This window comes from Solanum dulcamara, chromosome 5 (genome assembly GCF_947179165.1).
Source record: "Solanum dulcamara chromosome 5, daSolDulc1.2, whole genome shotgun sequence".
Taxonomy (NCBI): domain Eukaryota; kingdom Viridiplantae; phylum Streptophyta; class Magnoliopsida; order Solanales; family Solanaceae; genus Solanum; species Solanum dulcamara.
In genome coordinates this window covers 69701378-69764398 of record NC_077241.1, presented here as the reverse complement: position 1 = coordinate 69764398, position 63021 = coordinate 69701378, and the positions used below count along the sequence as shown (strand labels likewise).

At 32.4% G+C, this 63021-nt stretch overlaps 2 protein-coding genes across 2 annotated transcripts; one reads left to right on the top strand and one right to left on the bottom strand.

Annotated features, from left to right (window-relative positions):
* The first annotated feature begins 10992 nt into the window (after positions 1 to 10992).
* On the top strand, positions 10993 to 36885 carry LOC129890710 (pectin acetylesterase 11-like). The gene is made up of 13 exons (XM_055966204.1): positions 10993 to 11630; positions 34416 to 34537; positions 34628 to 34710; positions 34828 to 34957; positions 35057 to 35136; positions 35230 to 35316; positions 35422 to 35546; positions 35638 to 35698; positions 35786 to 35839; positions 35955 to 36032; positions 36135 to 36240; positions 36351 to 36496; positions 36627 to 36885. The coding sequence occupies exons 1-13, from the start codon at positions 10993 to 10995 to the stop codon at positions 36714 to 36716; spliced, it is 1800 nt and encodes a 599-aa protein (XP_055822179.1). The 3' UTR covers positions 36717 to 36885.
* An 11688-nt stretch (positions 36886 to 48573) lies between these two features.
* LOC129889531 (pectin acetylesterase 8-like) lies at positions 48574 to 53455 on the bottom strand. The gene is made up of 13 exons (XM_055964870.1): positions 53171 to 53455; positions 52743 to 52864; positions 52389 to 52471; positions 51552 to 51681; positions 51381 to 51460; positions 51155 to 51241; positions 50936 to 51060; positions 50743 to 50803; positions 50336 to 50389; positions 50178 to 50255; positions 49364 to 49469; positions 49072 to 49217; positions 48574 to 48957 (listed from the first exon to the last, which is right to left on the bottom strand). The coding sequence occupies exons 2-13, from the start codon at positions 52861 to 52863 to the stop codon at positions 48820 to 48822; spliced, it is 1209 nt and encodes a 402-aa protein (XP_055820845.1). The 5' UTR covers position 52864; positions 53171 to 53455; the 3' UTR covers positions 48574 to 48819.
* Between the last annotated feature and the right edge of the window lie 9566 nt (positions 53456 to 63021).

The window sequence follows — 63021 nt, the reverse complement described above, 5'->3', positions numbered from 1 at the left end:
GCACTTGATATTCTTCTTACTTCTTGATTGAGATCTATCATGATTTTGACTCCCACTGGGGCCACGTTATGTTGGTCTTCCTCTTACCATCATCAAAGCTTCAGCTTGCTGCGAACTTGCTTGTCTGTCTTCCATATTTTTGCCCCGATTTTCTTCTTCCAAGACAGCGGTTACAATTTTATTGAAAACTAGACTGTCTGTATTGTTCTTCAGGTTGATGATGAATTGATCATACGAGTCAGATAGACTTTAAAGTAGAAGTTCCGCACATTCACTCCCCTCTATTTTACAACCCATTATTGTAAGTTACGAAAATAGAGTATTCAAAGTATTGATATGTTCAGTAACTGACATAGACTCTGCCATTTGAAGAGTATACAATCTTTTTTTAAGAAGATTTTATTATGCAAAGACTTGGCATCATACAACCCCGAAAGAGTATCCTATATTTCCTTCGCCGTCCGTTTTTCCGCTATACTAGACAATATTTGATCAGCTAGTGCCAAGTGTAGATAAGCAACTGCATTGCTGTCTATGTCGTTCCACCTGCTGTCATCACCAAAGTCTGCAGGTCTGCCTTCAATTGCAGCTAAGCAATTATCCTTTCTCAATATCACTTTTATTTTCATTTTTCACAATGAGAAATTAGTCCCATTGAATATTTCAACGTCAAACTTTGTTATACTCGACATTATTATTTGCTTCACACCCTACTAGATCATTTTTGAATATTTTTGCGAATAATTGTGATAAACTGTACCATCATCAAAAATTACTATTCATGTGAATAGTACTATTTACTAAATTTTACTATTCACAAAATTACTATTCACGAATATTACCTTCGCATAAAATAGACAGTATAATCGAGAGCTCTGATACCACGATTGGTGGAAGGAAGCACCACAACTAAAGTTTAATATGACAAATAATATGAAAAAAAATTAGACACGAGAATTTTACGAGAAAACCTATCTAACTGATAGAGGGGAAAAACCATGGGATAAAATGATCTCACTATTTTAACATGGAGTACACAACTCTCAAATACAAGGAGAAAACAATAATTAACACTTCTCTCTAGTAAAAGGAACAACTACTAAAGAGGACACTCAAGACTACAATATTTATCTTGGTATATAACTCTCTTTGTATTCTTACTCTCTCTTTCTGAGATGATTTAAATGAGGGCAAGAGGCCCTCTATTTATAGGAGAAAAAAAACGTGTATACGCGTATTTTTACTGTGTCAAGCAAATTGCTGCCAACTTTGTCAAACAAAGTTGCTGCCAACTTTGCCCCATTTTTTTGACTTTTACATTCACAGCAATTTTTGCCTCCTTTTTTTGACTTTTACATTCACGTATTCTGATATCTCAATTTTTGAACGGTTTTTTGGATAAAGCAATATTATGAAAAAGAAAAATCATGTAATGTGCAGTTCTCTAAGGGATATCAGGTATGAAGGATAAAAATAAATAGTCTTTAGATAAAAAAAATAGTTTAGTAATAAAACTTTGATGTCTTATTTGAAAGTAAAAAAAAAAGACAACAAAGCAAAATGCAATTGCAAGAAATCAAAAGTAAAAAAGAGGAAAAGAAAATGAAAAGCAGCCAGTAACAATTGTTGAAAAAAATTTGCCAACGAGCAGCCAGCTGCCAGCAGCATTCCTTACGCGTTTTCAACACTAAAACGCATAAATTTTTCCTTTATGCATTTTTGTTCCACTATAAATAGGGGGTTTCTTGCCCTCATTTAAATCATCCAGAAAGATAGAGTAAGAAAAAAAAAGAGTTATACACCAAGATAAATATTGTAGTCTTCAGTGTCTTCTTTAATGAGTTGTTCTTTTTACGAAAGAGAAGTGTTACTTATTGTTTTCTCCTTGTATTTGAGGGCAGTGTACTTCACATTTGAATAGTGAGATCCTTTTACCCCATGGTTTTTTCCTTCTATCTGTTAGAAGGGCTTCCACGTAAAATTCTCGTGTCTAATTTATTTTCATATTAATTGTCATATCAAATTTTAGTTATAGTGCTTTCTTCCCCTAACAGTGGTATCAGAGCCCTCGATTATTCTAGTTTTTTTATGCGAAGGTACTATTCTTGAATAATAAAAATTTTGTGAATAGTAAATTCGGTGAATATTACTATTCACGTAAATAGTAAATTTTGATGATGGTACAGTTTATCACGATTATTTGCAAAAATATTCAAAATCGATCTAGAAGGGTATGAAGCAAATAATAATATCGAGTATAACAAAGTTTGATGTTGAAAAATTTAATGGGACTAATTTCTCATTGTGGAAAATGAAAATAAAAGCGATATTAAGAAAGGACAATTTCTTAGCTGTAATTGAAGGGAGGCCCATAGATTTTACTGATGACAGCAAGTGGAATGACATAGAAAGCAACGCAATTGCTGATTTACACTTGGCAGTAACTGATCCAGTGTTGTCTAGTGTGGTGAAAAAACGGATGGAGAAGGAAATATGGGATACTCTTACGGGGTTGTGTGAGGACAAGTCTTTACATAATAAAATCTTCTTAAAAAGAAGATTGTATATTGTTCGAATGGTAGAGTCTATGTCGATTACTGAACACATCAATACTTTGAATACTCTATTTTCGCAACTTATAACAATAGGTTGCAAAATAGAAAGGATTGAACGTGCGGAGCTTCTACTTCAAAGTCTGCCTGACTCGTATAATCAACTCATCATCAACCTGACGAACAGTACAGACAGTCTAATTTTTGATGAAATTGCAACCGCTGTCTTCGAAGAAGAAAATTGGAGCAAAAATAAGGAAGACAAACAAGCAAGTGCGCAGCAAACTGAAGCTTTGATGATGATGAGAGAAAGACCAAAGGAACGTGGCCCTAGTAGGAGTCACAATCATGGCAGATCTCAATCAAGAGTAAGAATAATATCAAGTGCTATAACTGTGGCAAGAAAGGGCACTTCAAGAAAGATTTGAAAATAAGAGTGAACATCTTGAGCCATCAAATGCTCAAGGTAATGTTGCATGTACCTCGGATGATGGCGATATTTTATGCAGTGAAGCAATATCAAATAATGAAGGCAGAAAACGTTTTGCTGATGTCTGGATCATGGACATAGGAGCAACATGGCACATAACTTTCCGGAGAGAATGATTCCATCAATATAATCCTATCTCAAGAGGGTCCGTGTTCATGGGAAACGATCATGCTTTGGCTGTTATAAGTATTGGGTCCATCAAAATAAAGATGTATGATGGCACGGTACACACTATCCAAGAAGTACGACATGTAAAAGACTTGAATAAGAATTTATTGTCTTTAAGACAACTAGATGATAATGGATGTTCATATAAGACTCATGGTGGAGTCATGAGAATATCCAAAGAAGCGCTTGTAGTAATGAAAGCATAAAAACTTGCTGCAAACCTATATGTGCTTAAAGGTGAAACACACCAAAAAGGAGAAGCATCAACCGTATCAGCAAGTTCATTTGAAGAATCAACGATGATATGGCATCACAAACTTGGCCATATATCAGAACAAGGTTTGAAGATTCTTGTTGAGCAAAAGTTTCTTCCAGGGCTCAAAAAGGTCTCACTATCCTTTTGTGAGCATTGTGTTACGAGTAAGCAAAATAGACTGAAGTTTAGCAGTTCCTCTGCTAAAAGCAAGGAAATATTATATCTGGTCCACTCTGATGTTTGGCAAGCACCAGTGGAGTCCCTAGGAGGAGTGAAATATTTTGTGTCATTCAACGATAATTACTCCAAGAGAAGTTGGGTCTATCCAATCAAGAGAAAGGCAAATGTTTTTTCAGTTTTCAAAGAATTCAAAGTGCGGGTGGAACTTGAATCTGAGAAAAAAATCAAGTGTTTGAGGACAGATAATGGAGGAGAATACACTGGTGATGAATTTACTAACTTTTGTAAACAAGAAGGTATTAAACGGTAGTTCACGGTGGCATATACTCCACAACAAAATGGAGTAGCAGAGCGGATGAACAGAACCTTGTTAGAATGGACAAAAGCTATGTTGGCAACTACAGGGTTGAAAAAACCATTCTGAGCAGAAGCAGTCAAAACTACCTGTTATGTGATCAATCGATCACCATCAACCGCAATTGATTTGAAAATGCCAATAGAGATGTGGACAGGAAAACCAGCTGATTATTCTCGCTTAAATATATTCGAAAATTCTGCTTATGTTATGTACAACACCCAAGAAAAATCGAAGTTGGATCTGAAATCCAGAAAATGCATTTTCTTAGGGTATGCTGATGGAGTCAAGGGGTATCGCTTGTGGGATTCCACAGCCCACAAGGTGGTAATCAGCAGGGATGTTGTATTTGTTTAAAATAAGATACAAGCAAAAGAAGGTAGCACTTCAAAAGAAAAATCAGAGACTACTACAGTTGAAGTTGAAGAATAAAAGAAGTTCCAGTTTCTTCTGAAGCAGCACCAGAGCACGAAGAACAAGAGCAAGCTGAGATTGAAACTCCAAAAGTTCGACGGTCAACTAGGGAGAGAAGAGAACCAGCTTGGCACTTAGATTATTCTATGGAGAGTAAGATTTTATACTGTCTATTAACAGAAGATGGATAGCCTTCAACTTTTCACGAGGCTATGAAAGGCCAAGAATCATCTCTGTGGGTGGCAGCAATGCAAGAAGAAATTGAATCTCTTCATAAAAATAAAACATGGGATATTGTTCAATTACCACAAGGAAGAAAGGCCATTGGAAATAAATGGGTCTACAAGATCAAACGCAATGGTAATGATCAAGTGGAGAAGTATCGTGCAAGATTGGTGGTGAAAGGATTCGCTCAGAAAGAAGGTATAGACTTCAACGAGATATTTTCTCCGGTGGTTCGACTCAGAACAATTCGAGTGTTCCTGGCGATGTGTGCTACATTTGACTTGTACTTGGAGCAGTTAGATGTCAAAACTATATTTCTTCATGGAGAGCTTGAAGAAGAAATTTATATGCTCTAACCAGAAGGTTTTGAAGAACAGGAAAAAGAGAACTTGGTTTGCAGGATGAACAAATCTCTATATGGTCTCAAACAGACGCCGAGATGTTGGTATAAGAGATTTGATTCCTTCATTATAAGCCTTGGATACAACAGACATAGTTCAGATCCCTGTGTTTATTACAAGAGATTTGGTGATAATGATTTTATTATTTTGTTGTTGTATGTTGATGACATGTTGGTAGCAGGCCCTAATAAAGATCGTTTCACAAATTTAAAGACATAGTTAGCTAGGAAATTTGAAATGAAGGACTTGGGACTAGCAAACAAGATTCTAGGGATGCAAATTCACCGAGTTAGAAATAATAGGAAGATTTGGCTTTTTCAAAAGAACTAATTGAAGAAAATCTTGAGACGCTTCAAGATGCAAGATTGTAAGTCAATTTCTACCCCACTTCCTATTAATTTCAAGTTATCCTAAAGTATGAGTCCTAGCAATGAAGCAGAGAGGATGGAGATGTCTCGAGTACCGTATGCATCAGCAATGGGAAGTTTAATATTCGTCATGGTATGTACAAGACCTGACATTGCACAAGCAGTGGGAGTGATCAATCGATACATGGCTAATCCTGGTAGAGAGCATTGAAATACTGTTAAGAGTATCCTGAGATACATCAAAGGTACCTCAGATGTTGCAATGTGTTATGGAGGATCAGACTTTACTGTTAAAGGTTATGTTGATTCAGATTATGCAGGTGATCTTGATAAAAGCAAGTCCACCACAAGTTATGTGTTTACTCTTGCTGGAGGAGCTATAAGCTGGGTTTCAAAACTGCAATCTATCGTGGCTATATCTACGACGGAAGCAGAACACAAGCTAGCAAAGAGGCAATATGGATGCAGATGTTACTGGAGGAGCTCGGGCACAAACAATGAAATTCTGCTCTGTTTTGTGACAGTCAGAGCGCTTTGCATTTTGTAAAGAATTCGGCATTTCATTCAAGGACAAAGCACATACGAGTTCAATATCACTTTGTTCATGAGAAGGTGGAAGAAGGCAGTGTGGATATTCAGAAAATTCACACTAATGACAACCTAGCAGATATGTTTACGAAGCCGATCAACAGTAACAAGTTCACATGATGTCGATCTTCTATTGGCCTAGCAAAAACATAACATTGCAGTAGTTGAGTAGAAAGGATGGTGTGGAAACTTAATTGATTCTCAATTAAATCTTCAAGTGGGATAATGAAAGTCAAAAAAAAAGACAACAAAGCAAAAAGCAATTGCAAGAAGTCAAAAGTAAAAAGGGAGGAAAAGAAAATGAAAAGCAGCCAGCAGCAATTGTTGAAAAACAATTGCCAACGAGCAACCAGCTGCGAGCAGCATTTCTTACGCGTTTTCAACACTAAAATGCATAAATTTTTCCTTTACGCGTTTTTGTTCCACTATAAATAGAGGGCCTCTTGCCCTCATTTAAATCATCCCAGAAAGAGAGAGTAAGAAAATAAAGAGAGTTATACATCAAGATAAATATTGTAGTCTTTAGTGTCCTCTTTAGTGAGTTGTTCCTTTTATGAGAGAGAAATGTTAATTATTGTTTTCTCCTTGTATTTGAGAGCAGTGTACTGCATATTTGAATAATGAGATCCTTCTACCTCGTGGTTTTTCCCTTCTATCTGTTAGAAGGGTTTTCACGTAAAATTTTCGTGTCCAATTTATTTTCATATTAATTGTCATATCAAACTTTAGTTGTGGTGCTTCCTTCCCCCAACATTATTTGGTTGTCAAGTTTGGATAACCTATCCCCCATTCATATCTGTCACAATCCGAATTCGAGCCAGATGGTGCCTACTATAACCCCAAGTAGGCAAACCAATCCCAACTCATAAGCAGAAGTTGAACAATAATTTACATAAATAAGTAATAACATAAGAAACGCAGGGCAGAGTGAGGCGGGTTTTACATCATGTGGGGCAGGGCGGATTGCGGGTTCCACAAATCAGTTCCTTAATATATTACTAATTTTAAGTTTTCAATTCTCCTCTTACGTTAATTTTGTTCTAGTACTACTATGTAGTACTAATTTCCAATTTCAATAAAAACGCCCCAGTTAACAAAAGACAAAACAAAGAAAATCTTTTTTTTCTTTGTGAAAACTGAAAAAATTTAGTCCTCTGTTTTATGTTTGAAAATTAGTTCTGCAATTTAGTCAAGTAATAACTAAACTTGAGCCAAATTTAATACTGGGTAGTTGTTGAATGAAAAAAAATTAATCATACTTTTGTTTGGATATTTCATATTCGAATGGTCAAGTTATCAATTCATATTTTTTTGTTTTCAATGAAAAAATTATAAGATTAACAATGTGCTCTATCACTAACATAAATTCATCTAATTACCTAACATAAGTATACTGTTTTTACCTTCTCTTTTAGTATGTTACTGTGTCATTCTTTCTAAAGTTTGAATTTCGAATTAGGATTTATTCTTTCTTTCAGATGGGATTTACGAAACGAAAAAATAATAATTATTATTATTATATTTAACTTGTAAATTTTGCAAAATAACAAAATAAAAAAATAAAATTTAAAACTTTTGTGGGGTAGGGCGGGCCAGTTTTTTTGCGGGGCAATTGAAAATGAAAAAAAAAAGATATGGGAGGTGCCGAGGTGGGGCGGATTGAATTTTTGTGGGTTAAGCCTCAACCCCCTTCCCGCCCCATCCCGCCCCATTGCCATTCCTAAGCACCCTGCTTTGATTCATTTGATAGTATTAATTAATTGGAAATTCTTAATATCAAGAGAGGGCAAACTTGTCTAATCATATCTTATTTATATTGATATAAAAATGGGTTTAAAGATAGTAACACAAAGATCCATAGAAAGAAAATAGACATAATATCGTAAATTGTAAAGAGAGGTCAGTGTAATGAAGCGAAACTTGAAGGGAATGTTCTCACACAATTAGGATGACGAAAATGCCCAAAGAGTCAAGATGGAGTAAAATAATCCCGATGCACAACAAGAGTGACATTCAAAATTGAAACAACTATATGAGTATCAAATTTCTAAGTCACACTATGAAAGTTTGAAGGGTGATGGAGCTGAGGGTGAGGAGGGGCTTTTTGTGAAGTAGTTCGAATTCATGTCGGATCGCTCAACTACAAGAGTCATTCATCAGGTAAGGAGATTGGTGGAGCAGTACACAGAAAGGAGAAAGACTTATACATAGTGTTCATTAACCTAGAAAAGACCAACGACAAAGTTTCAAAAAAAGTTTTATGAGATGCTTGGAGGTTAGAACCTTGTAGGTATTATTACTAGTATATATATCATGTAGTATATGTTTTGTTGTTTTGGAGAGTGTAAACCCAAGTCTTGAATATACTAAATTACTATTTGTATTGATATAGTTGTATGAAACATGAACTAGTTAACTTTGTACTCATAAGTATGGTAATAGATAATAACGTGAGCTGCAGTAGTATGAAATGATACATGAAATTCTTGTAAGGTATTTTCTTAAATTATTTTGAAAAGTTCTTCCACCATAAATTGAAAAAAAAATTATTTGTTTAAATCTAAAATCAAATGAATTTTAAATGCAAAAATTTGTACCTTTAGCTTTTTTGAATGAGCTTAATTTCACTAATAAATTATAATTAATATATCTTACATTAAGCTCTTTTAAATGTCGTAAGTATTATATAAGTTTTCTTCTTAAGAAATGACATCCTCCCAAGAGAGTCACTATGTGCACGGCCCGATGAGTTGAGTCGTGACACTACGAAATCTTTATCTTGAGTAATATTATTTCAAAATGGAATTATAAAGAAAAAGTTATTATCAAAACAAATAAAACAAATATGCAAAGCTACCCTACTATGGGGAGCCACATGATATAGTTCCATCATCATTATGAGTCTCATCATATATTTTCTTGGATGAACAATCAAAATGAAGTTCTCCATCTCTACATGCGCGCTTTGTATCCTGCCAAGACACAGTATGTTGACTTTGTTCATCCAAATATTGCACGCACTCCAAAGCACAACTTTCTTCTACAGATGGAGGATATGTTTTGCAATTCACTAACACCATTGATAAAATAAAGAAAAACATGCAACTCTGCTTCAACGTAATCATTTTGTTTATATTTCCTGTAAAGATAAGCAACTATTCAATAACGTTACGAAATTTCTTATAAGAACGATTTGAAGGAATTTATAGAAATAGTGTTAAATAAAAAGTAGACTTGTGTGTACACAACTTTAATTGATTAATTAATTGAATAATTAGTGCACCTAACTTATAAAACATTAAGAATTCAAAATCTCCTTTAAAATATAAAAAAGGTCACATTAATAATCACTTTTTCTCAAAAAAAATGTGTAAGATTTTTTCAATCAAGCACGAAGACTATTTCAAATTTGGTTCTTAAAGTGGAATCTCCATTTTCTCTAACGCTCAAATGTCATCATTACCCTCGTTTCTGTGCTCCTATTTGACCTAAATTTGAAGTTGAAACTTGAAAAATTAAGTTTTTTGAAGTAGTGTTTGAACATGTATTTCACTTGATTTTTTTATTTTTTAAAAAATTTTGTGACTCAAAGTACCAGAAACTCAAAAACTGATTCGATCCAGTTTTGGGGAACTTGAAAGTATTTACAGATCAAATTTTTAAAATTTGATCAACTTTATAAATATTTAAAGATAAATTTTCAAAATTTATGGTCAAACGAACTAATTCTTTTGTCTTCGTAATTAAATAGAAGTTGGTATCTTTGACATAACAATTTTTTCTATTTCACCTAATACATGAAAAAAATGAAACAATATCTTTTCAAACGCTCATAATAATAATTTCCATTACAATTAGAATGTAATTGTGACCTACAATTTTCAAATTTAAAGAATGAGGTTTCACAAATATAGAAATACATATATTAAGAAGTAAAGTGGCACACAACAATAAGCAAACAAACAACTAAATACTAGATCAATAAAAGGAGGATAAATTTTTTTACGTACCCATATTTTTTTATCTAGATAGCAGAATTGGTGTAAATTGACTTTTCCGTTAAAGATTATAAATAGAAGATAGATATGTAATATGTTCATATGACTTTGATGTTTCTTCATGCATTCGTTACAAGTGAGACATTAATGAAGAGTCATAAATATAAAAAATAAGTTTATTTGACAATCTAATTAATATTACTCTCTTTTTAAAATTCTAATGACGGTTATATAACTTAGGTACAAGTACTTTAATTTCAACTAGATATTTATTAAAGGGAAACTATACAAAATGGATATAATTGTGAAATTATTTATCATTTTATATCCCACCACAAAGCAATTCCCTGAATACCCATTTGGACCAAAATATTTACATCCCATACCCCCTTTAGTTTAGGCCCAATTTCGCCCGGCCCCTTTAAATTTAGGCCCAAGTCTTTTGTCCTATTATTAATTATTTTTATTCTTTTCCCATATATTGTTTTTGTCATATCATTAATTATTTTTGTTCTTTTTTCATTTATTATTTTTATTTTCTATTTTATTCTTTTCTCATTTATTATTTATTATTTATTATTTATTATTTTATCCTTTATTAGAGATACTATTTGGTAATATTTTTATTCTTTTTTTTATTAGACTAAGAGGAACAAAACTGGACATCTACAGGTACATGTGGATAAAGGGTTTGCCTTTTAAAATTTCTTTCTTTCTGTGGAGGTGCTGGAAATACAAAATTCCTACAGATGATGTTTTAAAAAAGATGAACTTTAATTTGGTGTCTAAGTGTTGGTGTTGTATAAATCCTAGAGAGGAGACTATACACCATTTATTCCTAACATCAGATACAGCTAAAAGGAATTGGTCCTTTTTCTGCAAGGATGCAGGAATAAACATGAAGGGTGTGCAAGTGCAATAATTAATTGTGAACTGGTGGGAGGCACTAGTAACCAATAGATTGAAGCAGATATATGCTGCAGTGCCATCAATTATAATGTGGGAACTGTGGAAAAGAAGAAATGGTATCAAGCATGGGCACAGAAAGACCAATAGTTCAGTTATTTATTTAGTCTTATCCTCAATTCAAAGATTAGTACTACACAGAAATCCCTCAATTAGAACTGTTCCTGCTGATTGGAAAAATCTGATCCAAATGCTAGAGGGAGGCAAGGCAAGAGTGAAGGTAACAACAGTTAGATGGAAACTACCTCCATCTGGTTGGTATGCTTGCAACACAGATGGTGCCTCCAGAGGTAACCCAGGACGGAGTGCATATGGTTTTTGTGTGAGAGATGCAGAAGGAAATCTAATATATGCTAAGGCTGAGGAAATTGGTTATGCCACTAATGTAGAAGCAGAAACTGTGGCTCTTTTGGAAGCCATAAAGTACTATAAACAACAAGGATTGAACAAAATCATTTTTCAGACAGATTCTCAAACTATTCAAAAAATTATGAATGGAGAATGGAAACCATCATGGAATATTGCAGGTTGGGTAGAAGAGGTGGAAGAATATAAGAGAGATTTGGAGGTTAGTTTCAAACATACCCTAAGGAAAGCAAATAAATTGGCAGATGCTTTAGCAAATTATGCATTAGATGAAGGTCCCCTGCAGTCTTACTTGTTCGGAGAGTTGGATGTGCAGATGAGAAGAATCCTAAATAGTGATAAGAGTCAAATACCTTATCTAAGAATTAAGAAATGCTGAAAGGGAGAAAAAAGGATTAGGGATACTGGAAAAAGAAATAAACAAGGATGAGGAGAATGACATTGGGGGTTTCACTAACGGATTGTTCATTTTGCAGGTCTACACATAAAAGGGCCAAACAATACAGGAAAGGGCAACAAAACACATCAATAACAACAAAACAGATACTAAAAGGCAATACAATCACAAAAAGAACAAAAATGGTGGAGAATAAATGGAGACAGTGTGGGTCTACTTTGTGGTATTAGTATCAATGGTACTCAATCAAAGGGATACACATCTCGTTCCTACTTCGAAATCCACAGGACACAACAAGCATGTTCACAACTACCAAAATTACAACACAGGACAGATGAGAATCAGAAAAAAACCAGCAAATCAACGGGTCTCGTCATCATTTTCAACAGTAAGGGGAGAAGAACACAAAAGCAGAAAAAGAAAGAAGACAAGGAAAAATTCAAGGCAACACACGCATAGAACAAAGAATTCAATAAAAAAAGCTAGATCAAGTGTGAATCAGAAGGCAACCATGAGAGAAACATTGGCCTCTTCATCATCTTCACAAGAATAACAGAAATGACGAGGAAGAGAGAAGAAGACATAGAGCAATTAGGGCTTCAATTGGGAAAGTAGAGAGTAGGTAATTACTTTTGTTTTTACCAATACACTGCTGTACTCCCTTTATTTTTACAAATAATAAAAAGCCTAAAGGGCATAGTTAACTTTAAAAAAAAATATACCAACAGCCCATTCCCTTTTTCCGCCAACTTAATTCCTATATTAGCAAAACAAAAGACCCCAAGCGTACAACATATAGTAACTACAATCCATATGCGTACATCCCCAACCTATACTCCGTACTCGTCTTCCCCAAATTAATGAACACAACAGGAGCGACGTCGCTCGATATGCCAGCGAGACTAGAGGAATCTTCGAGAAGTATTCAGGGGTCTCAATCTCATCGTTGATTCGTCCTTCTTCAAGATCAGACGACTCGCGTTCTCAATCCATTAAGGATTTATTCAAGATAGTACAAATTCGAGTGGTTCGATCTTGTCTCAATTTTTCTTTTCGAAATTTGAATTCGATTCCCTAATTTTCTATCCATATTTCCCCCCAATTCGAGCCCTAATCCCCTCTATATATGTCAAGACCCAAAAATTGAAGTCATGATGGCACGCATCTTAAATATCATCTCGATGCGTAAGCCAAAGAGTAAAATCATATGAGACTCCCAAAGGGAATCAAGCCACAAATAAATGCAAAATAAAGGACAGCAATGAAAAGACCTAAAACCTGGTGTCATCAGTGTAAAGAGCATCTAGTACAATGATCGAGTCTGATATACATCATAAGTATTCAAAAAATAGTAAAGACTGTAAATAAAAGCTAGAAATAATGGTGGTCCAAATCCCAAGACCCTCACCACTAATCTGAATGATGAAATGTCTTTGAAAGAAGAAGATCAGCTGCTATGCGGATACCCTGACTAGGATCTGCATTAAAAGGGATACAGAAGTAGGAGTGAGTACAATCCACATGTACTCAGTAGGTTTAACCGACTGAGTATAAGGAATTAATCAAAATCTATGAAATAAACTAAGGAACTCTTCTACCTGCACGTAGAAAAGTCCCACTCCGGCTACGTTGCCGCCAATTTATATAGAATGACGCGAATAAAGTAAACATATAATCACAGTTCAATATCACAATTAAGCAGATAGAACAATTATCATAGGTATCAGTGCAATGCAATGCATTAAGATGATGCAATGATATGATGGTACGGTGGGATCAAGGCTGTCGCACAACCTATCGTATACACCTGCTGAGCTATGCTACCAAGCAGGACCCATGGGGATCTCACAGACCATATACCTAGTCACAATCTCAATGTATCAACTACCTCGCCACCCTACTCATGGCTAAAGATTCATGATACTAATGTCTCATTCATTTGCCACCTATCTCGTGGTTAAGGATACAAAAGATATCACATTTTCTTTGTCAAAAAGATTTCAACAGTTCTCAACTTCCCAATGATCGATAATAGTATGAATGAGGATGAATGCAATCACAATGTATAAGGCATGGAGGTAATATTCAACTCAACATGTAGTAGAAGGTTCAAAGTTCTCAAAACTTAACCTAAGCAGGATATTCATCCTCAATAGACAATAATGGAAAGGAAATACATCAATTAAATGTTCACCCCTTTCTCAACAATATCCTAATACTCAGGTATGCTCCAAAACCCACAACTCAACCCCTCAAACGGGCATTACAAGTCAAATAACCCCTTCACAGTTCTACTCAGTTAAGTCATAGATTACACAGTCTCAACCACATATAAAATCACATAAGGCCCCCACACGGGCTACACAACACATATAAGCCCCCACACAGGCATCACAATATCAATTATCAATCTCAAACTACACTACGACCCCATCCCAAAGTCTACAACATAGAATTTCACTAATCACCTTAATTCAGTCCCAAGAAGAATAGTCAAACCTACCTCAATAGTCGAAACTACTCTCGAACACCTCCACTGAATGATCAACTCTCCAATTCAATGCCCGGAATGACAACCCACTATCAATAATGAAACATACACGTCATAAGGAGTCCAATGACACCTACATTGATAGGTTTCGAAATTGGAGGTAAAACAGTCCACAAATTGATAAATTTTGAAAAGGTTCAAATATGAAATTTTATTGAAAAATGACATTCTACTCATTAAAAAATCCATATAAATAGAGTACCAAACAAGTTAGAAATCACCATTTTCTTAAATTCGGATTAAGGAATAAAACAAGGAATTTAGGAGTTGAAATCACAAGTTAAATGATGGAATATGAAAGATTTTAGTGATATATAACTTACCCCACGAAATCACTCGAAGAATCCTCTCCAAAATCTCCTCAACACACTCAAGAAACTCAAAAATAGTGTAAATGGGGGTTTTCCCGACTAAATACTGTTCTGCCATCAATTTGGGCATCGCTGTAACAACCCCTAAAATATTGTATGTCGGTATTTCAATTCTCGATGAAAATAATACAGCCTCTGTATTTTGGGCATAACTTTTCATAGGTCCAAATTAGGTGATTCAAATTTCTGGGTAATCACAACATCCTTACCTACAACTTTCATGAAGAACATAACTTCAAATTCGGAGTATAAGTAGGTCAAATAAATCAATCTTTGCAAGATATAGTGCTGTGACGGAATTGAGTGTTGATAGAAGAAAATTCATATCTCACTGTAGGTTGCTCCAAATTGGTTGATTCTTGAACGATATGAAACTAGACTTCCATATCTACAATTCTTATGAAGAAACCAAATCCTAATAAGGAATTTTTCTTATTCAAACGTAGCTTCGAAAAAGAGTATTCTGTTAAAAAGAACTCATCTTACCTATCATGGAAAGATCTAGATACATTTGACATCATGCATGACATAAATTGTCCTCCATTTAACATCATCCATGAAATCAATATATTCCATTAAATTTTCAGATTTTTCTTTATAATTATTTTATTTATTGTTAGGTCCCTCTTTCCCACCTATAAATACCCACCTTATTTCCTCATTTTATTCATCAAGCTTTCTTAAGCATTTCTTCTCTCTATATACTTCTTCTCAAATATAGTTTTAGTTTTAGTAGTATAAAAATACTACTCCGGTGATTCTTATACTCCGGGTAGTACACAAAACGCTCTGGCGAGAAGAAAAGGCTAGGGGTCCAAGAGTGTTCAAATTCGGAGTAAACCTTCGGATTTAAGGTATGTAAGGCTTTCATAGCATTGGATTGAGTTCGTCCATGCGCCCAATATTTAAATTCATTATAATTGAGTTATAGTTGAGTTTTATCCAAATCTTGAATTCTAGATAAATTAATTCTTCTTCTATTGAGTTGATATATTTATGCATTATTATTATTATTATTGTTATTATTATCTCTCATATTATTGGAATTATTGTTCATGGCTACTTTCCCATGAATCTTAATTGATTTGATGTTCATGAATATTTTTACACATGTTTTGAGTAAAGATGTTGGCTTTTTATTATTTTCATTGATAAAAAAAAAGTTATATGAATTAATACTATATATGTATTTTATTGAGTTTTAAAAGAGCAAAAGAGTTGAGTTTGAATGAATTTGAGCAAATGATATTTTGAGCAAGATGTTTTGATGAGATGTAAATGATGTTTTTGGAAGTATAATGATTGATGAACATGAAATGAGATGAGTTTGATGATTTAAATTAAAGTCCAATGAGACTAGATGATGAGTTTAATATGAGCACATATTTTGGGAGTAGTATTGAGCACCGAGTTGGGTAAGAGTTTAATTGACTCAAACCCCAGAACTACGTAGCCAGCGTAGGATGGAGGCTATGCCTCTTAAGTCCCAAAAAGAGGACTTTGATGAGTGGATCCAAGATGGTGATGTCCTTTACCCTGGCAAGGTATTAGATGGATGTGGCAACGACATCGCTTCGTTGTATCATCGCTAGCTCATAAGTGATGGTTGTCGGTTAGAGAAACTCCAACTGAGTAAGCATTGCTTATTACTATTATTTTTATTATTATATTTTTAAACTTGCATTACATATTCATGTTGAGATGATGTTGAGTTTTGAGATGAGTTTTCTTGAGAGGATTTTATTGATATCTATCCTTACCTTCCTGCCATTTTACATACTCGTACATTCCACGTACTGACGTCATTCGACCTGCATCGTTTTATGATGTAGATACAGGTATTAGAGATCCTCAACAGGCGCATCGTTGAAGATCATTTCTTTTCTACTATTTGGTGAGTCCTTCTTGTATTCGAAGGAACTCCTTATCCTTTTATTATTGTTGAGTGTGATGTTTCTTTTGAGGTAGCCATGGACATGTCATTGGGACCATCTAAGAGTATTAGAGGCTTCATAGACAGAGTCTAATGATATAATCGGAGTAGTTCTCCTTAGAAACTACTTCTTATAAAAATTATTTATTTTTCCTTTGATTATGACTAGCCCACATTAGTGTTCTTAAGTCTTCCGCTGATGAATAAATAAGAAATGAGACCAAGTGGTTCTCTCGGAAGCCAGAAATGATTTTTGAGTGCCGGCCACGCCTAGAGTACCCTCTCGGGGCGTGACAATCGCGATCACGAGTCACTATTCATCACGATTGCGAAGAACACCGGGAGGAAAAGACGATCGCAATCGCAAACCCCCTTCTCACTATTGCAAAGACATATCTCTGGACACATCAAGATCGTGTGATCTCTGGTCACGATCGCGATGAAGAAAATGTGTTGCACCATAACTCATCAACAACAGCTGAAACACAACTCAAAATGACTTTGATTGGACCCTCGAAAATTATTCGGGGTCTGATAAAAATAAACGGAATATGCTACTACATTAAATTCGACATTACGGATTTAATGAAATTGTCAGATTTCCAAAAATAAATTATTTTGACCAAAATACCCTCCCGAACCTCTTATTGGCCTAAAACTCAACCTTTGGCCTAAAAACTCAAGACAACGATTAAGATCCCAGAGCTCTACGTCAATGCTCAACTAGACCAAATTCGACATTTCGGACGCAAAGGAACTGACAAAATTCTCATTCAACACTCAAATCTCAAAACGTTGACCAAAGTCAAATCAACTAATTTAAAACTTCACTTTTCAACTCAAGACCTCAAATTCACATATCAACCCCAAATCTGTTTCCGACGACTCTCTTAGATCAATTTCCACATTTTTGTACTGATGAAACTGATGAAATTTTGTTCTGAGACCCGTAACTCCATTTAGTCCCGAAAATCACTTTTTCACATCTTAACTCTATAGAACTCAAGAATTTGCCCATTTCACTAACTATTAAGACTTTAACATATTCAACCACACCAACTGAACAAATAACACTCGGGGGCACTAATGATAGGGGTAAAATGGTAATTTCGTGCCAAATTTTCAAAAATGACCCTCGAGGTCATTATAATATAGACCCTCCCCCTTCACTATTTGAAGAGAGGGGAGAACCCTGGAGGAGCTTCGATTGAAAGAAAAATAGAGTCTTTTGATAGCTAAAAAAAATATCTAAGTTCAAGATATTTTTTAAAGAAAAATATTCTCTTCTCCGACTGTTTCGAGCAATTGTGTGTTCTTTACTGGAGTTTATTGAATTTAGCTAGCAGAGTGGTGGACGTTTCATCATTAAGCTCGTTGTCCCAGTTCCTACTCCAAAACAGGTAACCTCTTCTCTTTTCTTACTTCATTTCTAGTTATTCCTCTGTTTAGTAGCTATGCATCCGTGTTGTTTTCTTCTAGCTGAGTTTGGTTAAAATTATGACGTGTAGATTGAGATATGATAATAAGGTTAAAATTTTCTTTGAAAAAAAATGTTAGAAGTTGATATCTCCATTAATGCTTCGTATGCTCATATGTCATCATGAATGTTGTTTGTAGTATTTGATTTTGATTCCATAATTTTCTACCTGTTGTGGACGATAGCTGAATCCGTTTTAGCTTAGGTTTCGAAAATATTAAGCCCTGATGTAAGCTTAGGCTCTCTGTTTTGAAGTTATTTAAAATTTTACGTTTACGTGATGAGTTCATATTCTAGCATAAGTTTGTTTCCATCTCTGTTCCATATCCTTGTTCGAATATCTATTCATTTGTTTGAAAGTTAGTCTCAAGATGATTTGCATAATTCATGTATGTCCAGTTCATTTTTCTAGCTCGCCGTATTGTTATAGTCGTTTCTTGGTGATCCTTTTAGCTTAAATTGCAGCAGCAATGAATACATGAGGTCACCTTCTAAGGCTCTTTATGATACCATTGGCTACAATATCTACAAAATTTGTGGATAAAACCCCACTCAAAATTTGTGTAATACGGTATTATTCACCATTTTTTTTGCATTGAATATGACTTGCCCTATGACTTCTTTTGTAAAAATTAGTCAAGCTCCTTTTTTTTTTACTATAGTGGCGGGTTTTTTTGTTTTTATTTTTATTTTTTATTGTTATTGACTTATTATTAAATATTAATCAATAATTATTTTTAATCAATTAATTTAACTCTTTCACTTTTCTTTTATTTGACTAAATATAAAGAAGAGTTTTGTCCTCTTTCTCTTTCTTTTTCTCATCAAACCCTAGCTCCTCCAATTTTTTCTCCAAGAAATAATTTTCATTGCCCACTACTCAGCACCTCAATCCGTCCCCATCGCCCTTCACCCCTCAAGCAATTCGGCAGTGGCTCAGCCTCGCACAGGGTAGTGTTGATTTCCATCCACAACCTTCCATGGATCTACGGGGTGTACATCTCATGTATTTTCAATTTTATAATTTTATTGCTTAGAAAATAAGCAAAAGTAAAACTTTCAATGATTTTACAAATAAATTTTAATAAATAACCAATAATACAAAAAAATATCATAATTATTATTTGAGAAAGTTATTCATAATTAATACTGTAGAAAAAAGTATTATAATTACTATTTGAGAAAGGTAACAACTAACAATACAAAAAAATGATAGTAGCAAAATAATCTTTAAGATAAAATTATCATTCATCTTCATATTTACTAGTTCTTCTCACTGATTATTATTTGAGAAAGTTATTCATAATTAATACTTTAGAAAAAAAGTTTTATAATTACTATTTGAGAAAGATAACAACTAACAACACAAAAAAAATGATAGTAGCCAAAATAATCTTTAAGATAAAATTATCATTCATCTTCACATCCTTAAGATAATATTTGCACTGCTTATTGTTTATATATTTTAAAGGAAGAAAACTAAAAAGTGTAAGAGTAATAACAAAAAATGAATAAAGTTGTCTCAGAAACATAATGTTATAAAAGATTTATCCTATCAATTTCAGACATGATTATCTAAAAAATTATTTATAATAATGTCATTTTTTATACTAGTTTATTTATACATTTTAGAATAAATCACTACAACCTGAAAAAATATGATAACATAAAATATAAATATCATAATAAAAAATATGATTTAAAGCAAAAATGAATTAAACCACCCCAAAAAATTAATGTCCAGGGCGTACATTTTTACGCCGAGGACTTACGTTTTTACGCTCGAGGCTTACGTCCCAAATTTTAGGACTTACGCCCTATGGATCTACGCCTTCGATTTGTGCTCCGGAGCGTTTTTGTTACGCCTCCACCCTGGGGTGAGTCCCAGGATTCGTGTCACGACCCAAAAATCAAAGTCATGATGGCACACATCCCAAAATCCAACCTGATGTGTAAGCCTAAAAATAAAACTCATACGAGACTCCTAAAAGGAAAATCATGTCATGATTTAAGTGAAAAGAAAAACAATGAAGAAAATATCTCAAAACCTGGTATCATAAGTATAAAGAGCATCTAATACAAGGTTCGAATCTGAAGATACAACATAAGTCTCTGAATGATACAAAAGACTGAAAAATAAAGACAGACTAGTGACGATCCGAATTCTAGGACCTCACCACTAATCTGAGAATACACAATCCGCTATAATATTAACTGTCACATGAGGTACCCCGACTAGTATCTGCATCAAAAAGGGACACAGAAGTAGAGGTGAGTACAATTCACATGTACTCAGTAGGTTTTAGCTGACTGAGTATAATGAATTAATCAAACCTATGAAATAAACTAAGGAACGCTTCTACCTGCATACAGAAAAGTTCTACTTCGGCATCGGTGCCACCAGTTTATATATATATTGGCGCGAGTAAAGTAAACCCATAATAACAGCTCATAATCACAATTAATCAGATAATTCAAGCAGCACAGATATCAATGCAATGCAATGCAATATGATGATACAATGATGTGGTGGTACGGTGGAATCAAGACTATCGCACAGCCTGTCGTATACACCTGCCGAGCTGTGCTACCAAGCAGGACCCATGGGGGTCTCGCAGACCATATACCTCAATCACAATATCTCATTATCCTTGCCACATCCTCGTGGTCAAGGGATCACAATGCATCCACTACCCTACCAGAAAAATGCCTCGGTCAGGGACTCAAGATACAAAGGTTAGGATCACAATGCATCCACTACCCTGCCGAAAAACTGCCTCAGTCAGGGACTCAAGATACAAAGGTTGGGATCACAATGCATCCACTACCCTGCCGGAAAACTGCCTTGGTCAGGGACTCAAGATACAAAGGTTTAAAGGTGTTTCATTTTCTTTCTCAAAAAGAATTTCCATATTTCTCAACTTCCCATGTTTCATGATATGATGAATGAGGATGAATGCATCAAAACACATATGCATGGAAGTAATAATCAACTCACATGTGATATAAGGTTCAAAGTTCTCAAAACTTAACCTACACATGATATTCACCCTCAATAAATAGTAATGGGAAGAACACACTTTTATTTAAATATTCACCCTTTTCTCAATAATATTTCAATACTCAAGTATGCTCAAAACCCCCAACTCAATCTCTCAGGCGGCATCACAAGTCAAATAATATACTCAAGCCTCTCTCTTAGGCAAATCATAATTCACATGCTCTCAAAGCAAATAAGATAACAAATAAGGCCCCCACACGGGCTATGTAATACAAATAAACCCCGTCACGGCAACACATTAATAAATAAACCTCTACACGGACACCACAATATATATAACATTCTCAGCTCATACTACAACCCCATCCCAAAGTCTATAACATATGAATGACTAATTACCCCATCTCAATCTCAAAGAAAGATAGGTTTCGAAATTGTACCCGAATACCTCCACCGGACAAGCAACTCTCGAATTCAGTGCCCAGAATGACAATCCACTATCAACAATGAAACATACACATCACAAGGAGTCCAATGACACCCATATTGATAGGTTTCGAAATCGGGGGTAAAATTGTCCAAAAAAATATTTATTTTTGAAAATGGTCAAATTTGGAATTTTATTTAAAAATTATGTTCTACACATCGAGTAGGATTCGTGGCTGAAAATCCCATTAAAATCGAGCAAGAATCGAGTTCCAAATCATGAAAATACATTTTTCTAAAAATCACCATAATTTTATTACGAAAATGGCAAAAGACAGCAACTTTGAACAGCGATTTATCAGAAATGAAGCCTCTACAGCTAAAACTGATCACACCACAACGATCCTTACGAAAAACTCATCAATTTAGCCTCAAGAATCACTGAAAACGGACCCAAAATGCTCAATATATCAAATCTCAAAGTTCATCAGAAATCTAATCCGAAAATAAAAAGGGCAGCTGCTATAACGCGAATCTTACCAAAATAAATCTTCTCCATCACTTTATGATTACACCACTGTATTCCTATGGAAAAACTACACAATTTAGAGCTTTGAATCACTGAATTTGGATCTAAGATGACCAAGAAATCATCTTCCAAAGTTTACAAAAATCTGAATCCAAAAATGGTCGAGGCAGCATCTAAAACATTAAATCTTACCTAAAACGAAGCTTCTAATCAAGATTCCGAGCTCACCAATGGATTTCTCGCGAAAATTTCTTGAAGATAGACTCTTGAATCACTAGATTTGGACTTGAAATGCTCAAGAAATGAGGGTTCAAAGTTGAGAGAAAAGTCTGAAAAATCTGGTGCAAAATCTGCACTTTTGCACCAGATTTTTTTCTGGTTTTGCATTATTTAAAGTCTCCGAACGGACCCTCGGAATTCGTTCGGAACCCGATAAAAATAAACCAGATATGCTACCCCACTAAATTTGATATTACAGACTCAATGACGCATTCAAAATTATCATACGAGATCATTTTAATAAAAAGTGAATCTCACATCAAGGTATCATTTTAAGGCAAATTCCACAATCGGCCTCGGGATTAGACTGGAAACTTCAGAAAGCAAACGAAGGGTCGTTCTAGACCAAAATCGACATTCCGAAACTAACCGCGCTATCAGAATTTTCATCCGAGTGCGTTTTCCAAGAATGTTGACCAAAGTCAACCATAGACTAACTTTCAAAGTCAAAAGCGTCAAATGACCCCAAACTCGTATCGATTGTTTCGATAGTCATGCCGAAAATGCTACTAGCCTAATTTGGACATTACAGAGCTGATGGAATCATAAAAATATGAATTCGAGGTCTTCTTGACCCGTAACTCAAAAAGTCGCAACTAAACCAACTTAGGCCTTCAAAATATCAAAATGGGCTCGGGACCTCTAAAAATTCAGTCAATACTTCTTTTAGACCAAAAACCATCCCCCGAATCTAACGGAGTCATCGAAATTCCATTCCGAGTATCGAAACTCCAAAAGTTGACCAAAGTCAAATTTTGGCCTAAAATTCCTTAAATTCCCAACTCAAGACCTCAAATCTTCGTTACAACTCCAAAACTAATTTCGTAAACTCTCCTAGATCAATTTCCATATTTCGGAGTTGCTAGAATTGACAAAATTCAGTTCCGATACCCGTAGCTCTGGTTGGTCCCAAAAATCACTTTTTCACCTCTTAACTCTATAAAACTCAAGAATTTGCACAATTTACAAACCATTAAGATTTTGACACTTTCAACTAAACAAACCAATCAAATAATACTCGGGGGAACTAATGATAAGGTAAAATGGTAATTTCACACAAATTTTTAAAAAATAACTCTCAAGGTCATTACAATTCGCCCCAAAAATATTTTTTTAAAACACTATTTGGCACCCACAGACTCTAAATCCTAAATCCTCCTTTAATTGTTGTGATACATTTGCTTATTTCTTTACATTTCTAGAAAAATTATAATGAATCTAGCTTGAGATCTCATGTGTCATCTAAGAATGTTGCATGTAATTCATGTCACTATTCTTTGCCCCAATTTCATGAGGCTTAGTTGAATTTTCTCTTAAAAATTTCTTATTCTAAACCTCAAAAATCACTTTTTTAATCTCACTTTCATCAGGTAAAGCATTAATTTGAGCATTGTCTTCTTGAGAAATCAGAGGTTGAATAAATTGTAAAAAAGACATATCCTCATCAATAATACCACCAGTGAATTGCTTTTCAAAAAAGCCAACTCCTTTAGAAATCTCAGATTCTGATTTTCTCTATGATCCACCTGCTTTCAAAATTCTTTTCAGAGCCAATCTTTTTCTTCTTCTCCTAACAAGAGCATGAAAAAATTTAGTGTTCCTATACTCCTCTTCAAACCATTGAACACTAGCCTCCTATTTTCAAAATTCCTCTTCATAGTGAAGACAAAACTTTAACTTAGCATGTGCTGCTTGTAGAATAGATCTATTCTTTAGCTCAAATAAATTATTCTTTAAAATAATTTTTTTTTTTTTTTTTTTTTTTGGGAACAGACCCTACACGAGGCTCCCACCTCTCGTGCACAGTCAGGGGTTGAGCATCACCCCCAAGCCTTACCATAAATAATCAAAATAAAATACAAGGAGGGGGACATAAACCTTACCTCCGATCCTATGGTGGTTCATAAGTCGGCTAACCTCTTAAGGTCGGCTAACTCATCCCTGATACAGAAAGAGACTAACTAGAACTAGAAAGCATTAAACCTGTGAGAGGACTCCTCTCGGTACAAATCAACTAAGAAAGCATAAATGAGGGAGACTCTCCCCTTCCATGAGAATACAAGAAAGTAGCCTACACTAGTCCTATTCAAGAACAAGTATACGAACCTTCTATCTCGCATGGGTTGGGGAAATTCTTTTCATCTTTGCTTTTTTTAGACATTTCGTACCAAGTAGGTCCAAGGAAAATTGCAGCAACACCAATCGTAGCCAAGTTGGTAAAATTAGAGATAAACATGTTCAAGAAGGTTGTTTTATCCTTTTTAATCTTCTTCTCCTGAAGCTTGCCATTCCTATCTTGTCTAGCTTTATGTAGCCCTTGGTTTCTTGTGGAAGTTGTTGAAGGTTGTAGAAGTGTTGTGTATTATCAAGTGTATGGCTGTACTTAGATAATGTATCAGCTGGAAAATTTGCTTCCCGAAAAACATGTTTGCATTGGAAGTATTCTAGCAGTTGGACCAGTTGTTGGAGTTCATTAACGTAGTTTTGAATGTTCCAGGGTGGTTTGATGTCCAGATTCAGCCACTTGATCACAAGTTCCGAATCTACTTCCAATATTACTCTATTATAACCATGTTGAATGCACCAATTAATGCCAAAACTGGCTGCCTGCACTTCCGCTTGATTATTTGTTCCAACTCCCAAAGGAGAGGCAAAAGCATATATCAAATTACCCTTATGATCCCTTACTATTCCTCCTGCTCCTATCTTTCCTGGGTTGCCTATGGCACTCCCATCAGTGTTAAGTTTAACTATGTTAGGGGGGGTTTGAGCCATTTAACCTGGGTTACTTTTATGTCATGCTTACAGTTTTCTATCCAAATAATTAGATCTTTCCAAACTGGTGGCCATTGGATATATGGAAAAACTGTGGTAATAAGCATGTATATTTCTTTGATTATATTGAACTTCACCCTAGTAGTACTAGATTTCTTTCCTCCATATTTACTTGCACACCTGTTCTTCCAGACATTCCAGCAAATAAATATAGGGAGGGCTTGCAACATGAGTTTATGTACAGCATTGTTTGGTTTGTAGGTCCACCATCTCATCAAGATGTCTCTAATGGAGTTGTGGTCCTGCCTGATTCCCCCCCAGTTGGAGAAATATGTCCAGATGTGTTTAGCAAAGCTTCCAGAGACAAATATGTGTTCTATGTTGTCCAAACCAGGCCTGTAGCAGCATGAGCACTCTGCAGTTTCTCTCCCAAAAGAAATCAGTTTATCATTGGTTGGCAGTTTGTGTCTCAATGCTCTCCAAAGCAAGAATGAAGCCTTGAAAGGGATGTTAGTATGCCATGTCATCCTATCTATCAATGTCTTGTTTTTTTTCTTTCTCACATTTTCCCAAGCTGATTTACAAGTGAAATTTCCATGTGATTGCAGCTTCCATTGAGCTTGATCTAATGTGTTTTGTTGGTACATGATTTTAGTATTGAGAATTGTGTGTATCATGTGTTGAGGGGCCTGTTGCCTGATTTTCTCTTCATTCCATTTTCCATTTGTCAAGAACATGGAGACAGTGGAGTTGTTGAATCTTGGAATATATTCATAGTGATTGGCTAGAGGGCCAATACCCAGCCAATCATCCCACCAGAAACTGCAGTTTCCTGAACATAAGGTCCACTTAATGTGAGGTTCTATGTCACCTTTGTTCTTCATCATGTTCTTCCACATGAGAGATTGACCTGTGTGCCACTTTTTTGTGACAGGGTGAGCTCTTTGGCAGTATTTAGCTCTCAAGAAATCCCCCCATAAAGATCTCTTAGTTCTGAACAACCACCAATGTTTAAAATAATTGTAACATTTGAAATTAAGGACTGAAATTGATTATTTGTTTTCAATTATATCCTTAATAGTAAAAAAAAAATATGTAGAGTATTTAAGGGGAAACGCTCAATAAACTAATTTTATTAAATAAGGATAACTCAATAAACTATTGCTTGTATTTTTTTCTCTTTTTAATGGCGTCAAGCCGTCAAATAAGTTAAAGCAACAATTATACTGAGATAGAGAGAGCAAATCTTAAGGAATTTTCCCCTCATTCTTTCATTTGATATATGTTGAAAAGCCCAAAATATCTAAATCTCATGATTCCCTTCCCCTTCTCTATAAGAAACGAAAAGCAAGAACCAAAATCTATGTTATCAAAGTAATTCTAAATTTATTTTAATTAAGGAGTACTTCTTTATTTATCTTAATTAACCTATCCCTCTTCCCGGTTTTATGACCCCTCCATCAATTCTTGCTTACAATATGTGCTTGAAAACCGATCGGAAAATCAAATATGAACAGTCAAGTTTGAAAAGAATGAATAAATTTTTTAAAGCTGTGTGTATTTGTTGCAACACTTCTTTTACCTCTTTTTGTATTTCCTATCAATTATAAAAAAAATAAAAAAGTTAGGAGAATTTTCAGATATGGCAAACTTTTTAAGCATAATTACTCCATATAGGTATAGTTTTCCTAATTACTTATAGTAGCAAACATAAAATTTGTCATAATACAAATGTTGTAGCGAATTATACAAAAGTTGTAGTGAATTATACAAACACTATACCCACGAATTATTTGTATACCGATATATACAAACACTGGTATACATATGTATTTGTATATCTGGCAAGCGAGATTGAGAGAGAGGAGGAGAGAGGTGAGCGAGATCGAGAGAGGGAGGAGAGAGGCGAGCGAGAGGCGAATTGTAGATGTATATCTGTCAAATTGTATATGTATATTTGTCAAAAAATTATATATATGTAATTGATATACATATGTATTTGTATATCTAGCAAGCGAGATTGAGAGAGAGGAGGAGTGAGGAGAGAGAGATCAAGAGAGAAGGAGAGAGGCGAGCGAGATCGAGAAAGGGAGGAGAGAGGTGAATTGTATATATGTATATCTATCGAATTGTATATGTATATTTGTTAGAAAAATTGTATAATGGTAACTGATATACATAGATATTTGTATATCTGCAAGTGATATTTTTCACACCGCATAAATGAATAGCTATGTTTGCTGCGAGTCGTAATTATTTTAAACTATACCCTAAATACGTGATATAGTAGTAAGGTTTGCCATACCACGTAATTTTCCCAAAAAATTAAGTAATATTACTCGTAATTACATCATATTTGTTTTATGAGGTACAAAAATATTATTAGACACCAATTTTAATAGTATGGTAAAAGATGATATTAGAAAATTTAATAAGCGCCCTTTTATAATTACATTAACTTTTCAAGTTTTCAATATATAATGAGTATATGTTTAGATATTAAGGTATGGAGATTGCGAATTGGGGTAAAGGTTAATAGATAGTTGAGCATTTTTGCTGACACAACTTTGAAATACTAAAAGAACTTCTAAATATTATCATATTATTCAACATATTTTTTTTTCCGAATTTTTTCTATCCTTCTTTCAACAAAATTGTCTAAAATCAAAGTATATATATTCTAGCACTCTAGACAATATGTTTGAGTGATTACAATTTTATCCTTATGTCACGCTCCAAGAAAGTACCCTAGACGTGGCCGGCACTCGAAGATCATTGCTGGTCCCTAAGAGAACCACTTGGTCCAATCACACATTCATTCAATCTCATTCTATCAGTGGAAGACTCAACTCACAAGAATATTATTCATAAATAAGGCCAAAGGTCAACCATCTATCCAATCAACAACTAGTAAGAATGAAATTAGTCAAAATGAAACAAATCAACATCATCAATACTCTAGTCCATAAAGCCTCTATCAACAATGTAAGAGGTGCCAATGACATGTTCATGGCTACCACAAATCAAATAAAGGAAAGCTAACTCAAAGATGAAAAGATAACTACGGTATCCTCCGAAAACAGGGAGGACTCACCAACTAGCTGGAAGCGAATAGATCCTCAACGGTGCGCCTACTGATAATATCTAGTACCTGTCTCTCCATCATGAAACGATGTAGGACAATTGGCATCAGTACGTAGAATGTACGAGTATGTAAAATGGCAGAATGAAACATGCATCAGGGTAGATTCAAATCAACTCGGAATCTCAACTCAGAAGAAAGAACAACTCAATCAAGATGTCCTATGTCCAAACAAGAATATGATTTAGACAATACCAATCATATACAATTCAATCCAATCCATTCCAATCCGATTCAGAGTACTATCAAGACCTATATGGGAGTTTCTCTTATCCGATAACTATCACTTATGAGCCAGTGATAGTATAACAAACCGACGTTGTTGCCACGTCCGTTCATACTTTTCCAGGGTAGGAATGAATCAACAGTCATGGATCCATAACCAATCAAGTCCTATCATGTCAGGATAGTAATTTGGGAAACATCTGACTTTAACAGTTCAATCCTCTCCTACGTTTGGCGACGTAGTTATTGGGCTCGAGTTATTACTTAATCTTACCCAATTCGGTGCTTGATACTCCTTCCAAGACTCAATGCTCATAAAACTCTATCCAATCAGTTCGATCTAGTAATTTCGACAAGTCTCATTTGGACCCTTATCAATTCATCAATTCTATCACAATCAAACCTCTCGACCGATCATACTATCCAATCAATCCCAGTCATATTTTTCAAAAGTAGTTTAGATATGCATTTATGACAACATTTAATCCTATCCAATCATTTCTCCATTCATTCAACCAATCTTTTGGGGCTAAATCATGACTTATTAAGACTCCAAATCAACAATTAAAGAGACTCAAAATATTTAAGCTTATAACAAAAATATATATAACAACTCATACCAAACAACTCTTAGACCTATCCATAGTGTAAGAATATTGTAATATAGAAATCAACTTGAGTTCATGGGGATGAAGACATGAAGCATTTATCAATTCCTCAACTCATTAACATCAACATAACAAAATCAAGTTAGTAGATGTAAAAACTCATTAGGACATAGATTTATCAGAAAAACTCAAATCATATGAACATTCAACTCAAAGAAGATGTAGGGCACATGGGCGAATTCAATTCATGTTATGAGCACCCTTACATACCTTAGAGTAGAACTTGGAGAAATCTTGATGTTAGGTCCTAAATGGAGAGCTTGAATCCTTGAGCTTGAAAGAAAATTTGTTGGAGATAATTTGAGAGAGAAGAGGATGAAGTTTAGGATTTTGGGGGAGGCAAAAGACTGAAAATGACTTCAAAACGCGTCCAACTTCGTCTATATATAATTAGGGAATGATCCAAGTTGCCTTACTAAAATCTGAAAATTTTGCACAAATTTGAACTATAAGGGAGCAGGTCCGCGACACGGAGGTGTTTCACCATAGTTTTTTTTTTGAAATTTTAAGTTGAAGCAAAAACTGGCCAAGTCCGCGACGTGGACTGGTCGCGCACCCTTCTGGTTAATTGGACCTAACTTTTTACTCCGTACTCTAAAAAATTCAATCTTAGTGGCGTTGGAAAGAAGACTCAAAGACCTTTAATTTGATAGGTATGGGCCACCCAATTCGTTATAGTCTAGGAGATATGGTCATTTGAAGTTGATCCTTATACGAACTCATTCGAAAACTTAGCCGATAGAAATTCTTTGACTTGGCTTGGTGTTAGAGATCCCTTATGACCCTAAACCACATCTAATACTCTTAAAATACTTAGGAATTGATCCTAACCCATGTATACAATTAGAAGTCATTCAGTTTGAGTCTATATGCATATGAAGAATGGTTCGAGCTTTGGCGAAAAAAATTTGGGATGTTACACCTTATTTAACATAAATTATGATGGGTGTAAAAGTCGTTCAACATTTGAAGGATATTTTGCTCAATCAACATTTATTGTGGTAATACTTTTATTTTGTTTTGAATTTTTTTTAAAAAAATCTCTTATATGTAATATTAATTTATATCCTTCATAATTTATGTTACTTATGAATAAAAATATAATCACCCAAACATATTATCTAGACTTTTAGAAAATATATACTTTGATTTAGACACTTTTGATGGAAGAAGAATACAAAAAAACCCGGTAAAAAATTATTGAATAATATGATAATATTTACTATTTTCAAAGTTTAAAATAGTGAAATATTTAGACGCAAGATCAAATTTAATGTATATATGTTAGTTGACCGAAATATTCTTCAAATAAATGACTTTTATTAAGAAAATATTAAGAAAAGAATCCCCATAAACCTTTTTCAAATCAAACACCCAACAGTGGTTGGAGTGTGATTACGTGTTTTTTTTTCTTTTTTTTTTTTTGTTTGAGAAAATATTTTTCTCGTCCCTCTTCCCCCTTTTCTGTAGTATGTAGTTAAAATTTATTTTCCTATAATCATATATTTATTGTAGGTTTCCTTTCCCACCTGTATTAAGAGAAGGGTCAAATTTGCACCTGTTTTCTCCTTCCTTATATGTTTCAACTTATTCTTTTCTTTATACGTATATTTTAGCTGACACAAGTCACAATTTTGAAATATTAGAAAAAACTTTTAAATATTACTTATCATATTATTCAATATATTCTTTTTCTGGGTTTTTTTAATCATTCTTCCATCAAAATTGTCTAAAATCAAAGTGTACGTATATTCTAAGACTCTAGACAATATGTTTGAGTGATTACAATTTTATCCTTAAAATAAATAAATTATGAAGGGTATAAAAGTCGTTCAACATTTGGAGGGTATTTTTTTCAATCAACATTTATATTCATGTCTTTACAATAATCTAGATAAAATCGGATATACATTTTTTTCTTTGAATATTTTTTTTTTTGAAGAATATGCTATTATTTGAGCAGAACATGTAATATAATAAAAAATAAAATTAGTTGTAGATTGCACTTTTGGATTTGAAAATATAGTTAATATTCGTTTTAATTTTCTATCAAGATATTCTTTAATTTATCGTAGAGGCCTTTAATATATTAATGATGAGTAAATTTATTGCATGAATTGTGTGATTGCCAATTTTCCTATGCATTTAAAAAAGGGAACACTTAAAAGAAAGCCTTAAATTGAGGAGGTTTTATTGTGGAGGTTTAATGTAACCCCCCCTAAATTGCATTAAATTGCGGAGGTTTAATATAACCCCTCCGATTTTTGTGCAATTTCTGGGGTTATCAACGCCGTAATCCTCAAAATTCGGTTCTCTACGCTATTGTATCCTTTTTATAAATTTTTCTCGAATTCGTTTAATAACTAATTTTATTCTTCGATCTCCATTATACTATTCGATCATTTATTATTCGCACCGTCTACAAACTTATCATTTGTATTCCTCAATTGGATGGTTACTCCTAAATTGATCAAAATTACTTGATTTTTCTAAAATTTATCAATTTATCCAGATCCCTCCTTAAACCAATCTAATTCACTAAACTATCTAAATCCTTACAAATTAAAACCCCCCAAAACAAACAAATTTATTAACGATTAAAGATGAAAATTGAAGTTGTTCATGAAATTCACATGAGGGGTTTGTAAGTACTTATTTCCTTGTTGCTGAAATAGATTTCTTCCCTGCACCTTTGCAGTATATAACTGTATGTCGTGCTTTTTCTTTAATCTTGAAAGGTTGTTTATGATGTATAATAGATAAAATATTTGATTTGTTCATATTTAACATGAAATAAAAAAAATAAGTTAATCAACGGAATAATATAAATATTTGTGTAAATTCCCATCAGCAATATCTAAAACTGTCTTGATCGTTCAGTAAATTTACCATTCGTACCCCTAGTTTCATTCGAATATGCATTTTTTGCTCCGTATAAGTTTTGCAACTAATTGTTAGATGAATATAAGTTCAATCTAAAAACAATAACAAAAGGTACTCCCTCTATTTTCTCTTAAGTGATTTTCTAATCTTTTTTACTTATTCCAAAATAAGTAAAAAAAATTCTAAAAACAATAAGATATTATTTTCTCCGTCCAACAATACTTGTCCACTGACTTTGTACAATTTTAAAAAACTATAAATAGAAGAATAATTTTACCATCACACCATTTGAATATAATAAATACAATGTCTTGAAAAATATAATAGAGAAATGACTACTAATTAATAATAAGTGTAAATTAAGAATTAAGTTAAAATTATCTCTTAATTTCATAAATTGAACAAAAATTGTTGGACATCTATTTTTAATATAATGGACAAATAAAAATGAACGGGAAGAGTAATTATATTTTCCATAATAATTGCCCTTATCTAATAAATGCTTTAAAAACTTTCTAAGAGTTAATCTTTCAAAGCCTTTACATTTTCTTACTAATAAATGATCTTTTAGTTGCTTTTGGATTTTTGCCCTTAATTGTACAGACTTTATCCTGGTAATAAACACATACAGTAACAAAAAAAAGGATCTTTTAGCAAAATACCCACCTTGTTGGTGTTAAAATGAAATTTTAAATGGGTGTGCAAAAAGCTAAAGACTACTTAAAGGAAATGGAGAAAGTAATTGATGACACTTCTTCCATTCCTTTTTATGTATCTTTTATACTAAAAGTAATTTATGACACTTCCTCCGGCTATGTTCACCTTTGAATACGAAAACTATTTCGTTCTTAGCGGAAAACCGTACCTTTTTATGTACTCTTTGTTCTATATTATTTAAATTTTAAGAAAAAAATTATTGTTCAAAATAATTCAAATGTTTAAAGTTTTAGAAAAATATTTGAATTTTTTTTCATATTTTACCTTTTGCTTTAATGAAATTTATTTTTTTATGATTTCATATGTAATCATTTTTATAAGCCTAAAATTTTTAATAAAGAACTATAAAATCAGAAGCTTGATGCTTCTCGTGAAAATTTGACAGTGGGAATCAAATGGACTTCTTGACTTCTTTTAGTAGTAGTAATTATTACAGGTAAAATACAAATCTTTTTGAGTAATGGCTTGAGAATAAACAAAAGGGTAATAAAGAAAAATATAGTTCAAATTTTGTTCAAGTATTTTATACTTTTATCTTTCAAATATTTTATATTAGCAAATTAAAAGAAATTTAGTTTTTTAAAAAATATTATTCTTATCATTAACTAATTATATGAAGTATTAATAATCTAAGTTAAATTTTTAAATAATAATCAATAAAATTAATTAAAAAAATATTATTCTTATTTATAGTAGTTAATATTTCTTTCTTTCTGTACTATTCTATCATGACTTTCTCACTTTTGTTATTCTTTGTTTTTATTTTGTTTTCAATATGTTTGTCCCTATCTGACCATTTATCTTGTTTTCTCTCTTGAGCCGAGGGTCTTTCGGAAACAGTCGCCCTACCTTTCAAGATAGAGTTACGTCTGCGTACACTCTACCCTCTCTAGATCTCATATGAAGGGATTATGCTGGGTTTGTTGTTATAAAATATGAACCCTAATAAGTGATCTTTTAAAGGGAGTGTTAAGTTACCCAAGTAAAAAAAAAAAGTGGGAGTAGACCATAACACAGAAGATCTTCCAAAATTTTGCAGTTGAAGTGTGGACAGCACATGCCATGAAGGAAATATGCATTAGTTTATATAATATATGGCCTACAGAATATTCGTAATTTACACTAGGTGACAGATCAACGTCCATCCCATTTTCAGAATAAGTTATCATATGACCGATCATTATTGATAAAACAAAAATTAAAAATCAATCCCTCTCAACGAGGTCTTCAAGCATTTGAAATAAGCTAAAATTAAAAATAGCATAGTGTTTATAACAGAAAATGACAATTCGTTTAGACAAAACAAACTTATTCCAAAAAAAATTCCAACGTAATCTGATTCAACCTTTTGACGACTCATTTACTTAAAAAAAAAAATAGACCTTCTCCATAGTCCGCCCTTCAATGAATTATTTAATCATGTAATACTTATTAAATACAAAGAACGATTTGTAGGTCGTTTGACTCGAAATTAGTCCTATCACCTTTAATCTTTCTTAAATTATATATATATTAGTTTCGTCAATGTGTTCCCAATGAACTCCAACCACAAAACCAAAAAAAAAAGCTATTTTTTTTCAAATTTAATTTCAAATTTAGGATTCAAATGAATGCTTGTACCTGCTTCTTTTTGTTTCATTTATAATTAACAATTATTGCCTTTTTTTTTAATGATGCTTTGTGTAAAATTTACACTTGTTTTTGTTTGTTGTAGGACGAAAAAATTTCTTTTGGCTTTGATAGCACTACTTTGTACAACTCGTGATGTTCTTGGTGACGAAGATTATTTGTACATTAATATTACAGTACTCCATAGTGCAACTGCCCAAGGCGCAGGTAATTATTAATAGCTAGCTAGTTGTACATAAATATACACTTAACTCCTCAAAGAAAATCAAATATTCATTTGTTTTAATTTGTCAACAGTATGTCTCGATGGAAGTCCACCAGCATATCATCTGGATAGGGGACATGGTACTGGACTTCGCAGTTGGATTATCTACATGGAGGTTAGTAACTATTTAATTAATTCTTCTATGTATATACTTCTTAATTAATTTTCATATTGAACATAACTAATTAGTCGATCACCAAATTAACTCCGGAGAAATAATTTATATTTATAGGGAGGTGGTTGGTGTAGCAGTATCTCAGATTGTCTTGATCGTTCAACTAAGTTCTTAGGTTCTACCAAGAAGATGAATCAAAAAGGTTTTTTCGGCGGAATACTTCATAATACTTCCAAAGAAAATCCAGGTGATGAAGCTCGTATATTATTCTTACTTTTTTCTTTTGTGTGCATATGTAAATTTTTACACACTTGTTCTAACTGCAAACAATGTTGGAATTTGGTAGAGTTTCACAATTGGAACAGGGTGAGGGTGAAGTATTGTGATGGTTCATCTTTCACTGGTGATGTTGAACAAGTTCACCCCGTAAGAAATATATTTATATATATACATCCTTACATGTATAGTATTAATTCCGTAATGTTTTTCTGATTCAATTTGCCAAATAATGTACATTAGGAGAACAAATTGTATTTTAGAGGGGCAAGAATATTTAAGGCTATTATGGAAGATTTATGGAGCAAAGGAATGAAAAATGCTGAAAATGTAAGAATATATCATATTGAATGAAGTCACTATTTAGCTTCATATTCCTAATTACAAGTCATATGTGTTCTACTACCTCATTCTATTATATCAAAATGTTGTCAGGCAATTCTATCAGGATCATCAGCAGGGGGGTTGGCAACAATCTTGAACTGTGACAAGTTTAAAAGCTTCCTTCCAGAGAGTGCCAGAGTAAAATGTGTTGCAAATGCTGGCTTCTTCATCAATGGGTATGTTCTTCTCAAATTTTATTCTACACCTTCTATTAACTTTATTAGTGTCTAACCTGATCCTATTGGCACGTTCATGATTTATAAGCAGGAAGACAATTGATGGCACTTCACATATTCAAGAGATGTATCAAAGTATTGTTAACCTACATGTGCGTCTCATCTTCTTGTATGTTATTGTTAGTAATTTTGGTATGCTTTACTACATATAATAGCTTTTTTCCCTCTCTCCTTCTCAGGAATCAGCTAAGAATTTGCCGTCAGCTTGCACGTCTGCAATGGAACCAAGTTTGGTAATGAGATTTTAAGGTTTCGAAATAAAAACATTTTCTTTAATTATATGCTATTAGTAATATACTATTTCCCTCTAATTATAATATTACTTTTCCTTAATTTTATATGGTGCAGTGTTTTTTCCCTCAGAATGTTGTTTCATACATTCAGACTCCACTTTTCATAATCAACTCAGTTTATGATTCCTGGCAGGTCAACGAGACAAATGCTAATTTCTCTCAATTTTAAGAACTTTATTTGTTTCTTCTTTAGCTTTTATATATAATTCTGATTATTCAACACTCTTAACTCCAGATTAATAACACTTTGGTTTCTCCATACCTTGATCCTCAACATGCCTGGAAGGGTTGTATCAAGAACATAAGTAGTTGCACATCTAGCCAACGTACAATGATTCAAGGTTAACATTTATCTCGTGATTAACTAATGTATACGACGTTAGACACGTATAATTAATGGCTCTTCTTCTTCTCCTTTAGATTTCCATTTTAATTTATTTTTTTGATATAGCCTTTGGAGTAGAGTTCTTGAAGATATTCGAGGGATTACCCCCTTGTTCTACGAGGGGTTATTTCCTCACGTCTTGCTATTCTCATGGTGATATTCTTTCAACGTCATACTGGTTCAATACTACCTCTCCAAGGTTACTTAGTAAGGTAATGTTTGTTTCTTTGTTTTTATCCATATAAAGTTTGAATATTTTACAATTTTATCATATGTTTGTCATAGTTAGTTTTGATGAGTTCATAACAAATTTTAATTTGTTGTAACATTTTATGTGTATAGACAATTGCAGAAGCTGTTGGGGATTGGTACTTTGAGAGAGCAGGATTTCAACATATAGACCTGTATCCTTATGTTAGAAAGTGCAAATAATTATAAGTTTGTAAAATTCTGCAATGAATACGCTTGCAAATGTTGTACTTGCTGCTTATTTGGTAGTAGTTTTACACTTAATTAAGTCCTATAAGTTTCTAATTGTACAATTTAGCTCGACTCTGATATCGAATCTGATGGCCATATAAGAAATGCTAAAATTTACTTTTTGGACAATTTGAATAATCATTAATTATTTTCTCTCTATTCATGGTCGTGTACTTACTTTCAATGAGATACTAATGAAGTTTTAGTACACATCAATGGATAGATGATATAGTTGAGTGTGAATATATACTAATTTATAAGATCATCCAACTATAGTATAATTATTCACTAAAGTCACTAACGTCGATTTTCTATCGATATAGATAGGAGTGAATTGCTCGTAAAGTATGAAATTTTTACCTCAAATTTTTTGAATTCCAAAAAAGGGATGGAAATTCCAAACAAAAAAGAAGTAAAAATAAATAAATTATTCTGTATCAATAAAGACACTCAAATTGAACTAGTTTACTTGAGCTAATTTTGATAATACAAGTTATTAACTATTAAGCAATGGTTTTCTTTGTCAAAATCCATAGCTAGATGAGTAATAGCTTGTTTCGCCGTCAAAAGTACTATTATTATTTTTCAAAAATTGTTTATCCTAAATAATAAGTGTTTAGTCAAGTCTTTGAGAAAAATATATTTATAATCACTTTTAAAAGTTTGATCAAATATTAATTGTTGTTTATAAGTGTTTCTAAAATTTATTGGTTAAACACAAACTACTTCTAATCAAAAGTACTTTTTTTGAAAAGCTCATTTAAAAGTTTTTAAAAAATTGGTTAAAATTTGATATTTTATTGATGAAGTAAAGAGTATAAGCACCACCTTACACTACCTCGGGCAAAGCCCATTCCTTACATGGCCTAATCGACTAGAAAAAAAATAAACAAACAATCAAAAACAAAACACCTAATACTTTGAACCTCCCTGTCCCCTCCATCCCTTTGCTGGAGTTACTCTCAAATAGGGACATTTTAGTTTATCACTTTTAATGATCTTTCTTCCTCCTACTTCCAAACTGCTGAAATCTTGGTAGTTGCACCCTCCTTTATCGATTGCAACATTTGCCAAGTAGTCTGCTAGTTGATTTCCTTCCCTGAGAATGTGCTGGATTGTATGTTGTTTGTCCTGTAAAGATGTTTTGATTTTTGTCATTATTTCTGTGATTATCTAGGGACATGGTCATTTTTTTCTAGAATCTTGTACAATAACATATAGTCTATTTGAATGATTATATTATTGTGTTGTTCCTGTCTGCTATGTTTACATGCTTCTAGAATCGTCTTCGCCTCTGCTATAGTATTAGTGGTGTTTTCAATAGTATCTCTCTCTGCATACAGTAAACCCCCTCTTTCATTCCTCAAACAAAAGGAATAAGAGCTTATACCTGGATTTTCCCTCGAAGTCTCATCTGTATTGTATTTTAGCCAGCCTACTGGTTGGAATCCCACAATACTCTGGTTACCTTCATCTTGAGATTGTAACCTTCCAATTCTTTAATCATAACTGGCAATTACTAGGACATTTCATATTAGGCTTCCTCATTTGTATCATCATGAAAATATTCCTGATAATATTATGAATAACTCTCTAAATTGATGTCTTCTTTTCCTCATGCTTCATTCTATTCCTCCTTCTCCAAAGTTCTCATATTATAAAGCTAGGGATAGCTTTATAGTATGGTCTCATTCCCTTTTTAACACCTGCCTCCCACCATAGCATTATCATTTCCCTCAAGTGCAGTCCTTCAATGTTAAAATCTGCAAAAGAACAAAAATAGAACCAAGTCCTGTTAGCTAAAAAAGATCTCAGGAACACATGAAGAAGTGTCTCTTGAGTAGGTTTTTCACAACACCAGCACCTAGAAGGGATGTCTTTTATCCAGATCCACTTGTAAATTTTATTTTCTCCTTCTTTATGCCTTATATATTGCCAAGCTGATTTCATAAAAAAGGTTCATTTATTGTCTATCATCCATGCTGGCTTATCTGACTCAATCATTTATCCAGGAGGTTGAATATTATGACTGATATACTCTACTAGCTCCTGTGGCAGTATATCATTCAAAACTTCTATGTCCCATTTTTCCCTCTTTACTAATTCATCAACTCTTTTGTAATTGTCTTCCCATTCATAGTCTTCTCCTGTAATGGTGTACAAGTTCCCTATTCCCGTCCAGTTATCATACCATACTGATGCTGATCTCTTTCTTAGTAGCCAAAAGATTTGATGTTCAATAAGATCTCTGGCCTGTAGCATTTTCTTTCGCACTTATGATCCTCCATTTTCTATTCTCCATACCACTTCATTTGCATGCTCCTTTCGACAATACTTATTCCTCATATACTCACTCCATAGTGATGGCTTTGTTCAAACTTCCACCATAGTTTACAAAATAGGGTCATTGATACATCTTTCATTAGTCTGAATCCTAGTCCCCCTTCCTTCTCTGGCAAGCATAAATTTCTCCACTTTGTTCAGTGTTTTCCTCTCCCTCCAACACAATTGCTCCAAATAAATTGTGCCATTATTTTTTGAGCTTGATACAGTATTGTTATGCCCTATTTTTAATCGAGGTTAGATAAAGCACAACATACAGACTCTAAAAGGATTAATTATTGTATAGAGTCGCCACCTAATTTATTAAGGAAAATAAGGAAAACCTATTTGATGCATGACCTGCATGACTCACGTTTCAATCTGCGAAAAACCAGTTTAGATTCTAAGTAAGGGTTTACATTATTCCAAAGGAAAGGTGTTAGGCATCCTTCGAAATCCACAAAATGTGGTACCCAGCTAGACTTAATTCATCAAAAAGGGAGGAGATAAAATTATTATTTGCAAGTATAACAAACATATATATAAAAATATATACACTAAAATTGTATAAGAATATATGTATAAAAAATATGTACTAAGTAAGTAAAGTATATTATCACCAATTATGTGTAGAAAAATATGAAAAAGGTATATGTATATAAAAAAGGTAGTTTTTATGCAATATTAAAAGAATAACCCTTTATTCATATGAACAAAGAACTCTTTTATCATATGAAAAGAAAAATAATTTTGAATATCATTTGCAGAAAATATCTCCAAATACATGTACAGACACTTGGTAAAATATTAATAATGAATAAATTATTATCAAAATAATTTTAAAATATGTGTGTATATATACTACAAAAAATAGAATTCTATTTTATAGTAAGCTCACAGGCGTAACTGTAATAAGTGTTACATTCCTATTAGAACGTCATGGTGATTCGTAAAAAAATCAATTCAATTGTTCAAAAGAGATTTTAAAAGAAAATAGTTTAATTTAAGGAGTCACCATAATTTTAGGATAATTAGAAACCAATCAATTATTTAAAAATGTCTACAAATTCAATGGATCCTAAGTAAGGGGTTCAAGTTATTTCAAAGGGAAGGTATCAGCATCCTTCGAAATCCACAACTGCAGGTCCCAGCTAAATTCAGCTTTTAAATTGAGGAGATGAAAATATTGCGCAAATATGTAATGAAATATACATAAAGAATAAATTAAAACAATAATATAAGGAACGGCCTAATGTTTGCCTAACGTCAATAATATACACAATAATAAATTAAATATATTATTCAAACTTAATTCAAATAGCTTTCTCAGAAAGCAATTCTGAGTACCTGTAAAAGACTTAATAGAAGTGTTAGTAAGGAATAAATATGATGATGATGATGATGATAATAATAATAATAATAATAATAATAATAATAATAATAATAATAATAAAATCCGTCTTATAAACATGGAAGGCCTTGGAAATCGACGGTAATTTCTTCATCGACTTATTAGGTGTAATCTCTATTTAATATGATGAATTACAATAATAATTAAAAATAATAAAATTATTTCAATAAAATGGCGTGAAAGCCATGACAACCAATAATTGATGAAACAATCGACATAATAGAGACAACATATAAGATATTTGAGAAGTGAAATAATAATAGCGTAATTAATAACATAATAAGAAATACACTAGATAAAAGATGTAAAATTCAAACCAACAACAATAATTCAACAAAAATAGTAACATAAACAAAATAACAAAAGAAAAAAATAACTAGTGAATATTTACATCATCAAGCACCAACACCCACAAAAATAAAGGTACAATATGACAAAAAAAATAAGTGAGAAGATTTTATCAATTAACTTAAACATATGATAATATAAAAAATAAAATAGTAATACTAAAGTTAATGACAAGTGAATCAACCTAGCTTTAGTATATCCTACATAGTCAAAAAGAATAAAAACAATAATATCAACATCCATTAAATAAGAAATCATGTATTAAAGAAAATAAATTATTACTAATCATCAATTATAATCCTTTGATGAATAAATATAGTCAAAACAAATGAAGTTAAACTATTAGCAAAAGTAGTCAAACAAAGTTAAAAATAGATACAAGATAACTATAAATAAATAAAGTATACACTAATCATCAATTATAATCCACCAACAAACAAAAGTGATGAATAAATATAGCCAAAACAAATGAAGTTAAACTATTAACAAAAGTAGTCAAACAAAAACAAAATAATAATTTTCACTCAACAAACAATAGATATTACTAATAGAGAGATATAATGGAGACAACAACAATAAAGTAAAAAAAATAATAGAAAAAAATCACAATAATTATATCTATCATAAAACAAAGTAGATCAAAACTATCATATCTTTTAAACAATCAATTAAAATAATCAAAAGCAAACATATATGACAATAGATATCACTAATAAAGAGATATAATGGAGACAACAATAATAAAGTAAAAAAAATAATAGAAACACATCACAATAATTATATCTATCATAAAACAAAGTAGATCTATAAACAAAAAAAAAATAACAATGAAAAAAACAAAAAAACAAAGGAGAGATAGAGTTGTGTTACTTGTTAGTTTCTTACCGAATTTACCATCGCGATAGCTATTTGTTGTTTTCCGAAGATGGAGCCACCCCAGAGGTTATTGATTTAACACTATTGGACTTTGTTTTAACTTGCAAAATATAACGTCTAATATAAACTTAAACTAAAATTTCCGTCTTTTTAAAATGGGGAGGCCTCGAAAATCGACGGAAAGATTTTTTCATTGGCCAATTACAATTTGAACTATATATAAATTTAAAGTAATATTTCATATTATCACTTAAGGCTATACAACAACAACAACAACAACAACAACAACAACAACAACAAACAACAACACTTAAGGCTATCAAAATAGTAAATCCGACCAAAAATGTACCTCATGTTGTACCTAAAATTTGAAACTCCAAACGGCAAAACTGGACTTTATGTCCTCATGAAAGTTGTAGATATATGTCTTAAGCTTGCAAAAAGAAAAGAATCATCACAAAATAAATTTTGTACAAAAATATATGATTAAAATACTAGCGGTTGTACATGCTGGATTTTTAAATAAAAAATCTGGACAAAACTTGTCCTATGTTGCGTCCTATTTTTCGACCCAATAACAGCAGATCTAGGCTCCAACATAAACATAAAAGTTGTAGGTACGTGTTTCATCTTTCCAAAACATATTTATTTACTAAAAACAAAGATCTATACAATGAGATACGTCAAAATTATTAACAGCTATGCAGTTTTAAAAAATCGAATTTGATTTACTTACCACAAGGGAGGAGTTGCTTTGTTCTAGATGAAAGGACAAGCTTCTTTTGAGACTTTTTGACGGAGAAAAAGAGAAGATAATGGAGAAAGTGGTGTATTTTTTAGGAAGAAAAAGAGAAGAGAATGGAGAGAGTGGTGTGTTTGTGAGGGAGGAAAAGAGAAGATAATAGAGAGAGTAGTATGTGTTAGTCTTCTTTTGAAAGAAGAAAAAAAAAACAAGATTGTCTTCCTTTTTCTTTATGTAGGATTAGTCAAAAGGAGATGGATGATTGGAATCAATATTCTAAATTAATAACCAATGAAGTAAATAATAATATTATTTATATAATAATAACAATAATAAAATTTTAAATATTATACCAAATGTAAGCTCAAACATACAATAAATAAAAATTTAAAGAATACACATTTAATTAAATAGCAATCGAAAAATGGGTTATAGGTCGGTCAAAATTGGATGTCAACACTAATTTACGAAATAATTAATTAAAATAAAATATGTTTGAGATTATTTTTGAATAATGATAAAAAGTAATAAATTATTATATATAACTATATATATCATTCAAAAATTATAAAATGACAAAGTTATTTTAAAGTATTTAAAATATATTTTTTTGGATTTTTAAAAGATTAATTATTTCAAATTGTTTAAAATTGGAGAAGCTCGATGATTAATTTGCATTGTGGAGGATCGATGTCAACATGGATAAGAATCCTATTATTTACGGAACTAAGAATGCTTATTCATAAATTATAAAAAAAATGAGAAAACAAATTCATGAAAATGCTAAAAATAAGGATAATTATAAATAAATAAATAAATAAAAAACTTTAAAAAATGTGTAAAAATAAATATTATATTTTGTATTCTTTAACGATCAAGTAGCCTGAAGACGTTAATTTTGAGAACAGAGAGCCAAAATTGGGTGTCAACAAGTATATTCATGGGAGGATTCATGACTGACAAGAAATGAATACGAGTGCTTTGGAGAACATGTTTTATTAGAATAGCTCTTCCTCCATAGGATAGTAATTTTCCTTTCTATGCCTGAATTTTTGAACCAATCCTTTGTAAAATCTGTTGATAATATGCTTTCTGCTTCCTTTTATAGAACATAGGGTATCCCAAGTAAGTGAAAGGGATTCCTTTATTAGGATTCCTATTGCTACCTCAATTATCACTACTTCTCCTCCTGCTACAGAATAATGCATATAAATAACACTATTTTTCTTGTTTATTTTCTGTCTAGAAGTATCTTCATATCTTTTCAAAGTATCTGTAATCATCTGCATTGTTCTCACTTCTTCCTTGCACATTATAATCATATCATCTACAAATGTTAAATAATTCACTTCGAGACTACCTCTTGGCATTTCAAACCTCTTAAAGTCCTTCTTCTCCATAAGAGCATTTAGAGATCTAGACATAACTTCAACTGCCAATATAAACAGGGTAGGTGAGAGAGGATCACCTTGTTTAAGTCCTCTAGATGATTTAAAGAATTCCTTTGGTTGTCCATTTAGTAGAATCGAGTACCAGTTGTTACTGATTAGTCTGAATACCATATCAATAACCTTTTTCCCAAAACCTATTCTTCTTAATACTTTAGTCATGAATATCCATTCTAACCTGTCATAAGCTTTCATCATATCTAGTTTTATAACTAGATTTGGTGGCTTTCCTCTCTTTCTGATTTTAGCAATTATTTCTTGCACTAATAGTACATTCTCTACTATACTCCTTCCTTGCACAAATTATGATTGTTCCGGAGAAATAATGTTAGGTAACACTACCTTAAGTTATTCATTAATAATTTTTGAAAGGATTTTATTCATGAAATTACTTAAAGACATAGGTCTAAGATCTGAGAAAGTATTCACATTAACTTTCTTAGAAATGAGCACTAAATTCGTATGGGTTATAAACATCGATAGCTCTACCTCTCCAAAAAAAAGCCCTGACCATACTCTAAATGTCCTCTCCAGTGATGTTTCATGTTTGCTGATAGAAAGCTTCTGTCATTCCATCCGGCCCTCCTACACTATTCTTATTTAGTCTCATGACTGCCTCTTTGACTTTGTCTACTGAAGGCATTCTCTGAAGTTGCTCTTTTTCTTCCTCACTAATCACAACTGGTATTTTATTCAATATTTCAAATTCATCCCTATTTGCTTGTTTTGTAAACTGCTTTATGTAGAACTCTTCATCTGCCTTTGTAATGTCTTCTTGATCCTCTAACCGTTCGTCATCATCATTCTGGATTTTTTTCACTCTAAGTTTGTTCCTTATCCCCTTGACTATTGTATGGAAGAACTTTGTGTTTCTCTCCCTGTCCTTAAACCATTTCATCCCTGATTTCTGTTTTCAGAATTCCTCCTCCTTAGAAGGTTATTTTTTAAGCTCTGCTTGAGTTTTGTGAAGCTTTTTCCTATTGGCTTCTGATGGGTCTATCTCAAATTGAGTTTTCTGAAGTTTAATGACTTCATTCAAAGTTATTATCTCCTAAAATATATTCTCAAAAATACCTTTACTCCATTTGGCCAAAGCTTTCTTTAATCTTTTTAGCTTATGATGAAATAAGATAAAATGATCCCCTTCAAAATCTATTTTTCAGTATTATCTTACCACATTCTTAAAAGAACTTTGTCTTAATCAAAAATTAAGCAATTTAAACGGTCTCACTATTTTCTCCTCAATGGTTTTAAAGGTAATTTGAAGAGGTGTATGATCTGATATGTTTCTCACTAAGTGCTCCACCTCCAGTACTAGAAAGAGATCTTGTAATTTGTGATTGCCCATCACCCTATCTAGCCTTTTAAAAATGCACTCTCCATTTGTTCTACCATTTCACCAAGTGTATTTACCTCCTTTAAATTCCTTATCCTCCAGATTACACACTTTAATACAATGATTGAAGTCCCTGACTTCCCTTTCGAATACTAGTAAACCCCCTATCTTCTCCTCTCCATTGTTTATTACATTGAAATCTCTCCCTATCAGCCAAGGGTCATTGATACTATCTGCCAACTCCTCTATGGATTTCCATTGCCTCTGTCTTTCACCTTGCATACATTTAACATATACAATTGATACCACCACTTCTTGTCCAATCCTTGATTCTGAAGTTTGAGTGTTAGCATTTGCTCTTCATCTCCTTCTATAGAGTATTCTAGTGCTTTATCAATGAATGCCCAAATTTTGCCATTCACATTTGTCACTGCATGTTTCATCCCTAGCTTTTTTCTGAAAACCTCTAGTTCTTGCTTCTCCTCAAACGGTTCTGAAAGACCTACAAAGTAAAATTGGTTTCTTTTATGAAGGTTAATAAGCCTAGTAAATGCCTTTTGAGTGTTTACTGATCTAATATTCCAAATTAGAGCTCTCATTGATATTTAGTATTTTTTATAATCATTTTCTTAGACCTTGAAGAAACTTGTACCACATTGAGTTCTCATCCCTTTTGCTTTTTTGGCTTGGTATGTGATCATTTTAGCCTGCTTATCTGTTTAGGGGATAAATCCTCTTCTATAGATACCTTCTCTATGTTTTGCGTCATATCTTTCTTTTCATTATTCAACCCTGTTAATTCAATACGTCCCTCCTGATTATCCTTCTGGATTGCTAGGGGCATTACATCCTCATTACTTGGTTCATAAATCACCATGGTTCCAATATTTTCCTCTTCTTCATTATTTTGTCCCTCTTTTACATCTTGTTCTTCTTTATTTTGTTTTGCATCAACTTTCCCTTTCTCTTGTTCCTCTACAATTGTCTCCTTATCATTTTTGTTTTCTGGTTGTGTCTCAGTTTGCCTTGTATAAGATTTTCCTTTCTCTTGTTCCTTTACAATTATCACATATTGCCCCTCTTCTTGTCTCCCAAAATTCCTTGTCACCCATTCTTTCGTGCTTCCGTCAAACTTCTTTGTATTATCAATTTCATCATGCTATTCTTTCTCTTTTCTCAATACAGCAAAAGAATTATCATCTTATACGTCCTTCCTTCCTTCTATATGCCCATATTTATCCCTCTTATATTTGTTCATCCTTCAAACCATCCACTCCTGTTTGTTGTGTTTTAGCCCTATAATCTTTCCACACGTCAACGTTCTTCTTTCTTCCACTTTATTCACTGTTTACAAATCTTGTTGTCAATAATACTGTGATTGTGTTAGTGTATGTGGATGATCTATTGATTACTGGAAGTAATCATCAACTGGTATGCACCACAAGGCAAGATATTCAAAAAAGATTCAAAATGAGGGATCTAGGAGAGCTGAATTTTTTTTGGGGGGGAATTGAGTTCTCTAGGTCTAACAAAGGTATTCTAATGATACAAAGGAAGTATGCACTAGAATTGATCTCAGAATCTGGCCTAGGAGGAGCTAAACCTGCCTGCACACCTTTGGAGATGAACAACAGCTCACATTTGTTCAGTATGATGAACACATTTACAAGAGAGTAGCTGAAGATGACAAACTACTTACAGATCCTATAAAGTACCAAAGATTGGTAGGAAGATTATTATATCTTACTATGACAAGGCCTGATCTTACTTTTTCAGTACAAGTGTTACGCTAGTTTATGCATTGTCCTAAGCAGTTACACATGAATGCAGCTTTGAGAGTAGTTAGATATGTCAAAGAGGCACTTGGCTTAGGCTTGTTTATGCCTGAAAAAGATACAAACAAACTCATAGCCTATTGTGACTCTAATTGGAGAGCTTGCTTGGAAACTAGAAGATCAGTCAAAGGGTACTTAGTAAAGTATGGAGGTGCACTCATCTCATGAAAGTCAAAGAAACAAGGGACAGTGTCAAGAAGTTCAGCTGAGGTAGAGTTCAGGAGCATGGCTGCTTGTGCAATTGAGATTACTTGGCTAATAGGTTTGTACAAGGAGTTAGGGATCAGTATAAGCCTTCCAGTAAACCTAATATGTGATAGTAAATCAGCTATTCAGATTGCAGCTAATCACATATTCCATGAGAGAACAAAAACACAGTGACATTGATTGTCATTTTGTAAGGAAAAGGATTGGTCAAGAAAAGCTGAAGACTGAACACATAAACACTAAAGATCAATTAGCTGACCTTCTGACTAAAAGTCTGAGGAAAGTGCAACGCAACATATTGCTAAGCAAACTTGGAATGAAGAATGTGTTTCAACCATAAGCTTGAGGGGGAGTGTTAACCATATAGGTTGTTAGCAAGCTAATGGTGTAGTTAGTGAGTTAGTTAGCAGCTGTAAAGTAGTTAGTTGCAATATCACCACATAGGACTCATATCTCCTAAAAGTGCATGCTAAACCAACCACAACAACTATATCAATACATTTTGTTGGTGTAATATACAACAAATACAATAAATTACTGTTGAAAAATAAAATGACAAAAATGAATAAATAATTCATTCAGACTGGGGCGCGGATATTTTGCTCTTTTCAAGAAAATTCAAGCTCGTTGCAGCATAATCTACATCGATTTAACAGTAATACTCTTGATTTGTCCCCTCCAGGATACAACAACCCAATAACATCGTGTAACTTAAACAACTCCGGATTAGTTGAAGAATCCAAAGCTCCATAAAAAGAACATCCTTCTTCAACGTATATTTACTCTCTTTTGTACAGTGAATTAGTTAAAGACTTGGAATAATTTCAACTCTCTTTTGCTACACTAACCTTACTACACACTACAATATTTATCCACACTTCTCATCTTTTTTGCGTTCCGTTCACAAAGAAAGAAACAACATTATTTATAGGTGAGTAATTCTTTCTTGTCTTGAATAGGAATAAAGTGGATGATAATGTAGGTAAATGAATGGAGAAATTATGTCTTGGAGATTACATAAGTTACAAGGCACAATGACGTAGAACATAACTTAGTGGTTACTTAAGTTACACCAAGAATAATTGATCATATTCTTGTCAATTTATATTCACTAAAATAATACACTTTAATATTAGAATTTAATATTAAAATGTCATGCTCAAACACATTTACACTTCCATGGAGTCCTTCCCGCGTCTTTATCTTTGACTTGTTGACAATTTAGACACTTGGATACAAATTCGGTGCGTCCTCTACAGCGGTGTATAATGTATATACATTCCGTTTGAAAAGACAAACAAGTATAAAATCATTTTTATTGAGATTATCACCCTATATGCATAAGAATACATATATAGTATCTGTATAGGGCACCACAGCATACAATTTTATGCCATGATAACTTTTCCCTTATTGTGAAATATTTAACAAATCAATACAAGCTTCTTTCCTTCTATATTTTCTATTTCCCTTTGGGAGTTTCTGATTTTCCATATCAGTGATCTCAAAGAATAACTTCTATCAATGATGTTATATATCAATCTCGAAAGTATGGACATTTGGATCAAAAACACGGTTGTGACAGGTTTTGTCGCAAGGGTAAGGGCAATCAATCTTCTGGAATGGATTTTTGTCAAAAAACCAGTCTCCGAGTGCTTTGGCTATTGTCTGCAGAAGACACATTTTTAGCACAGTCAGTAGTTCTACGCGATAGGACACTATGAATGGTCTACGCCAAGAAGAAGTTAAACGAACATGTTAAGAGTTCAGTTAGTTTCTTACCTTGTTAGCTAACTTGGGAGAGTCAGCCCTGTACCATGTTTCTTGAACTTCAGTTTGACAGTGTGCATAGCAGGAGTTGATAAAATACCCTCTTGATGAAGAAGGGCCGAGCGCAATTAATGCTCTCAGAAACCCCAATCTATAACCTGAGGAATGAGTCTTAACTGTCAGACATCACAAACAAATGAAGAGAAAAATTTTCGGTGAAATGTATCTTTTCTAGCATTCTGCAGTTCTCAATCTGTTGTTATTCAAATCCAGCATAGAGGTATTGAGGGATTAGAGTCTTGACCTTGCATAATTTGAAGCTGCCTGGAAGAGCATTTCAGTATGTCACGTTTACAGTTGAGCCAAACCCCATAGGGATCAGCAACATCAGGAGCCAAAATGTTCTTTATCTGAATTTAAAGAATATTAAGTCAGGAAGATCAACTAATTCCACACTGTTTTATATATTTATTCGTATTCATGGCGTATTATTAGATGAATGTGTCAGACCCATGGCGATCAGCAAGTCCAGGAGTCAAAAGTGTTTTTCATCTGAAGTCAGATAATATTAAGTCAGGAAGACCCAAGTAATTTCACTCTGTTTTATTTATCAGTGGTATCCATGTTGTACGAAGCTATCGGATAAAGAAGGCAATCTGGTGAGATCAGGGTTTTGAAAGGACCATCTCCATATCTAGCTTAGGAACTTTAAAATCTTGACCAGATTATTGATGGTGTTTCCTATTCTGAGATCCTTCATGCTATGTGTCAACAATGACAAATCTTGTCCAACCTTTGTGTCCCCGAACGCAATGAAATCACTTGCAGAAGAAGAAAAGCAGATTTCAACTACTTATTACTTAAAAAGTCACCATATAGTTTCCAAAAGTGTGCTGCCTTCTTAAACATCAAATCTCCCTCTATAAGGTTTAGGTGAGGTATTGTATCAGTTTACAAATACATCACAACAACACAGAAATGGCAAGTTCTCAAATCCAATGAAGCAAAAAGACAATAATATAAAACAATCAAGGATTGAAAAGAGCAGAGAAAGGAAGTTCTAGAAGAGAAGATAGCATAATCCAACAGGACTAGGAGTTTCCACAAATGTTCTTTACCTGCCAGGAATCATACCCCGCATTAACTAGGAAAAGTGGCGTCCGCACATGTTGAACAACATTTTGCGGGAAAAAACACTGCAAGATGTAGTGGATTTTTGGGTGTAAGACACTAAAGTAGAAGGCAGAAAACATATTATGAAAGCGACAGCTATTACCAAATCCGGCTTCAATCTTGAGGTACACACTGGCAGCAGATTCTTGGCAGAACCCTGAAGCCAATATAAGGTAAAATGAACATGAAATTTATCTAAAGTTTCTACGTTGACTTTACTATTTCTTCTTTTTCAAGGCACAAGTAACATTCGAAAATTGATGTTCATAGAAAGGGAGATAAAAAGTTACAGGTATTACAGATTCCCAACATTTTTATTCTTCAAAGAGAAAAAGAAAGATGACATAATAATCTATAGGATGTTCACTTCAAAAATAAGATCGAGTAATGGTTGGCTAAACCAAGGATCACCCACAATTCGCAGTGCCACATCCAGAAGATGAAATGTGGAGCTAGCTACAACCAAAATTATAATAGAACTCCCGTGAGAAGGATGTTAAAGAAACATACATGTAAGTTAACAACATCTCTGAAGTATTCTTCAATATGAGGTGCACCAGAAATATCTTTCCTGCAATAAAGCAGAGAATTATACTAGCAGTCGAAGGAAAGTAAAATTCTTGAAAGCTTTAAGAACACCAAGGTTTTTGTTTTTTAGTAATTGGAGAACACCGGGATATTAATAAGCTATAAGAATGCTTACGCATCGATAAAATAACCAGCATCCGAAAAGCACTTTACTTTAGCACCCATTGGTAGGAGTGCTTTGAAGCTGTCACAATGTAAAATTGAAGTCAATCCGCCAGCTGAACATCCAGATAGAATAGCCTAACATTAGAACTTGATTTGTGAGCCAGTCAACAGTAGAGTATTATGAGCGTCTAAGCATCTGAGAAAGAGAGAAGAAGGCAGAAGGCGGTACATTTTCAGCATTCTTCATTCCTTTCGCCAACAAATCCTCCATAACAGCAAGAAAAACCCGTGCCCCTCTGAAGTGAAGATTAGTAATCTGATATGAATAAAGGATTTCATCAGAATCATTAAAAAAAGTCAAGTTGAGGATGTTAATCTCCACGGTTTTATTATGAGATGTTGAGAGAATCATGGTTTAGGACGAATCAAGAGTTCCAGTATTAACTCGAACTTACCCGATTGACTGCTTGAACATCCCCAGTGAAGGATGATCCATCACAATATCTAACTTTTACTCTGTTCCAGTTATAAAAGTCTACAATTTAAACAAGATGTAACATTGTTATTCAGACAGGAAAAATGTTATTCATGAGAGACATCAATACAAAAATGGGTGAAAGCTCTACCTGGATTAAACTGAGGCATGTTGCTGAGAATCCCTGAGAAAGCGAGATTTTGTACCATCTGCTTAGATGATCCCAAGCGAGTATTCTTACGGGAAAGACAAGTGGCGATATTATTGCACCAACCTCCTCCCTGAGAAAAAAATTTAACATTGAATTTCGATATAAATACATCTTGTCCATTCAACATCTCATAGAGATACTTCAAAAGGTTTCGCCACAAAAGCATCTTCAAATATTCTTCATAGTTGTACCCTAGGCAATATGGCTGGTGAATTTATTTTTTATGACAAGGGAATCTGCTGCCGCCACCTTTTGGGTACGCAACAAGGTAAACCCCTAGAACGCAAACCACACAGGAGAGATAAACCGCCAGCAAACCACATAGGTGAGACAAATCACACCTCAAATCACATAAAGATAAACCGCACTAGGCAAGCTCCATGAGACGAGCTTGACCGAGAAAGCATGTTGGGGGTCGTGAACTTGAGACCCTTCACATCCCTTACTCAACCAACTCAGTCACCCTTACAGGTTATGGCTGGTGAAATTGTTGAGATCATGAAGCCTCATAATCAAATTTTAATGATCCTTTGTATTATTCATGCATCATTTTCTCCTTCTGTCTTTTGTAAATCACTAGGTCAAAAACTCAACTTAGTTGCCACAATATTGAAAGAATGAATCGAAATAATTTGTATTGGCATAGAAATATGATCCAAAAAATGCAACAATAACAAAGTCTTGCCATTCTGTCTTTCGCGTGGAAGTCTGTCGATCAACAAGCCTAGTTATCTAACTTAAACTGTATTCATAGAAATTGTGTATAGATAAACAAACCTCCATTTGGATTAACCAACTGTTAACCCCTGTACCAAATCCTTTGTCATGATGATATGCCGGTGGACTCCCATCCAGACATACTGCAAGCACATCAATGGCATCAAACTCAACACATTTCCACATTCATAAACTTCGCTCCCATTTGGCCACAGATTTTAGAGTTAAATCTTGAAAAATTGAGTTTTGAAGTCATGATTTTTGAAATTTGTGTTTGGACATATATTTTACTTAGAAAAACGAAGTTTTGTGAGTGGAAGTCTAAAAACTGGCTTCGATATTTGAAGATAAATTTTCAACATCTATGGCCAAAGCTAGCTTACTTTGAAACCAAAAAGGAAAATAATTTCTTACCTGCTCCTTTTGCCACCCCACTCAGAACGTAAGTAATATTTACAAAGAGCCCTTCAGTTCTAAAAATAATCGACAAGGCAACTAATGAATACATCCATTGTTGCACAGTCCCATTTACCATTCTGCAAATCATTTTATTCGGAAAAAATTACTGTACATATTATCAATACATAAAGTTCTAAGAACATAAAGAAGTCACAGCTAAAACAGAGCAAACTGACCAATCACAAACAAGCAGTTTAAAAGTATTAACATCCCAATTACATAAAGATTACATTTTTAAACCAAACAAAAATATTTTTTCCCATATTTAGCATCAAAATTATACTTTAACAAAACCCCATGATAAAGAAAGTGACACCAATGCTAATAAACCCTTTCATCAGAACAAAATAAAATTCAAGATTTGAAGAGGGAAAAAAAAGTACCTGAAAATGGCAATGAAGAGATTGAGAAAATCTCAAAATGGGATTACTTGGGCTGAAATTTTACACTGAATCCAGTTCAGTGTTGTTATTTTGGAGCTAAAATAACCTCCAACAACAAATGTAGGTGTAAACTAAAAGAATATGATAAAAAAAAAATCCAAGAAAATATTTGATTCAATTCCTTAATAGCTTTAGTTTTGTTTGTAGGAAAAGGAATGGTTTTTTATAGAAAGTGATTTTGCAAATGCAGAACCCAAGAAATAAAGAAGCAGCCGACACTTATTCGCAGAGAAATTTTAATTTTTAAAAGTGATTTTTTTAATTATCATTTTGGTATTTACTGTATTTTTTTTGTTTGCTTGGGTGGCTGTTTTCTATTGGCTGCTGTTCTAAGCAGACATGCTTTGTTGAGTTGTTCGTAAGATTTGATCTATGACCCGACCCGAATGACATAAATTACGAATCTTATCGTTTTACGCGCTCCACATTGAATTAATCCGAATGACAGTTGAAGAGGGAGAACAATGAGAGCCGTAGTGTGTTTGGACTGATATTAAAATTTGATTAATTTAGATTCATATCACATAAAGCTTATTCTATTCAAAACTCGAACGAAATTTTTAATTAAGAAAAAAAACAATTCTATTCAGTATTGCAACACATCTTTTGATAGTAAACATCAGTTTTCTTGCTTTTTTTTTTCTTTCTTTTTTAATTTTTTATGCGTAATTAGATACAAACAACACTGAAACAACTCTTCTATGTATGTACGCATAGAACCGTATAAAACATCCGTTTAGATGTGTAATTGAAAATTCAAAACAAGTTGGAATACATCTTTGTTTTTTATTTGTTTGTTGCGCTTACAATTATAAAACACACCTAAGGGATCTTAAATACGTAACTAAGCTCTCAGCTTCTTTTGTTCTCTTGTTTCTAGAATTCTACAAATTTGGCTCTTCTATCCATATTGAAACAAAAAGAGTTACCTTAAGTTAGTTGAGAATGTTGGCCACTTGTGTTGAATCTTTTGCCGTGTTGCACCCATTCTCTTGTATATAAAACCCTTCATATCCTATTATTAGTGGTGGAGTTAGAATTTTCACATAGGGGTTTAAAATCTGAAAAAGTAAACACACGAATTAGTTGAAGGAGATCGACATTTACTATATATATAAAAAAATAATTTTAATCATGTATATTTATTATTATTTTCCGCCGAAGACTTCATGTTGGCTTGGCCCCAGCCTATCATATGTGAATATCACATGTGACGTGAGTTCTGAATATGCAAAGAGTGTTGAATCTCATATCGATTATTAAAGGAATGAGTGATTTTCTTTATATGTTGTAAAAACTTTACAAAAAAAATAGGAGTAAGCTTGTGACACGTTCACTAAAAAAAATCCCTTTGTAGCCAATCCTCATATTATTAGTTAGTTTTTGGGTTAAGACGTCAAAGTTAGGTTCAAGATTTATTCCTTTTTACATGTTATTCTAGGACTTATCCCAATTCTTGGTTTTTTCAATGTTTAATTTTTGATGTAGTCTCACATTGTTTATTAATTAATTGGTCGATTAATGTTTAATTTTTGATGTAGTCTCACATTGTTTATTAATTAATTGGTCGATTCTCCTCTCACGAGTTATTTTTTGAAGATTGAGTTGGGTACATGATTCATTTCTTTACAAAATTGAAGATACTTCTCATTCAAATGCAAATGATTCCTACATCGATTATTAAAGGGACGTAGAGTCTCACATTGGGTGATCCTCTCCTCATGAATTAGTTTTTGGAGTTGAGTTAAAATCAATATTCATTTCTAAATAATAAATACTTTTCAAACAAATGCAAATAAGTTAATCTTTTCAGGCATTTTCTTATTTGATTTTCTATAACGAAATATTAAAGATACGTACGTGTATATGTTAAAATATAATTTGAATAACTAATTAAGGCGCATTATTGGGCTTAAGAAATTAAAAAGAAAAATTACTTGAGTGAGTACTTTTTAATAAATAATTACTAATTTTAGGGATACTTTTTATTTATTATCATTTATAGCAATACATAGCAATATTATGATAAATCTGCACTATGTATTAAAAGTGAATTATGCATGTGATATAAATGCATTATAAGTGTTTTTAAAATATATTATGCTTGCTTTGTAAGAAATTGACACAATCCATTATAAGTATATTAAAGTGTGTGGTAATGTATTATTCATCAATAAAATTTGTATTATAGGTGTTTTATAAATTGTTCTCTGTAATATGTATTAAAACTGTATTATAAGTGTTTACTGAAAATAAAAATATTATTTCTATAAATGGTAAATATTTTCTTAATATATAATATGGTATATCTATGTAAGTTTCCCAAATTAAAATGGGATTATATGTATACTTTTATCATGTCTAATACATACTTAAAGCCAAATGTTCATAAATACCATACACAAGTTTTACTAGTTGTAATTTCACTTGTACCTTTGTCCACTACTCCACTTGATAATACATCTCCCCCTTTCAAGAAAAATGTAAATTCTGTCTATTTGTACCTTAAAAGTTATTTGTTATCTTAGATCATGCAATGTTATTTGTCCCATAAACTTTTGTCTCAAAATTTGCTTTTGGCACACTGTAAATTAGGATACTCGTCTATTAGAGCCTGTTTGGATGGACTTACCTTATAAGTTAAAAACTGTTTATAAATTTTAAAAAAAAAGTAGGTGTAGCCCAACTTATTTTTTTGACTTATAAGTTGTTTTTAACTTATAAGTTGCTTAAAATAAGTCCATCCAAACAAACTCAATTATTTATTAGGCTTATTTTAAGTACAAAATGACTTAAGTTGGCAGTCAGACACTCAAAAAAACTGAAAATAACTTATAAGTAACTTATAAGTCAATCAAAACGGACTTTTAGACACTTTTTCTATTAAACTAAATCTAAGAAGAAAGTGTGTCCTTGTTTTAGGTTGAAAAGATGGAGGTCCGAAATAGATGCATTATATTAAAGTAGTAAAATTAGTTCTTGGGCGTAATTTACATTCGAAAATTAAGTTAGCTCAAAGAAAGAATGATTGTTTAAGGAGATTATTCATCTCATTAACTTCTAAAATTTTCTTATTCTTCACTGATAAATTAATTCTAAATATATCGTAAGTAAGAAGAAAATATTTTTTGCCATTTGATAGGCAAGAGAAATAATTCCCTAACAATCTAACAAGATATAATTCCAAAACATCTAAGCAATTCTTGGGGAGGAAATATATATCTTCCATAGAAGAAAACAGTCTATATCACTTCCAATTCTCTTTCACAAATGATTTAACAATAATTTAAATATTTTCCTCCACACAAAATGCACCCAAATATCACCTATAATTCACTTTTTACAACGGACTAGCAATAATTTCTTGTTTCTCATTTAAATTAGTCGACCAAACAATATAGTATATATTAATAACTGCATTCAATTGTTTTATATTGTTGGGGTGGCGAAATAAATTGTTTGTTAACAGTATTAGAATGTAAAATATGTATATAAAATAATATTTAATCCATATATACAATATATTATTCAATCAAAAATATATATTTTTCAAAAAATTTCTATTCGGCATTTGATATTTATATTTTAACTGACAAATTCAAGTTATTAATTTATCCCTCGTTTAAAAGGGAAAAGCACTCTCTAATAATAAGAGTATCTTTTTCATACTCACGACTCTAATTTGATCGAGACTTCTAATTAATAAAAAAATGTGTTGTATTTGTTTGCATAAAGAAGAAAAATGTTAAAATTATGGACATTTAGTTGGTGGAAGTCAAGAAAGAAGGATAATGGTTTTCACACATTTTATCAAATATGGTGGCATAAATGTGTTCATAAACACCAATCATGGCTCTAAATTGTCTATAAATAGGCATCTCTACCATGAACACATAACAACAAAAATTTAGACAAATACATGTGAGATTTAGAGAATTTTTTCTCGGAGATCTCTTGGGTGTACTATTTTAGGTATTTGGGTGTGTGAGAAAAATATTATGTATTATATGATTGTAATAATTTTCATATAGTGAATATTTTTCTCGGTGGTCCATGATTTTTCTCCAATTAAAAAGTTTTTTACGTTAAATTTTTGTGTTGTTATTTTCTTTAAATGAAAGAATTTTATTGATCGAGAAAGGTGGGTTTCGTGCCTTGATTGGTTGAGAAGAAAATATTCGAACCACTAGGATTGCGGTGATTAATTAACGCAAAACATAAATACATTTGAGAGTTGAGAGGTCAGCTGTCACTTACCTACAGAATATTTAAAAGATGTGGGCCATTTACGATGCATCCACTTTTCGGCGCGTAAATTACACCACGAAGTTTAACAATTGGAGTATTTTAATTATAGATTTAGCTTTTTTTCAGACTCATTAAAAATAATAATAAATAAAAATAAAATTTATTAAGTTACTTTCTGCTAACTCCGTTTCATATTAGATGAGCATCTTATTAAAAATATTTATCTCATATTATTTGATCACTTACTAAATCAAGATAGAATTAATTAAATTTTTTTTATTTTACCCGTATAATTAATATGCCCTTTGAATGTAAACAATTCCCAATACTAGCTATTTTTATACTCTATGTATATTGCATTGACATAAATAAAGGGCAAAATGGTAAAGTCTTTTAATGTATTAATAATTTCTTAATCACCGTGTAAAGTTGAAAGTGTCCATCTAATATGAAACGAAGATATTATGTAATTAAGATAGACTGATTTTTTTCTCTTAAATATTATGCATACTTATTTTATGTTAAAGGTATAGACAAAAATATTTATCAACTTAAATCTTAAATTTTTTCTTGAATAAAGAGTCTTTGGAAACTAATTTTCTACCTTCATGAAATATAAATTAGATCTATTTATACTCTATTCACTAGAATTAACTTATGAAATTATATTAAATATGTTATTATTACTATTTTAAATTTTATAAAATTATTTTGGGTCGGGCAGCGTGCCCTGGGTGTTTGGTTGTCTCGCTTTGATAGAACATTTGTCAATTGTAAATTGCATGTGGAAACAAATGATTACTTAAAAGGGCTTTTCCCTGCCCCCGAGAATTGTTAGAAAGTTTTGGTATTCCAATGACCTAAGTTATGAATCAAATTTCATTTTGCATGATATCATATCTCTTTTCTCCTTTCTTTTAGTTTGATATTCGAGATATTTATATTGGAGTTCAATTAATTTAAATTCGTGTTGTATAAAGTTTCATTCGGAAGAAAATACTTTCTATCAAATATTTTTTATACCTAGAATTTGAATCTGAAATCTCTGATTAAGAGAAAACCACTTTAATCTAATACACAACATTCTTTGATGGTATATCACGTCTAATTGTAACTTCAAGTTTAGATGTCGTATAATCTCACAAGTATTTTTTTGTTTCTCCGTAAAGAATAGTATCACTAATTTAACTGTTAATCCATACTTTTATATTTAGTAAACTTGTTAGTTTTAATATCCTTATTTTTATCTTTAATGACACTTATTTTATAAGAAGAATGAAATGATATTTTTAATATTACAAGATCAAAAGGTAATTTTGATATATTATATATGCATTTTGTTTAATATAACAAAATTCAACAATTTTCTTTATATTTCTTAAGTTCTTGCCTAATCACATTAAACCGACGCAAAATAAAGAGACAAATAGTAAATTAATAAGTTACTCAGATACCTTACACGGTGATCTCATTATGTAAATATTTGCCATCGATCCTAATAGTGACAACTACTAAAACAAAAAGTATATTATGAAAAGCTTGGGCTTTCTTGATGCATTTATTATTCATGTATGCATATGTTCAAGTTTGGGTTCTCTTCATTTTATGCAGGATGTCAAACTTTTATATTTTTTGAAGATCATATGTTAATAAAATATAGTAGGTCACATACTATGGATTTCATGCATGTAAAAATTAGTAACACCTGGATGCTAGGTTCAGACTCCCCCTTAAAAAATTAATTAATTAATTTCAGGTATGTGCACCATGAAGTTTATTTTAAAATACTTCATCTAGTTCAAAATAATTGATATTTTAGGCTTGTGGATATCGATTAAGGAATTTCACTTATTGTTAAAAATTAAGACGGTTTTAACTAAAATATTAAATACCATTAGTTATGATTTTATTTTCTTTTTACGTTGACATAATTATCATTAATTAAGTATTTATATTGAATAATTAGACATATGTCAAGGGATTTTAAAAAAAATAGTAAATATTTTCTTAATATTGTGAAACATTAATTATTTTTAAAGATTAAAACACTAATTATTTTGAAAAGGAATATTGAGTTAATTTCATATAATATCACTTGATTTTTCTAGCGGAGTAAACTCAAAAGATTATTTTTAGTATGTTAAAATAAGTAAACTATGTATAAATTCTCAGAAAATATAAATGACCAAAAAGTCATATTTATGGCGGAACACGTCCCGCACTACTTCAGTGGATTGTCACTTTGTAGAATTTTATATTAGAAATTAAACTATTTTCATCATGTGAATATTTTGACTTTGCATATTTTAAAACAAAATGAGATCTACAAAAATGGGAAAAATGATTTTATCCTCAATTAAGAATCAAAATCACTATATTATACTGAACTTTTGGTTCAAAGATCAATTGTTTGTTATTATAGGTAAAGTTCATTTAGTGGGGCAAGTGGAATTCCACTACTCAATATAGCAATCAGTAGTGCATTGATATGAATCCAAAAGGGAAGCAATCTCAGAATTATAAGTCCATGTGCATGTAGGGATTTAATTAGTTGATGCATTAATTCTACTACTGACAGCTACCAGAACAAAAAAGTCATTATTTTCCTTATATATATATACCATGCATTATATATACTTACATATGTGCTTGCTCAAAAGCGAACTCGAAATTTAAAGTTTATGAGTTTCTACGGTGACTTCAAGTTAATATACAATAGTATATAATTAAATTCATAATCGAATATTTTTATATATTTAGTGGTTTTTATATAGAAAAAGAATAAATATATTCCAAAACTATAATAAATGGTATGCATATATATATCCTTCACTATACTTTAAAATTATATATATCATTATCGTCAATTTTTTGATATATGTATACCCTTAAAATGAACGGCTGACAATTTTCATATTATGTTACTATAGGAATCATCACGATGACAAGTCCCACTCATTTTTCTTGTTAAATTTTGAGAGCATCGTGATGCAAGTCAGATGCTTGAATGAGTTGGAAAGTAGTAATAATAAAGAGAAAAATTTAATTTTTTTTGTAGTTTGGATATATTATTATAATATTCATAAAAGCCTTTTATCTGTGGACATGTTAAAGAAGGCACCTGATAAAATTTCACACCAAACAGTTTTTCCTTAATTTTTTGCCAGTATGTTAGGCTAAGCTTTGACAGTATAGTTAAATGAATAGTCAGTATTTTTCTTTAGAGGAAAATAAATAGCCATGCATCTTTCCTCCTTCACTATAATATTGTGTTCTTATCTTTCACTCTTTGTAATTTTGTATTTTTGTCCTCTTTTTAATTTATACTATTTTTTGTATTAGAGCGAATGAATACAACTGATACAAAATCTAATGAATACAAGTGAAATTAGAGCAAATGAATGAAGTCTTATGTATTTTGTTTTATTGTATCTTACTTGAACTATATTTGTGGATATAGCCAAAATGCCGGCAAGGATACAAGTGAAACTAATTAGAGTCAATGAATATAATTGATACAAGAGGGAATATACAAGTGAAATTAAAGAAATAATACAATTCCTATATTTTTTGTTATTTCTATCATTTTATACACACAAATTATATTTGTCGATACAACTTATATTCATCGATAGGTTAAATGCACATATGATACAACGAATGCATTCACATTACAATTTTATTATTGTTATTATTAAATTATTAGTATTTTTACATAACATCTCAAGCAATTGCTATAAATATAAATCCAAATTATAAGTATAGATTACTAAATAAGACCCAAACTATAGTCATTTTGAAAAATTCCTTACTTTTTTAACTAAGGTAAAAGAGGGCAGAAATTGAAGATGGAGAAGTGCTGTAGCTTTGGCCCACAAAATTTTCTCTTACTTCTAGGAGGAAACTATTCTCTCTGTTACTTGTACTATGCATATTCATTAATGAAGTATATATATTCATTAAGGAAATAATAATTAACATAATTATTTTACCATATTATTTTTATTGATTGATGTTTAGTATTAGATCTTGATGGAAATAAGTAATTAATGCTAAAGTTAAAATATTTAAAAAGATAATTATCTTTTTTTAATATGTTAAAAATAATAAGTAAAAATAAAAAAATATTTTTCAAAATGATAAATAAGTAAGAATAAACAAAGAGAAGGGAGTAATTCTTAAAAAAATGCTAAACAAAAGGGGGGAAAGAAAAACAGAGAATTGTTATAAATAATATAGGCTAAGTGGATGCCCATTGTAGTAATATTTTCTTGTCCAAGAAATATATTACTGTAGCAATATTTTCTTGTCCAAGAAATATGTTATTATAGCAATACTTCCTTGTCTGAGGAATATGTTACCCTTATTTGTGTTTATAAAAGACAATGTAAATATTAAGGAAAAGACACAATTCTCTCTACACAAACAATTATCTCTCTTTCTCTATCTCTCTTACTTTCTTGTTAATTTGCTAAGTTAATTTGTTTTATAACATCTATGTTAGTTTGTTTTATAACACGTTATCAGCACGAGACTCCGTTAGCTTGAGCTATTTTAAACAGGTAAAGAGGGTAAGAATTTTATTTTATTAAAATCTCTAATATTTATAAACTTGAATTTGTTGTTTTGGACATATCGGGCAAAGGCTACACCTCATGGGCTTTTGATGCTAAAATACACCTAGATTTGATGGTCTAATAGACACCATCAAAGATGATAACAAGGCATCTAAGCAAAACTGTGTCAAAGCTATGATATTTCTCCGCCACTCTCTTGATGAAGGGATAAAAATGCAATACCTCACAATTAAAGACACCCTTAAACTGTGGAAAAATTTGAAAGAAAGATATGACCACCTGAAATTGGTCATTCTTCCATAGGCACATCATGATTGGTTCAATTTGAGGTTGGTAGACTTTAAAAGTATAACTGAATATAATTCTTCCATGTATAGAATTATATCACAGTTAAATTTATGCGGAGAAGAGGTTACTGAACATGACAAGCTTGAAAAAGCATACTCCACATTCCCTCCCACGAATATGCTCATGTAGCAACAATATCGCGAAATAGATTTTAAAAATATTTTGAATTACTTTCATACCTTTTTATTGCTTATTGCTGAACAGTATAAAGGCCTATTAATGAAAAATCATGAAAATCGGCCCGTTGGTTCTATACCACTCCCTGAAGAGAATCAGACAAATTATAACCAACGAGAAAGAGGCTTTGGCCTCAGTCGTAGTCATGGTCATAAAAAAAATTATAATCATGATGATCGTCTTGCACCAAAGAATAACCAACAATATAACAGAAAGTGCATGTCATAGATGTAGAGAAATGTGGCACTGGTCATGTACATGTCGATCCTCAAGCGTCTGGTTCAACTCTATCAGACATCCTTGAAAAAGGGTGATAATAATCCAGAGAAAATTTTTATCTCAGAAGATAATATTGAGCCTATGCATCTGGATGTAGCTGATTTCTTTGAAATTTATGAAGGAAAAATGATCACCGATGAGCCCGCTATAATCTAGATAATT

Excerpts from the sequence above, each read along its gene's own strand:
- LOC129890710 (XM_055966204.1), top strand. The coding sequence starts at position 10,993 with ATGTGGGAACTGTGGAAAAGAAGAAATGGTATCAAGCATGGGCACAGA. Across the intron at positions 11,631-34,415 it reads CAGTCTTACTTGTTCGGAGA|GACGAAAAAATTTCTTTTGG; the intron begins GTTGGATGTGCA and ends TGTTTGTTGTAG. Across the intron at positions 36,033-36,134 it reads CAGTTTATGATTCCTGGCAG|ATTAATAACACTTTGGTTTC; the intron begins GTCAACGAGACA and ends TCTTAACTCCAG.
- LOC129889531 (XM_055964870.1), bottom strand. The coding sequence starts at position 52,863 with ATGGTAAATGGGACTGTGCAACAATGGATGTATTCATTAGTTGCCTTG. Across the intron at positions 51,242-51,380 it reads ATGTTCAAGCAGTCAATCGG|ATTACTAATCTTCACTTCAG; the intron begins GTAAGTTCGAGT and ends TATTCATATCAG. Across the intron at positions 51,061-51,154 it reads GAATGAAGAATGCTGAAAAT|GCTATTCTATCTGGATGTTC; the intron begins GTACCGCCTTCT and ends TTCTAATGTTAG.